Raw genomic sequence first — 72,089 nt, 5'->3', positions numbered from 1 at the left:
ATTTCTGAACACTAGGGTTAAAAGTGTAATTGTGATTGTACAGTGGTGGAACCTCATGATAACCGATTCCTCCCCTCTTGACAGAGGAACCTTGATCACTAACAAGGTGATCAAGAATAGCAGAGGAATTTCTGAACTGCTCCAGTTTTCGATTCAGTTCCACCACTTTCACCTGGTGGTCAGCAATCTGTTTTTCTCTCTCAGCAATTAGTTTGGTCTTTTCTTCCAAAACTTCATTACTTAAATCAATCACTTCAATTTTTTCAGCAAGTTTTGTTTTTAAACTTTTAACATCTTTTTCACAAGCTTTTATTTTGACTTTATAGCTATTTTCTCTTGCTTTTGTAAAATGATGATCTTCTTTTAAGGTTTTAAATTCAGCATCCAACCTAACATACTGATCGGTTATAGTTGCTAATTGCTCAGACAAGTTTTCACATTTAGAGCATGTAAGTTTAGAACATACCTCGGAGAGCTAGTCATTAACGTCTGCCATAAGAGCTTTTTCCTCTCCGGTAACCTTCTCACTTTCTTTAGTTTCTACCTTTGCTAAATTTGCCTGCTCAAAAGTTTCTTTAGAAAGCAGGTTCTAGTTGTATTCACCATCTTCTCTGGACATCATCGCACTATAATCTTTAGAACCTCCACTTTGCTGTGTAGACCTGCCCTGACTTCGTTCTACACGCTCATTCCTGCATTCCTTTGCAAAGTGACCGTTTTGTTGACAATTGTAGCATCTCACCTTTGCCTTGTCAAACCCCGGCTTTCCACCGACAAACTTCATTCCCGTCTTTCTCATAAACCGTTTTACTCTTCTCACGATCATGGCCATTTGCCATTGTAAATCCATTTCTTCCATATCGTCAGCATCAATCTGATCGTAATCTTCATCCAACATAGCTGGATCAACAATCTTCCCTTGAATGTAGTTCTCATAGGAAGCAATGAAAGAAGCATAGAGACCAAACTGCTCTTCAGCAGACTTGACACTCATAGGCATCTTGGAGTAGTTGTTGCTGGGAGAACTTGAAGAGCAACTACTCTTGCTTACCTGGGGTTGAGAACCACTCGATCCAGCTGCTACATAGCAAACATCCCCATTTGTGTTAACTGACACATGCCCCTCATGTGATGAGTTGGGGCCCGACTCTCCCTTTGTGTAGTAGGCAGCAGATTCAGTCTTCGATCCTGAGCTAATGTTGACTTTAGCTCCATACATACCTGGATCTTGAACCTGATCCATAGGTGTTTCTTTTCTGACCATGTTAAGCTCAAAGGTTCTGAGCTTGTTGACTGCCGTTTCAAGATCATATGCGGGAAAGTCCTTGTCTTCCCTCATCAGCACAGTGTACATCTCCCATTTTGGTGGGAGAGCATCTAGAAGCTTCTCAACTATTTCTTCTTCTCGATAGGAAATTGAATAGTTGCTCAATTCAGTCATCAGATGGTAATATCGAGTGATAATATCATCTAAGGATTCATTCTTCAAATACTTGAAGACTGAGAACTGGGTTTTGAGCAATTTTATCTTTGAAGCACGGATTCCTACATTCCCTTCAAATCTGTTCTCAAGAGCTTCCCAAAGCTCTCTTGCTGACGTATACTTTCTGAACGTATGAAGGATCTCTTGAGGAAGAGCCATAGTAATAGCAGCATGAGCCTTGCTCTCGGCCTCATACATCTTTTTCTCTTCTTCTTCCATTTTACTATACTTTTTAATTTGATCACGACCTTCATACTCCATAACTGGTGGAATATAACCATCCTGGATGCATACCCACATCTTCGCATCCTGGTATTTGACGTATTGTATGAACCGATCCTTCCATGCAACGAAATCGGTTCCCTTCAGCAATCTTGGGGCCTTGGTAGCTGACCCTGCTTCAACTTCCATCTTCACTAACTCAGAGATGTTGATCGACGACATCTTTCCCGAAAAGTAAGAAACCTGAAAAATTAAATTTTTTTTTATATATTAAAGTACTGTAGGCGAAGTTACGGATAACTTCGCTTGAAGTAGGCGAAGTTGTAGAGAACTTCGCTGAAGAACTTCGCTGATTAACTTCGCTGATAACACTGCTGATTAACTTCGCTGATTCTTAACTTCGCTTGAGGTAAGCGAACTTAAGAGGTAGGCGAAGTTGTAGAGAACTTCGCTTGAGTTAGGCGAACTTGAGAAGGTAGGCGAAGTTGTGGATAACTTCGCTTAACCTTATATCTTCGCCGAAACCCTACGCACAGTGACGGCAACTTCGCCTGATGAACACGGAAGATTTGCAAATCTGTAAATCGGATTTTAACGAGGTTTTTGACGGTGTAAAGGCTTGAACACGATGGTAGGAGGTAAGAATGATCAAAAACACAGAAAACACGTCCCGCGATTAGTCAAAACGGGACGATTTCTACACCCGCGTGAATATCCCGAACCACACAATCGAGCAAATGCTCTGATACCAATTGTAGTTTCCCTGGACTGATCACACGAGATATCTCGGTCTACTCAGGTGCGGAATCCCTGCGTAGATCGTTACGAGCGTAGAAAGCAAATCAAACAAACACACACGAATAAACCGAAACACGTTATATATTAATAACTGAACTCACGTGATATGAATCACTGATACAGACTCTCGTCCTTACGTTACAATGAACTCAAACCAGCTTAGATCAACTCAATTTTAATCTTAAACACTAAGCCGTAACCTAGTATAAATACACGACAACTTCGCTTGTTCAACAAGTTCGCCTAGGCGAACTTGTTAACAACTTCGCTTAAACAAAAACATAAATAACTTTACAGACTCGATTACAGACACTAGACTATGAACTACTGACATTTATGCACCAACAAATACACATTTTATAAACATGTATACGAGATACCCACCCTTTACATTTTACAACTCCATTACCATTATTTTCAAACCCATTTAACTTTGAAACCACACAAGCAATCATTGTACGTCCAAATGACAACACCAAATGAAACCCCATAACTCACAAAGACACAAAACAATTATTGTCCAACAAGATTTGGCATCATGTACGAGAACGGAATCATTATTACGTATACGCCATGAATCCTTGATTACAAGAAATTTGAGGCTTTGAAGAAGAATAATTTTATTTCATCCCAAGTTTCATTGAAAACATATATAGTTTAGCTTTATACTTTTTTAAATAACTAATAATATATAAATATTACACTTATAACGTGCTATTCGTTCGGTAAAATCCAGGCGTCGGTAACATTGTAGCGGCGGGTCAACACGTGTTCGGTCGGTATCGGTTACGTTCACAACGGTACCATAATTATACCCAAAAAATAAATTCGTCAAATAACATATAAAAAGATAGACATATATTTAAAAATGTTATTCGATTTGTAAAACCTAGGTGTTGATAAAATCTGAGCATTAGAACCCGGGCGTTGGTAAAACTTTTGCAGATAAACACTGAGTGTTACGATGGAGATTCACGCGAATTCGGTAGTAGCGATTACGTTCATAATGGTATAAACAACGTTAATAAAATATTAACCCATGCGTTAAAATCCAAAAATATAAATTTGTCAAATTAACATATAAAAAAATAAAATACTTAAAACGACGTTTAGTCGATCGGTAAAACCCGAGCGTTGTCAGTCCCGGTTGCGATGGTGAGTTTGTAAAATCCGAGTGTTTCGATACCAGGTGTTACGGCGGCGAGACAACACAAATATGTTATGTTTCGTTTAAATACCGGAACTAAAACAAAAAAAAAATAAACATAAACCAATGATGGTCTGCCACTTGACCCATTGAAAGGCCTTGCGACACGAAGATCTTAAATTTAGCCTCCAGTAATACATTTCTAATCCATACCATGTTGTTTAAACAAATATGATTTTGTTAATTATGTTTTAAAATATATAATTTGTAAAAACCAAACTAATATTAAGATTTATGTGGCTCAATTGTAGAGCATTCACTTTACAAGTGAGAGGTAGGGGGTTCAAACCTCACTATCACCAATTTATATGGGAGATATGAGGGATGACCCTGGCTTGCCAGGGTTCGAATCCTGATCTCACCCGGTTTTACCGGCTTCTCGCTGTCGTGTCATTAGGCGGGTGTGGGGGTCGGGTTTTATCCGGTGAATCCCTCAATAGGGTGGACCGCTAGGGGCTTCGTCCGTCCGGAATAGTGGCCGGCTTGGGCTACCTTTGGCCAATGGGGGCCGCGTACGAAGTACCCGGCGTTACTTAGTTGGTCGTTCAAAAAAAAATATTAAGATTTATATTATAAGTTATTAAAGGAAGAAACAGGATCAAATACATTTTATTCTTAACATGAAAATTGTGAGAACCAATTTGTTGTTATGATTAGGTTTATTTTTATAGGTGTTTGTTACTATTTTTTGTTCATATTTGCTAATTTTCGATTATGAGACGTTATAAGTATTTGCTTATTTATATTTTGTTGTTATTATTAGATGTTTTCTTTTGCTGGTATATGTTGTTATTATTTTGTTTTTGATTTTGATTCTTTTGTTGTAGTTTTTAGGTTCTTTTCTTTGTTATTATAAGTCATTGTTTATGTAGATTGGTATTGTTTCTTACGCTCGCATTTTTAAATAAATTGGCATTATTTCCTACGTACTCATGTTAAGATCAAAATGTACATAAACATTCCCTATTAAAGAAAATCAAATCTTAAATCTATACTTTTTACACAAAAAAAAAAGTTTATGTTTTGTCACTTATAATCTCACATTAATTCATGAATAAAAAAACGTATTATTATTCATTATTCATTATTCATTTATCGAGCAAAGATTAAAAATTAAGTAATTGTTAAATTAATCTGCTTTTTTTTTGTTCATTTTCTTGCCTAATTCCCAGCTTATTAAATTAACACACGTAAAGTAACAACACACCAAACTAAAAAACAAAGATTAAATAATAAGGGTAAAGTTAAAATATAAAGGGGAACAAAAATGAGAAGTATGAAAATGTTAAGGAAAAAACACAATCAATAACGAAAATAAAAACAATGATAAACAAAAAGACACAACAACTTTTTTCACTTAACATTGTTTTTTATTATATGAGAACGAGAAAAACGATGGAAACATTTTTGTGTTTTTATTTTTTGCGTTTTTTATTAAATTTTGAGTTATGATTATTTTATTTATTTTTTTTAGGGTTTTCTTGTGAGTTTATAAATCATTCTCATTATTCTCATTTTTGTTTTCATTTGTAGAATAACTTGACTCTAAAGAATAATTACTAACTATTCTGAAAATTATATATTTTTTATTTTTTATAACTAAATAACCTGATAATACATTTTTTAGACATAATTACAGAAATTGTCATTTATGTTTGTACTCAATTTCAATGGATGTCCTTTATCTTTAAAATTAACGTAAATTGTATTTTACGTTTTATAAACACTACACGGTTTGTCCTTTAGCCCTAACCGGTTAAGTCTAGTCATATGGTTTGCACACGATGGCAAATTAGTCATTTTACCTTTTATTAAAAAAAACATTTTAGTAACTAAAAGAATATATATCTACAATACAAATGGAAAAAGAAATCTCTATATCTCAAACTCACTATGTCTCTCGTTCTTTCTTTTTTTTTTAAAAAAAAAAATTGGCAACTTTCATTAACTCAACAAAAAGCCCGCTAGAAAGCAACTAACATGGCCGAAAACAAACAACGCAAAACCAATTACACATCAAAATTCAACCATTTTTTCCAATCTATCCCTAACTTCCTTGATCGAGCATTTATCCAACGAAAGCTATAAGATTTAATTTGTCCCACAATCTTTTGAACATCCACATTCTCTTCCTCATAGATCATTTTATTTCTAGCTTGCCAAATACACCAACATGCAACAAGAACAATGGATTTAAAGATCCTCTTTGGGATAAACTTGTGTAGGTCAAAGATGTTCTTTAAAGAGAACACAAAAATTTGAGGAATTTTGCACCATGTGCTTATATTATGCCAAACCAAGCAAGCCACAATGCAGGATGTGAATAAATGTTCGTTGGTCTTCAATCCGCAACCGCACATGGGGCACGCCTTGCTGTCAGGGACGATCTTCCTTTTAGCAAGCTATACGGAAGTGGCCAATCGATTTTGCAAACATCGCCACCCAAAGACGTTTACCTTAAGCAGAATCCAATTATTCCAGCAGAATAAATCCAGACCATTAGTCACTTCGGTTGAAACCAACAACTTTTTTACATTTGCCACCGTGAATACCCCGTCTTTATCCCCCACCTAAAACCATTTATCCGGCCTCTCATTCAGCGTAATCTGCCCCAGTTTTTGGGATAAATATACCAACTCGGCTATAGTTTCCTCCGTCCACCCACTTTGATTCCAATTCCAGCTTCTAATCGCCTGATTACCAACCGATCTGCTCGGATCTTCCACTGAGCAGCCCTTGACCAACTCACTTTTGAATAGGTAGGGATACACTAATTTTAGTGGTTTTCTTCTAACCAAGTGTCTAGCCAAAACCTGATATTTTTGCCATTACCAACTATACCCTTAATAGCACCACTAATGTTTAGATTGGTAGAGACAAGACAGTTTTCAAGACTAGCAATTGAAGCCCAAGTACCCGACATACGTATGTTATACGGGAGGGAAGGCCACGTCCGAGGAGTAAAATGTAACGCATCAATAACTCTTCTCCACAACTTGTTTTCTTCCACTTTATGTCTCCACCACCATTTTGAAAGAAGGGCAGTATTCACCTCCTTCAACAGACAAAGACCCAAACCACTATCTTTCTTTGGTTTTGTGACCCGATCCCACGCCACCCAATGGGTCTTTCTCCTAGACGCGGTACTACCCCATAAAAAATTCCTTCTTTTTGATTCCAGCTTTTCGATAACGTTTGTTGGAGCCTTGTAAATATAGAAGTAATAAGCAGAAATGTTCTCAAGGACATATTTTAGTAAAGTTAAACGACCACCCATTGATAAGGAACATGTCTTCCATTCTACCAATCTTGTATCAAAAATTGATTGCCAATTATTGTAGTGATTCATATTTGCTCCAACCTTAACTCCCAAATGACAAAAGGGAACCGAACCCACTTTGCAGTGTAAAAGATCAGAGAAATTGTTAACCTCCCCGTCTTCTGCCTCTGCACCAATCAAGCTAGATTTAGCCAAATTAATTTTTAAACCTGAGATGATATGAAAAATTCTCAGAATCCTCGCCAAGTTTTTGACATTTTCAAGGGACCATTCACCCAAAATTAAAGCATTATCCGCAAACAGCAAATTAGAAATGTATGGGCCATTATTCTGTTGTTGAAGCCCATGGAACAGTCGCGTTAAGGAACATCACCGATAAGGCCTCCATTCCAATAATAAAGAGAAAAGGAGAAATTGGATCGCCTTGTCTAATCCCTCTCTCACAATTAAATTCAAACGTAGGAGAGCCGTTGACAAGCACCGACGACCTAGCCGAGGTAATAATGCATCGTATCCAACCACGCCAAATCAAGGGGAAACCCATTCTTTCTATTTTATTTTGTTCTTGAGTATGGTTGTTGGCTAAACCCTTAAATCGTCTAGGCTTATGATGAACTTTTGTTGACGTTGGATTTTGGTTTGGATTTTGTTCTCGATAATGGATTTATGATTAAGTAAGAGGTTTCTTGATATTCGTTCGATGCATATGTGTGCTTAGGATTGTTTGATAAGTTTTTATTGTTTCACAGTTTATTTGGTATCAACACTGAGGATCCGAGAGATACAATCTATGTTATGAAGGAATTGAATGTGATTAATTGAAAGTGTTTTATAAAAACTACCAAATATTTATAAAAATACACATTTTATAAAAATGTATACCAGATACCCACCCTTTACATTTTACAACTCCATTACCATTATTTTCAAACCCATTTAACTTTGAAACCGCACAAGCAATCATTGTACGTCCAAATGACAACACCAAATGAAACTCCACAACTCACAAAGACACAAAACAATTATTGTCCAACAAGATTTGGCATCATGTACGAGAACGGAATCATTATTACGTATACGCCATGAATCCTTGATTACAAGAAATTTGAGGCTTTGAAGAAGAATAATTTTATTTCATCCCAAGTTTCATTGAAAACATATATAGTTTAGCTTTATACTTTTTTAAATAACTAACAATATATAAATATTATACTTATAACGTGTTATTCGTTCGGTAACATTGTAGCAGCTGGTCAACGCGTGTTCGGTCGGTATCGGTTACGTTCACAACGGTACCATAATTATACCCAAAAAATAAATTAGTCATATAACATACAAAAATATTTACATATATTTAAAAAGGTTATTCGATTTGTAAAAAAGCTAGGTGTTGATAAAATCTGAGCATTAAAACCCGGGCGTTGGTAAATCTTTTGCAGGTAAACATTGAGTGTTACGATGGAGATTCACGCGAATTCGGTAGTAGCGATTACGTTCATAATGGTATAAACAACGTTAATAAAATATTAACCCAAGCGTTAAAATCCAAAAATATAAATTTGTTAAATTAACATATAAAAAAATAAAATACTTAAAACGACGTTTAGTCGATCGGTAAAACCCGAGCGTTGTCAGTCCCGGTTGCGATGGTGAGTTTGTAAAATCCGAGTGTTTCGATACCAGGTGTTACGGCATCAAGACAACGCAAATATGTTATGTGTCGCTTAAATAAAGGAGCTAAAACTAAAAGAATAAACATAACCAATGATGGTCTGCCACTTAACCCATTGAAAGGCCTTGTGACACGAAGATCTTAAATTTAGCTAACAGTAATACATTTCTAATCCATACCGTGTTGTTTAAACAAATATGTTTTTGTTAATTATGTTTTAAAATATGTAATTTGTAAAAACCAAACTAATATTAAGATTTATATTATAAATTACTAGTCAGGTGTCCGCACGATGCAGCGGGAAACAATACGTAAAGGTTGTTAGCAAGTCAAGCCTAGCTCGAGCTCGAGCTCAACTCAAACTTCAATCCGAGCTCAAACTCAAGCCCGTCTTGATTATTTTAATATTTATATAATTTAAGTTCTTTTAATCATATTTTTATAAAACACATGGAAGAAAAAAAATTAAAGTGGAGTAATATTTAGATAATAATAAGTGGTCAAACTTGTAAGTATTTCTTAAACTTTGAATTGTAATAAATTTGTTTATGTTTTTTATAAAAAAAGATAAAGGGCTAGATATGTAATTAAATGAAACATGATATTGTAAATTTTATCCTTTAAAATTTGTACATTCATGTAGTAATGACTTGCACAATTTAAACCGTTCATCTGTTTTGATAAAAATTTGTACTGAAACGTCAACAAAAATAAACACGTTTAAATATGTATGTTAGAAAAATTTTTAATCTTATTCTTGTAAGGCATATATGAAGAAAACCAAAAAAAAATAAAGTTGAGTAAAAAGTGGGTAATCATGAGGGATCAAAGTTGTAACTATTTTCTTACTTAATAAAATTTAAGTAATGTTAAGATACCAAACTTGTAATTATTTTGATAAAAATCAAATGAACGTGGGTTTTGTGAGTGTAAAAGAAAAGCGTATCCTTACTTAGAGATGTACATAATATTTTGGGTGTTGTAAATCCCTTATAAATCTAGTGTCTTAATTTGCTCTTGTTTGATATATTATGCCTAGTAAAGATAAAGATCAAAGGAAATCAAATCTTAATTTATACTTTAAAAAAAATTATGTTTTGTCACTTATAATCTCACATTAATTCATGAATAAAAAAACGTAGTATTATTCATTATTCATTTATAGATGGCAAATTGGATTAAAATAATCTCACAATTTAGGTGTTGGCCAATAATAATCTTACCTGAGTTATTTCCCTATGTCAGTCCCACATTTTTCATGTTTTTTTATTTATGATCCCCCGTTAAAAATAGTTAACGGGGTTAATTTTTTGCTGACGTGGCTTGATGAGTTGCCAACAAAAATCCCACCTGGCTTTTTTTTTCTTTCTAGCCAAATTACGTGGAATCCCTCAACCCATTTAACCCCAAATGATCGTCATTTGTCCCAACTTCTCCGCCCCTCCGTCCAATCATCTCCCTTTCGTTGGATATGGACAAATCATACCTGAAACCCAAATCTTGTTGCGATCGGAACCCTAATCGGGTTGTGATTGAAAATACATGATAGCGACAGAGGTGGCAGGCATAGACAACGGGATTTGGGAACCCTAATCTTGTTCAATCAGAAACATATGGTGGTGCCACATGTTTCCCAATTGTTGTACCCTGGTCGATCAATTGGAAAAAAAATCCCAAATGAGTCACCGAAATGGGTGCAGTGGTGGTGGGTGATTGTAGTATTAGTACCAGTGAGATAGGATGATGAGGAATGCCACAGGGAGACGATGTTGTCAGGGATGAAAATAACCAGGGTATCCCACCCATATTACACAGGGGGGCAAATCATAATTTTCTCATTGATTAAGTATTGTGGGTTAATAAAATAAAAAAAAAGAAATAAAATAAGCGAAGTCAAAGCTAGGTAGGATTTTTATTACCAACTCATGAAGCCACATTAGCAAAAAAATTAACCTCACTTACTATATTTTTAGCGGGGATCATAAACCAAAAAACATGGAAAAGATGAGGTTGTCAGAGGAAAATAGCTCATGTGGGATTATTATTTGCCAACACATAAAGCTAGGTAGGATTTTTATTACCAACTCATGAAGCCACATTAGCAAAAAAATTAACCTCATTTACTATATTTTTAGCGGGGATCATAAACCAAAAAACATGGAAAAGATGAGGTTGTCAGAGGAAAATAGCTCATGTGGGATTATTATTTGCCAACACATAAAATGTGGGATTATTTTAATTTAATTTGCCATTATCGAGCAAAGATTAAAAATTCAGTAACGGTTAAATTAATCTGCTTTTTTTTTTTTGGTTAAATTAATCTGCTTTTTTTTGTTCATTTTCTTGCCTAGTTCCCAGCTTATTAAATTAACACACGTAAAGTAACAACACACCAAAATAAAAAACAAAGATTAAAGAATAAGGGTAAAATTAAAATATAAAGGTAGACAAAAATGAGAAGTATGAGAAATGTTAATGAAAAAGACACAATCAATAACGAAAATAAACACAAAGCACAATGATAAACAAAAAGACACAACGACTTTTTTCACTTACCATTGTTTTTTTTCCTATGAGAACGAGAAAAACGTTTGAAACATTTTTATGTTTTTATTTTTTTCGTTTTTTTATTAAATTTTGAGTTATGATTCTTTTTTCTTTTTTTGAGGGGTTTTTTTGTGTGTTTATAAATCATTCACATTCTTTTCATTTTTGTTCTAATTTGTAGAATAACTTGACCTTAAAGAATAATTACTAACTGTTCTGAAAATATATATTTTTTATTTTTTTATAACAAAATAACCTGATAATACATTTTTTATCTAAACACTAAAATGCAATTTTTGTTATATTTTTTATTTATTTTAATCAAACAAGTTATAAAACCCATTAATAATATATCTTTTTTAGATTACTTAACATTTTTTTTTCATAATTGTAATTGCATGTCTAATATTTAATTTTAGTTAAAAGGTATACCAAAAATAAACATATTTTTTAGGAAAAAATCACAAATTAGCTTTAAAAAGACGTTGTGTCAAAATTTAAATTTTAAAACAGTAATTTGGGTTTTCTTGTCATTAAATTATAACAAAATTCGTTCTCTTCACATTAAATATATAAGTTTTTTTATGTTTGTATATTATATATATAGATATAGATAAAAAGCAAATCTTGGTGTCACAAACTTTATAAGCTACTCACTGTTTCCTAATTTAGGTTATTTGTTTGAAGAAAATACAATTAAGTTGAGTTGGTCTGTTGGTTGTTTAGTGTTTGTTAGGATAGTGCCCAGGTTCAAATCCTGGCAATTGCATTTTATTTCTTTTGTTATTTTTAGTTTTTTTTAGTTATTTGCATTGATAGGTATAGGTGGACCTTCTTTATTCTTTTACACTTTCAAGTTTATGCTAATGCTATAATTTAATAAAACTTAATAGCTAATAATCAATATACTTTTGTTATTTTTTTTCATGCTTAGTTTTAATATATTTTTTAGGCTTACTAATATATATAATCCGTGTCATTTTGATCATAAGTTGTACATTTGTCGTTACCGTTTTGAACGTTTAAAGATTTATCTGATTGATTTACTCTCGGTGTCGTAACGAACTTAAACAAAACTGACTGAGTTTGCGTCGCTGCGTTGCCGCAACGCAGCGGACATACCTAGTTATGTATTTAGAATTTAGAATACATGTGCAGTCTAAAAAAACAATAAATAATATCACCTAATCAACTAACTTTTAATTTTTAAGTTGTTGTAAGTTGTACCGTAAATGAAATTTGTATTAATAGTGTATGATAAGTATATTATACAAATTGTATTTTGATTAGTTATTAAATATTATATTGTAAATGATTGCCCGTACAGTATACATTTCTCAAACTAGTAATGTGATAAATTGCATGAATGTCTAAATTTAGATTATTCTAAATTGTTTTTTTCTTCTATTTATTTAACATAACTTAACAAAACATTCAAAATTATATTATAACTCATAAATTTATTAGATATATTTAATATAGATATATTTAATGCGTGAGTAGGAAAGCTAATAAACATTTTGTTTTGTTTTTTTTTTATTATTTTAGAACAACTAAAAAGCACGACCTCTTAACCTACTTTTAAAAAACTACACTACTTTTCAACACATGGCTAGAACCAAGCTTTTAGGACGAAACATTTTTACTAAAATAATAATATCGCAAGATTACAAGCTATTTATCACATAGTATTTAGTTCACGTATTTTTAGTTCTAGCGTATGACAATTTAGAATGGATAAATAGTACATAAACAACTTCTTTTACCCTTCAGTAAGTTTATTATTATAGGCTGGAGTAAAAGTATGATATGTTAACTAGACCTAAATGTCATTTAAGTGAGTTTGTAGCCTTATCTTACCAGCGGTTGGTTTTTTAGTCCAACGGCATATGAATGATGGTTAATGCTTGAGATCTTATGATCTCAAGTTGAGTACCCGACTAACTGAACGAGGTTATCGCATGTTGATGGATTTCCTCATTGATGGTGTTTCTTGGTATGGATGAGCATTTTGTCCCAAATACTCGTACCTGTATTCGTACTGTACCCGTACACGTACCGATTTAGCCTATTCGGTACGAGTATTGGTACTCATTTTTGTTGTTGGTACGGGTACAATCGGGTACATATACGGGTACGGTAGGGTACATTTGGTATTTTGTACCTGTTTGGATTATATAAGGGTTTAATTGAGATTATTCGTATTTAATATATAAAATAAATTCTCCAATCATGTTATTATTGAACAAGTACCATACGTTTCTTCAAAATTAAATAATATAACATCCAAAACTCAAACCAACAAACAAATCACTTAAAATCAACGACCGAGTTAGGGTTCTTCAATATTATCTTATCATTAAATCGATGGCCAATTTGGTACCTGTACTAATTTGGTACCCGTCACGTACAAGTACCGATACCCGGACTATTTCAGGTTGTTTGTTACTTGTAATGGTACTGGTTCAAGATCGTCGAAAATTTGGAAATAAAAAAGCAAAAGTGGTACAAAAACGGGTATTGTATCAAAATACCCGTACCAATACCCGTACACGTACTCGTACCATACCGAAAAATTTGGCACGAGTACCGTACGTGCTTTTATTGATTTTTGGTACGAGTACAAACGGGTACAAGTACGGGTACTGTCCCACGCTCATCCCTATTTATGGGTTTAAGTGACCCAAAACGTTAAATTCAGTATGAACCGTTAACATCTCGTCTAATTAAGCGAGAATTAATATTTGGTCAAACTTATAATAAGAATGGTCAACGTGGCGAAAGTAGCGCTCTCACAGTCTCACTAATAAATTGGAAGGTGGCGAATATATACGTATACATACATAGATACAATTGCGTGTATCTCTTCACTAACAATAAATCTGCAACACTACACTGACATTCTCAAATCTGCTGCTGTAACAACTACAATAATCAATCACGCAATAGGCGTTGAGATTCCGGCAATGTGCAAGCTCCGATGGCTATTGAGTCTGTTCATCATCTGCTACGTATCCTTGGCCGCTGCAGCTCAAGGATCCGGTACTGACAGTAGTCAGTGGCTAACTTTGAAAGGTAATACTGCAACTGATTTTACTCTTTTTATGTGTTATATTCACTTGTTGATCTTCGTGTTCAGAGAATGATTTCAGTCTCGTAGGAATTAGGCTTCTGGCAAGGAGATTGTATGTGATTTTAGTCGATTCTAGGTTTAGAGTGTAAAGGATTTGACGATTTGTGATAATGAGTTGTGAGTATATCGTTTCGTATTATCGGTCGATTGATTGTTTGTAGTTATATATATAATAAGATATACTTCTAACTGTATGTTCAAATGTAACTGGTTTCTATAACTTTGGGGGACTTATGAAGCATGTTAATCATGAAGGAAGGTTAGATAGGATGTCATGGTTTGTTTTTATAAGCTTACTTCAATTTGAGAAGAATTATAAGGGCTGTGGAAGTGACGATATATGTAGGTAATTTTTGTGTTTAAGCTCAGTTCGAGTATAGAACGAGCTTGAAAAAGGTTTAAGCAAAGTAAACGAGGTAAGAATTTGTGATATGTTACTTTATGAAAGATCTATGCATAGAAGATTAGGCGGTCTTAGACAAGTGGAATGGCTTAATTAATAATGCATATGATTTTATTTTTGTAAACAGACGATTGATTGCTTGAAGTTCTAAATAATAAAGTTTTATTTAACCAAAATAGTAAGTAGAACTGGTTTCCACAACTGTTATATGATATCATGATTTTTAAATAGAAGTCATTATACTAATTAAGGGCTGATGCTTCAGAAATATGGGACTATAGGGTCCAATACCTTATGTACATAATATTACTGACTTATCTGCATTACATTATATAGAAACTTTAGGGTTGGTCGTTGCAAGTTGTCATCTGTGTGCATTTGGACTTTTGAGTACAAACTTTAGCTATGTTTTATAATATGAAGTATGTTTTCTATCAATTTGCAGGAAATCGACCTTCAGTGGTTGCGCGTGGTGGTTTTTCAGGATTATTTCCTGACTCAAGTATCAATGCCTACCAAACTGCTTTGAGAACTGGTGTATCTGATATGATCTTGTGGTGTGATGTGCAACTCACTAATGATAATGTTGGGATCTGCCTTCCAAATCTTAATATTGACAATGGTACCACAATCTCTTTAGTGTATGATAAGGGGAACAAAACCTACCCCGTGAACGGGGTGTCTATGTCAGGATGGTTTCCTGTGGATTTCTCATCTGGTGACCTAGACAATGTATTCTGTAAGTTCTAACCTATAGATCAACAACTCTGCATTTTCTTTGACTTAAAGTGATATTCAATGCCAAATATAAATTTGAGCTTAAAGTATGACTTTCATTGATGCTGCTTACTTACAATCCCGTTTTGCACCACAACAGTAACACAGGGCATCTTTTCTAGAAGTCCAGTTTTTGATGGCACATTACAAATACTTAGAGTTGAAGAAGTAAAAGAACTGAAACCACCTGGACTGTGGTTGAACATTCAGGTGAGTATTGGTGTATAATCTACAGCTGCATAAAGTTGCAACTCCTAGTTTTTAACGATCGTTCTCTTTACACATTTGCAGCATGCTGCATTTTACAGCCAACACAATTTGAGTATGAGACATTTTGTTATCAACACAGCAAGAAACACTATTATCAACTACATATCATCTCCTGAGGTTAACTTTCTGAGAAGTATCGTGACAAGATTCAAATCAAGCAATACCAAACTAGTTTTCCGTTTCCTGGGACAAAATGAAACCGAGCAGTCAACCAACCAAACATATGGTTCTCTTTTGACTAATCTTGCATTAATCAAATCATTTGCTTCTGGAATTCTAGTTCCTAAGTCATATATATGGCCCGTGGATAAAGATTTATATCTGCAACCATCTACCTCACTGGTGTTAGATGCTCACAAGGCGGGTCTAGAAGTTTTTGCCTCGGATTTTATGAATGATGTGTCGTTTGCATATAATTACAGTTATGACCCTGTATCAGAGTATCTCTCTTTTGTTGATAATGGAATATTCTCTGTGGATGGTGTGCTTTCTGATAATCCAGTTACTCCATCTTTAGCTTTTGGTAAGTTTATACAAAAAAAATTATGTCTTTTTGTTATGTTTCTCTCTATATGCATTATATAAACCCCATATAATATATGAACTCTCTTTTGTTTCTGAATTATTATTCTCTAAAACCCTGCAGATTGCTTATCTCACCTAGGAAGAAATCAGCTGTGGCAAGGTCAGTGTTTCTTAACAAGTTGATAAAATTGTCGGTGATCCTTATACCTATAAACGGGTAAATCTGGTTTCTGTTTTGTTTCAAGTGGGTCAGATGGGTTAAAAAAGGTTACCTAACCGTTCTATTCAAAAAAACATTGTTTTTGTAGTCATAATTAGCTCTTTTCATTTTTCTTTAAAATTGAACTGACCAATAGCTTCTTATTTGTACTTTTTTTTAGAAAAACCATTAATCATCACATCTGAAGGAGCAAGTGGAGACTACCCTGGTTGTACTGATTTAGCATATAGAAAAGCTGTTTCTGATGGTGCTGATATTATTGATTGCCCTGTTCAAATTACAAAAGATGGGATACCGATTTGTTTAGGTTCTATAAACCTCCTTGATAGAACAACAGTTGCACAATCAGGTTTTAATAACCTCACTTTAGTCATTCCTGAGCTTCATGAAGGTTCTGGAATATTTACCTTCAGCCTTACATGGAGCCAGATTCAGACCTTGAGACGTAAGTATACGATTCTCATTTAGTTATGAGCCAGTCAGTTTTGATAATGTTCTATTTTAAACAATTCTCATTATTTGTGTCTTTCTATATATATATCCTTAATGATCTTTATGTTTTTTTTGTGTTTGTGTTGTTAGCTGCAATATTCAACAAATATAAGATCTACTCTATGTCACGTAATCCAAAGTTCAAAAATGATGGAAATTTTATGACCTTGGCTGACTTTCTGCACCTTGCAAGTAATTCTACTTCTATTTCTGGTGTGTTGATCAACATTAAGGTGAAGCTATGCTCTCCTTGTCTTTTTGTTCATTATCAATTCAATCGAATTGATAATTTTATAATAAATATAATTAACACCGTTTTGATTCTTTAAAATCCAGAATGCACCATACTTAGCAGCAAATCGAGGATTTAACATTGTAGATGCAGTTCTTGATGTACTGAATAACTCTACTTACAAAGATCAAAAGAAGAAAATATTAATCCAATCTTCGGATGGTGGGGTTTTGAAATTATTTAAATCAAAAAGCAACAGGCATGAGCTTGTGTATGAAATTAATGAAAACATTCGCGATGCTCTAAATTCAACAATCTCAGAAATCAGTGAGATTGCTAACTCTGTTGTTGTTGGAAAAGAATCGGTCTTCCCTAAAAATAAAGGATTTCTTGTTGGTCAAACTGATGTTGTGGAAAAGTTTCAAGCGTTTAAGCTACCGGCTTATGTACAGGTTTTGAATAATGAGTTCATTTCACAGCCATGGGACTTCTTATCTGACCCGTATGTTGAAATAAGTTCATATGTTATGGGAGCTGGTGTTGATGGTGTTGTTACTGATTATCCAGCTACTGCAGCCCGTTACAGAAGTAAGTTTTTTTTGTATATTAGTAAACTCATTAACTAACAAAAACCATTTTCTCATAATTTCTAGGATCTATTTAATTTTCTAAAAATTTTACAAATGTAGGTAGCCGGTGTTTAGGATTACCACCAGATCAGATCCCACCATACATGATTCCTGCTAAACCAGGCCTATTACTGGCATTCATGACACCGCAGTTTATGCCACCAGCTGAGGCCCCCAGCCCGATCCTAACTGATGCTGACGTGGCAGACGCACCTATACCTCCTGCCATAAAGAAATCACCTCCGCCAGCTGCTGGTAATTCGACATCACCTAGTGGTCAACCACCTAAAGCCACCGCTAGGATTCTGTTGTCTTCTCTGATCACCGTGGCGGTTGTCTTTCTCGCGACATGAAATGTTGGCAATCACATGGTTAGTTTCAATTAGCAACCACATCTACAACCATTGTGCATTGCCTTTATAATGAACAATTAGAAAAATAGCACTATAAAACGTTCATACTAGATATTAATGATAATGCATTTCTACAATATAGCTTGAAGTTTTTGTTATACCTGTCAAGTAACACAAAATAGTAACAAGAAAATTCTTTTAACCTAATTTGGTATATTAACGTACCTAAACGTGTTTTGACTGGATTTTTTTTCTTAAGGCTACTCAAACGTGTCAAAGATTGATGAAGTGATGCTCTAAGTGTAATTATTACTAATGTGGAAATTTTGTATTGATTATATAAGATATATAGCTTTGATAAGGTGGTGTTTAATAAACGTGTGGGTTTTAAACAAGATAATGGACTCTAAAGCCTCTACGGTTGCTTGATTAAACAAAAGTATTTTAAACAAGTTCATAACTTTGATTTAGCCTACATTGGTTGAGAGAAAAAGTAAGTCATATTAGCTTCTTTTCAAAATAAAAATAAATGTGCCTGCCTTTTTATTTGTAATAATCACACATGTTTTATTTATGAAATGATTTGTCTGTTACCAGTAAATTCATTTGCGTTATTTATAATGGTCTACAACTTCAGTGACTGCAACAGATTCAAATAAACTGTATAGGAATAACCCATACAACAAACTTGTCACATTTAACCAGTTTTAAATATAGGATTACATAGTAATCTAGTTTGAAAGTAAAAATAATAAACAAGAAACGTCAAGTTAAACTTATATAATGTAAAAAGATAAAAACCAAACGTAATTGAACATATCCATTTATAGTTTAAAATTTTCAATAGCAGTGTGCAGCAGAAGCTCATCCCTCATGAGAAACACGTAAAAACCGACCATCACTAACACAAGTTGTGCATGCCTTGTGAACCAACCCAGTAGTATGTCCGGTTCTAATCTAACCAGTATAGTTGCAAAACAAAACCCTAAACGAATTATCACAAGCACCATCTGAAAGGCTAAAATAATTCTTGAAACTTAAAGTAAAGACCATTTTAACGCTCTCAAGCCTTAAAAGCTGATCAAACATGCGTCATTTGAACGTCATGACACTAAATGCAGAAAAATAGTCAACATTCAAAAAAAGTCAAAGCTCTTAGTCATGCCATTCCTCAAGTATAAATAAGAAATACAAATCTATTATTATAAAGAAAAATACTCTAAGCAGCAGCACCTTTTCCTTTCTTTTTCTGGAGCTTCTTCATGTAGAATTCAAGCTCTTTTCCTTCCAATATGTATCTGAAATTGTGCAAAAATCGAGTTGGAACTTAGAATTCCAAACTTCAAAAAAATTATATGCAACTAAAATATTATATACAGGAAGAATTGTTTAATATATGACCACCCATTTAAGTAGAGAACAAGAAATCACTTTAACACTTGGTAGTGCTTTAAAGTAATGTATCCTCTCTATAAGACATGTTCTCTATTAGATATCCAATGCAAAAAAATTTTCCATTTATCACCCGTTTTGTATAATTTATATTTCTTACTACATTAATGTATCTAATTATATCATCAAATAACAATTATAAACTAGGTTTAGAAATATTGACATTATTAAAAAGTTTCTCATTACACTCCAAATGAGTCCACTTTTAAGTTCCATGTTAATATAATTGAAATTATAAAACACACATAAAAATGGGTGATACAATAGCGAAAACCTAAACTGATATTTTCATCGCTGACATTAAAAAAAGAATTTTTGAAACACACTCAAGAGTGATTAGAAAGAATGTTGCGTACCCATCAGCACGGCCACACTGCCCAGGGCGTGATGAGATGGCAGCCAAAAGACGACCACTGGAAAACTGTTCTTCAACATGCGGGTCCAGCTTGCGTTCCTCTTGGCGTTTTTCAAGTTTCCTCACAACATGGTTACTCTTTTTGGCCTCCTCTGTTGCACCTTCTGCTTCCTATTAACAAATCAAAACACTACAAATATTAATATAAGCAACTTATCAGAGATTTTCATAAAAAAACATAAACAAGACATACCTCACCCTCCTTTTTAACTGCAGTGGTTTTCTTCTTACGGCCGATGTCAACACCATAGTGTTGCAGATACCATTGCTTAAAAGGTGCAGCGTCGACCTGAACAATTGCACTCTTGACAAGTGTCTGGGTTCTGACCAACTCGTTGTTGGACGCATTGTAAACCACATCCAAAATACGGGTCTTTCGGGTCACAGCCTCACTTCCCCATGAGTAGTTACCTGTATCCAACCTCAAGGCTCTCCACTTCACATTACCGCCTCGAACTCTAACCCTCCTAACAGTCTTGTTGCTTGAAATCTTGGTATTGGCTGGCTGCCTTCCGAGCTCATACCTTATCAAGAACAAAATTAAAATCCAATTAGGCTTGTTCCACCCCAAAAAAACTATATTTGCAAATAACGATAGCAGAAAGTTATATTACTCATATTATAAACTCAAAGCAAATCTCAAAAAAACATATGCAATCTCAAACCTCAGTTTTTAAACCAGCTGTTTAATTATATATCAGGCTAATTTCAAAGCAGATTGAATCGATTGGTTAATGCTATATATAGTTCTGGAAGTTTTATAAAACACACTCTTAACCTAGTACTATCTATAATAATAATAATCAATAAACAACAGGTCACTAAGATTTTTAAAAGTTCTAGGTCATATCAAAAGATTCAACTTTTATCAGTTTGGCTTTGGTTTTAGGAAGTTGAAAACCAAACTGTGAAGACACAAAATAGCTAATGGAAAAAATGAAATAAACCTAATAACTGATTGATTGTGAGCTAAAAAAAGTTAGCAAAACTGTAGGGAATAGACTAAATATCTTATTATCAAAACAAAAGGCAACAATAAACCTAGCTCTTGATGATTACAAAACAATGGTATCAAAACCAGATCCAGATGAAAACCTAATTATTAGCGTATAGTATTAATAAAAAAGAAGAGAAGAGAAGAGATTGGATGATTACTTTCGCTTCTTTCTCCATGCCTTCTTCTTGCCTCCGGTGGCACGTCTCTTGTGCATGGAATCTCTAGAGATACCTGAAACAACAACAACAATAACGGTGAATCGTTAGCTGACATCGCGAATCGGAAAATCGAATTAAGTTAGCGTACCCATGGTTGCTGATGGCGGGTGATTCTCCGGTAAGGTTTATGCTGCTGCGCCTCCAACTGAAGCTATAATTAGGGTTTCATCAGGTGAGTGAACAAGGGAAACCTAGTCTATACAAAATTACCATCCTGCCCATGCATCTTCTTCTAAGCCCATTGGGTTGTTTATTTTATTATTATTCACTTGTTCCGTCTTGTCTGGGTTAGTTATAAAAATATTAACTTTATGTTTTTAGTGGGTTTGTTTGAAAAAATCAACGCACTTGCATGGGATGGATTAAGATCTCAAGTTTTGAAAGGATTAAGATCTCAAGTTTTGAAACCTAATTTGAGGGGTTTTCTCACGTTTGTGGGTGTCATCTTTGATAGTATTTTTGGATGAGTCAGGCCCGGAGCGTAAAAATCACTATAAACGGTTGACAACTCGTCTTAGAAATGCTCATATATAAGTATTGATTATGAGTATTTATGACTAGAGGAGAGGAAAAATATTGTTATGTGGGAATGTAAAATATTTATTTACATTATTCACACCGTATAATTATTTAAAATTTTCTGAAATTGGTTGTAAGTAGATGGAAGAGAAAATTTAATGATAAAAATATTAAAAAAATATTATTTAATTAAAAAAGAAAGAGAAAATATAATGGTTTGTACATAAAAATATAAATAAAGAATGAGCTGAAAATTAGTGGTTTGGTTTAAAAAAAACTTACACAATTGACTTTAACTATTTATAGAAGTAAAAAAAAGGATAAGTATATGATGTAAAATCAACTCCACACACCTATATCATATGAATCGTAAGACTTTACCAATAATCAAATCAGTCATTTCTTTATCAATAAAAAAAATCATACGAACCATATAACGTGCAACTCATACAAACCATGTAACATTTTCTCCATGTTTGGCGGCCCATATGGCTATTATTATGTGTATGGAACGTTACTTGTGTCAAATCATCAATGAACTTTATTTAGCTCTAACCACTAAGTTTCTTGGGTAAAGTGTATAATCGTTAAATTTCTCAGGTACTTGTGTCCGAACATAAATGGACTTCGTTTAGCTCTAATCATTAAATTTCTAGGGTAAAACATAAATGGACTTGGTGCTTTTGGAGGGGCATTTTGGACATTTTGCCTCTTCAAAAGGCCATAAGCAATTTCAAGAAGCAATCCCAAACATGCCCGTAGTTGGTATTACTATTTTAGTGATAGTTAAATACTAGCATAAAATCTGAACTTTTTTAAACAGAATAAAAATATTTGTGTACTTACACACTGTTCTTGAGTTTTTTTAAATGAGGGAAATGAAAAGAAAACTAATAATAGTTAAAAAATGAGTGTTCTTGAGTTTTTTTTATGATGGAAATGAAAGGAGTATGAGGAGTTAGGAGGAGTTAAATTAATGTATTTTCCCAATAAGTTATCCTTCAAAAAATGGGATGATTACTAAGGATAACTATTTTTTAATATAGTTATCATTTCATTTCCTCTAATTTCCTTCCAACTCAAGAACATACATAGTTAAAAAAAAATTCTTCCCTTCCCTTTCTTATCCTTTCCTCTCATTTCCTTTTCTTTTTTTGGTTAAAAAACTCAAAAACAAGGCTTACAGTTTATGATTCTATTTCTTATTAACATACTACTTTGTATGTTCTATTTCTACAATACTCAAGAATGAGATGTGTATTGTTGTGTAAAGTTATAACTTTGAAGCCTAATTAGTTAATTTCTAACGTCCACACTAAATAGTAGCTTAAATGTTTAATTTCAAACATTTGATATTAACTCAACTCTTTGCTTGATTTTTAACAAACCTTGAATTCGATTGTAGATAAATACCAAGCAGGTTTACACAGTTCATTAAAAGAGCTTTGGCTATGGCCCGTTTTAAAAGCATATGAAAAGTGACAAACGGTATTCTTAAATTTTCAAAAAGTAGACTCATAGTCGACTATGTGATACTCCAATAGTAGAATCCAGGAAACAAAAAAAGCATGTCACCTAAAATTTACAAAAGACTGGGCGAAAACTTCTGGAATGACGGGACAAAAGATTCATATCATCAGATTAACTAACGTCTGCGAAAGTTGACCTTTTTGCTGGTTTGGTCAATTGCCTTGCAGAAGGAAGAAAACGAGTCCTTGAGTTCATTGGGAAGAGGAAAGCTCAAAGATGGAAGTATCCCATGGTCTTGTTGACCTGTTGTGGCCCGAGAAAAAAAGGAATGGGCCATCGCAGGCTGCTGTTTGTTAAGACCTTCGATTATGAAAGAAAACGCACCAAACGTGATGCAACTCTGCAACAGAGCCTGTGGTGCACCTGGAAAATAAAATAAATTAAAAAACAATATTACGTTGTAAAAGTCTATAAAAGCGGAAAGAAACATGCAGAAATTCCTCCAAATCATATATATACGAATCAAAAACAAATCACGAGGAACCAGATCGTGAAATTCTTTAGTTGGATATATAATCAGGTTTTGGGTTGGCATATATAACTCATTAAAACACGAGTCATGTTTAAGTCAACCGATTTAATTCATGTTCGGGTTGACCTGATTAACTAGCGTTAAACAGTTCGAGGTATTAACCCGTTTATGACCTGTGAAACCCATTACTTTACAACCCATTGACCCGATTAACACGCTTACAACTCGATTATTACCCACCAACCAGTTATACACTATTATAAAAGGATTAAATAGGTCGGATTTAGGTCTACTTTTTTAATTAAATATGTTTAATTAAACGGTCATGTTCAAGATGACCTTTTTAACATGTTTAACTAAACAGGCCGTGTTTAGGTCTACTTGTTTAATTAAAGGGGCCAAGTTCAAGATAGCCTTTTTAACATGTTTAGTTAAACAGGTGGAGCCATAAACCTGTTTATGACCCATTTAACCAATTTTTCACAGCCCGCCAATCAAAGTAACACGTTCACAACTTGATTTTTACCCACCAACCCGTTTACATTTAGATAAATGGGTCAATCAGGCCATGCTTAGGTCACACGGTTTTGAATGTGTGTGGGGGTTAGGGTTGATATTATTCACACAAATAAAAATTTGGGGTTGTGTTCGAGTTGAACATTTCAACCCGTCAACTCAACACCTTTCACATCCCTAGCATTTTCTGACAGCCTGCAATACATTTTTAATCATTTCACATATTATTTATGCAAATATAATAATTAAAAAACGGTTGGCAGGTTAACCCGACCAGATCAGCCGACCCATATCTAAAGTTACCTTTTTACTTGTTTTAACTTTTAACCCATTAGTCCATTACACAACCCATTTGACCATCCCACTTTGCCACCTGTCATTTTTCTGTGTGCTTACATAAGGGTACGTTTGGAATTGCGTTTCAGAATAATCAGTTTGAATAAAGCTAGTTTAAAGCCACTTTATCTTAAACTAATCCTCTTCCTAAAATAATCAGATAAACTTTTTGTGAAAGCAATCCCAGAATAAGTAATTAAACTCTTCAACAGAATTATGCAGCTACTTTTTCAGTTAAACTAGCATAACTACATAACTTGTAAGCTATCATATACCTGGAACACTTAAAGCAAGACCAGTGCAACATCCAGCTACACCTGCATTAATGACTGTAAAAACAAAGTTGTATTAGTGTTATCTAAAATCGATCTTGTTACAATTCAAGTTTACATTTTTATATTTAGTACCATCATCTTTCCCTCGAAGCCTCTTTAAGAAACATACAACCAAACTGTGGACACCAGACAGAACTGCAAAAGTCTGAGAGAAATAAAGAATGATCAAACATACTAAATTTAAAAAATGAAAAAAAAAATACTTTAATAAGTAGCTTCCATAATTCAATGTCTAGTTGCAACAAAAGAATATGCATTACCTTAGCAGATGATCCTGCTTCTCTGAATGAACCTTTAAACCCTTGTTTCTTAAATAGTCCAGAACCTTATTAATCCAAAAAAATGGCGATCAGAACAGACGTTCCGAAAACAAAAGGGCACAAAAATAAATATACAAAACTTTTCTTCACATTTGAATATGCAATAACTCACATTATTAAAAAAAACAGATTTTTGTGTATTAAATCAACATAACTTGTAACAAAACTAAATCCCTCCGATCACAAAAGAAGAGAAGAAATCAAGTTCAGCCGGGTTCAAATAGAATATGTGCAGCAAAATTGTTAAAGTGACCATTCACACTTAAAACACCAAATACAACTAACAATAATGGAGGTAAGCTTAACTGACCATTCACACAAAACTCACTTTAACACAACAGTTGTAGTTAATAGCCCTGGTATAACAAGATATAAACTCAAAACACCAAAGGATTCTAACATGATTATTTAAGTGAGCTTACTGACCATTCACAAAACATATAGGCCGTTCAGCCAGGATGTGATTGGCTAATTATTCACCACATACAAAATTCGGACGATATAAATTCTTAAAGTAGGGCTGTAAACGAGACGAGTCAGGTTGGGCTCGATTATTTTGACGAGCTGAAAAGGAGAGCTCACGCTCGGCTTGTAAGAAGCTTGACGAGCTAGCTCATTTAATTTTATAAACATATTGATATATAAAAATAAAACATCACATTTTTAACATAAACATATCAAGTTCAATGCATAAACAAGATAAAAAAAGGGTAAATAAAGCAAGGTTGCATTCTAAAACAGCAGTAAACAAGCATGCCAAAATAACAGCGTGAGTCCTTGAAAACAAATGAAGTCAATAACCAATTTGAGTCATTGCACCTGTGGTTAAGAAATTGATCTAAATTCAGATACACAATGCATAACCACATTACAACTTTAGTCAAGAGCTTGATTTGTTTTATATGCAATTGGACCAAATAACTTTAGTCAAGAGATTGATTGATTGATTGATGAAGCAAAGCCTTAAAATTTGTAAAGTTAGACATCAGTTGTTAATAAAAATATAATAAACGTAACATTGGTTTCAAATAATACTTAATTAACTTATAAGAAACGATTTTCAGTGTCCTGCCATTAGTAGTTTAGCACCATATATTAATTATTTTAACTCTTAAGCCAAAAGAATATTGTCAACTACGATGCTAAACTGCTAATGATAGAACACTATTAAGAATAAAAATTACTTTTTCCTTTTTATAAATTAATTAAGTATTAGTTCCACCAAAGCCACACTAATTATATTTTCATTTTCAACAAGTGATATCCAACTTTACTAAACTTAAGGCTTCTTTATTTGGCCAAATTGCATATAAAACAAAACAAAATCTTATCTAGAGTACAAACTTACAATGTGCTTACTTATTTTCCATTTGAGTTTAAATTAACCTCTAAACCAAAGTTGCAAGAATTCAAATTGTTCACCAACTCACATGTTTTCAAAAACTCCCACCATTACTATGATTCGCTTGCTGAAAGCTGTTATAAACATACATACTTGCTTTATATACTTTTTAACTCGATTACACGTTAAAATTGCACATCTCTATCTTAATTTGATTAGCCGAATCACTTAAACTACGTGGCAATAAAGAACAAAAACAAACGGAATATGTTCAACAAAATTAACAAACAATCGACGAAAGATATTACCGTAACCGAAGACGGAGCCCATTAGTCCGCCACCAGCGGAGTCTGCGGCAAATCGGAAAAGGCAGACTAAAGGTGGACTAGTGGCCGGACTGGTAGTGGTGTTTAAGGCATCTGAAGTGGCGGTAGGTTCGGAATTAGGTATGGTAACGGTGGTGGTGGTGGTTTCAGTGCCGGAATCAGAATCAGAATCGGTAGGATCGGATGACATTTTTGGTGGTTTATCCACAAAGTAAAGTAAACCCTAGAAAAAGAAAAAGGGTTTTGCAGATGTTATCGGTTAATTTATGCGTTGTGTGAATCACCAAACGCTGTCGTTTGGTTCTTTATATATTATTTGGGATGTGATTTGGATGATCATGATTGATGATTACTAGGCTCTATATGCCTTAAAAAAAAGAAGTTTGGTGATATATTTTCAATTACAAGGCCCCGGGTTGGTCGGTAAATGAACTGAACGTTTGATGAAATATTCGTGAATCGTGAGGTGGAAACTTCGTTCTTTTATGTTCATGAATGTTCATTTATTTATGTCTGTTTACTAAGGTCCGTTTATGTCTGTTTATTTATGTTCGTTTATATATTAATAGAAAATAATTAAATATTATCTTGATTAGTCATCTACTTAAAGGTTTCATATTTATTAATTTGTGTTCATTTAAGTGTATTCATATATGTTTGTTCATATATTTTCGTTTGCGTTCGTATCTTTGTATAGTTATGTGCGTATAAATTCTACACAAACTAACATAAACGAACACAAATGTTCATTTTTTAAATAAGCGGGAATGTACATAAATATTTGTTTGGTTAAGTGTTTGTGTTCGTTTAAAGTTAAATGAACGAACACGAGCATGCCTTTGATCGTGTTCCTTCGATCTGTTTGCAACTTTCATTATTCACATTGATGAATACATCGGTCTTAATCTATAGGCTCTGCCGATTTTATTTGTGTTCGTGAACACATTCATTTCCTCAATGTACGAACACAAACATAAATCTCGTTCGGTAAGTGTTCGTGAACACATTATTTCCTTAACAAACAAACACGAACAATGCCATGTTCGTGTTTGTTCGATTCGTTTACAGCCCTACTCAGGGGTATACCTTAATGTCAAGGGCGTTAAAGCTAAGTTGGCAATGGTTAACGAGCGGCATACCACTCCCTTCATGGGTTAAGGAATGTTAAATGCAAAGTGAGTTAAAATGTTAACGAGTTTTAAAATCCTCTTAGGGCTTAGAAATGTGACTAATAGTTAGTACATGATTTGTAAAAATATTAGAGTTTAAGATTATAAAGCGTAAGATTTTGATTAAAATTTAATTATATTCTAAAAGTTGGGGATTAAACACCCGTTGTGGTTACAAAAGAGTTTAACTTATAAAACTATAATTTACATCATTTATATTACAAGAACTACATATGAGCCATCAAATTGTCTAATGATCTAAGGGTAATCGATTACTTTTGATTATAAAGTTTTAGGGATACTTGATCCCATTCAAACTGTTAATGACTTTATTTAAAGAGTTATAAAAGTTTGAGCATATTCACTTTTCCATTTATGATCAGTTTTCTATATTGATTTTTGTCTACTTGTTACCTCGGACCTATAATTTTTGTCTGCATGTTACCTCAGACCTATAGTACGAGAATAGCTTTTGTAAATATCTAGACTTGCTTGTGAGCCATGTAAGGCCCCGTTACCGGTAGCCCTACTTTCGTGTTGGATTTACTCATAAACGCAGTTCTAAATATCAGAGTTAATTAAAACATTCGCGGAATATAAAAGCTTTCATAAAACATTTCATAACAAAACACGTCTTGTCTTAAAACATCATTTTGTCTTTCAAAATAAACGAAACATTAAACTTAAACGTCTTGAGTCTTCGAATGCCAGCCTCTTATTCAGTGCCACGTGTCTCCTCAAGCGAGCTGCCTCATCCTACTCACTTGCGTGCATACTAAAAGTCAGCTACGCTGAGTGAGTTCTAGTTAATCATACACTATACAATACACATAAACTTATATTATTTCATTCATACTTTCATACTTTCTTTTGTATTAACTTACTTTCATATCTTACGTTATAAAGAGCATTACGCCCTACATTCCTCGAGTATTATTAGGGCTCGGTACCCTCCTTCCTCGAGTATTATTAGGGCTCGGTACCCTCCTTCCTCGAGTATTATTAGGGCTCGGTACCCTCTTTCCTCGAATATTAGTAGGGTTCGGTTCCCTAGTTCTCGAATATTAGTAGGGTTTGATTCCTTCTTCGTTACCATACAACCATACATCATACCTCGAGTATTATTAGGGCCCGGTACCCTCTTCGTAACCATACAACCATCCTTTCCTTCTTTTATTAACTTTATCACATTCATACACATAAGCATACATATCATACTTACCTTATACTTAGCGTTACAACCTGACAGTACGTGCAATATCCGAAGATCGTTCACGTACCGTCAAGCCATCATTCATACATATCACATCATTCACATAAGGCATACACTTATCTCTTAGGATAAGCGTATTAACAAACATATCGAGTATGCACACAGCCCCGAAAACATAACACATAATTGGGGCTAGAAACTCACCAGAATCCTGTTACGCTCTCCGTTAATCGTTATTCCCTTATTGAGCTGTGCACGGCTAACTGTATAATATTTACATGTATCAATTAACTACTACTACTCATGTTGTATTTCTATTTTTATATAACCCACAACGAACGGGGGTTCAGGGGCAGCGCCCCTGGCAGCGGGGTCTAGGGGCGGCAGACCCTAGCAGGGTCCAAGGGGCAGAGCCCCTGGCTGGGGTCTAGCCAGGTCAGCTTGGAAAAATTTTATTTCCATTAACTGTCTTAACACATTTTCCATTAGGTTTTTAATTTATTTTCTAAGCGAACTTAACTTTAGGCGAAGTTAATCCTTAAGCGAACTTAGCTTTAGGCGAAGTTATCAGTTAGGCGAATTTGGCCGTAGGCGAAGTTATCAATTAGGCGAACTTGGCCTTAAGCGAAGTTAAGCTTTGAAGGCGAAGTTATGCTTTTGCAGGCGAAGTTGTGGTTTTGCAGGCGAAGTTGCCCAGTTCAGCTACGGGTTTGGTTTTTATCAAGCATTTTGGCGATTTTAATACCCTTGTTATGGTTCGACATCACCCCCTACGTTCCCTAACCGTTTTCGTTCGTATATATATCCCGTATATACTATAAAGCTTGGACCTTTAAGGTAAAAACGTTCAATACTACGTAAACTTTAAAGGTCAAGAACATACCTTTTATACGTTCGGTGTGGTCACGGTTTGCTTGGTTATCTCGTATATTGAAGATCTAATAATGGTCGGCTTGATTCTTGGTCTCGGATGTCTCTCTCTCTCTCGGCCGAATATGGTATAGTGTATGTGTGTGTTTTTGAGTGTGTAGAGATTATGATGGAAATGAAATGAGGGTTTAGGGTTTTAGGTTGGTTTAGGGGATATTTATATCCCTTAAAGCCCATGGACCTAAGGCCCATTCTCATTTAACCCATCTTAATTAATCTAAGTCCATGATCCGTTCTTTACTCAACATTAATTAATTAATAACGCGAAATCACTAAACGTAACTTTCTTTATTTAACATTATAAATTTTAGGATGTTACAAGCCAGTTTTCATCTTGTTGGTCATGATTTCAAACATCGTTAAAACATTTAAATTTGATTAACATGTTTACAATACTTTTCTCTATAACATACAATTGGTTTGATACAGACCGTCACAAATTGAGAAGGCCCGTCTAGATTAGGTTTTTGACTTTTGTTGATCCCGCGTAAAATATGTGTCGGGTGTCACATTTAGTTTGTGACGGACCGTCATACACACTGATGAGACGGTCCGTCTCATCAATCTAATCATGTCCTTTTGTTAAAAATAACTCATTTTCGATACTTGCTTATGCATTCTAAGCTTCCCCTGCGACTTATGAAAGACGCTAGCGTTATGCCAACATGATTTTGACAAGATTTGAAGATTCGTTTATGGCTCTAACGAATGAACACGAACTTAACGAGAGCCCGGACACATTTACCTTGTTTTTAAGGGACTTAGAAACCTAGTAACAACTTACGGTCAACTCTATACACTCTTGAACGGTTTGGACAAAACTTCTAGCTCCTGGATACACCTTCTTGACTTGATTAATACCTTAATACTCCAAGAACTTGATTTATGGGTTTGGTAACGTGTGTGAATGAAAATAGACGTTTACCTTGGTAATGTGTATGAATGATAATAAGATGTTGATGAATGAAAATAGACGTGCATGATTCCCTATTTACAGTCCCCAGCTCGTGGATAGGCACTAACCCGTGATTGACACGTTAGGGAGTGTGTTGTCAAAATGCTTGCTGACTCAGCCTTGTGACGGACCGTCAAAAGATGAGACGGTCGATCTCATCCTTCTTCACTGATAAGACAGACTTGAGACGGGGTGTCTCAAAATTGTAGGCGGGTTAGACGGCCCGTCTCAATAAATATCTTAAACGGATAAGACATGGTTGATAAGAACCGTTTAATGAATGAGACAATTTGTCTCATTCGAAATTTGGTAAAAATACAGTTAGTCTATGTACTTCACCTTTGTCAAAATGACCAAATGGTCCTTTAACTTCTAAAGTTGGCAAACTTAGTCCGAAAGTTTTAGAATGTTATATTCCTTTTAATAAAGTGAGGTAACGTGGGGTTAGATAAATTCCCTAGAGTGAAATATGGTAAAGTAGGTGATGTGATGCCTTCATGTCAAGGGGGCGCTCCCTTGGAACTCTTGTTGGTCAGGCGAAGATTATTTTAAACAAATATGCACCCCTAATTTGTTTGATGTATAATATGATTCACATTGATCAATAAGTAAACTCAACTACTAAAGTTGAGGGGTTAAAAAGAAATCTAAATACCATTAACTATAATATTCAAAACAAAAATGAAAAATAATCAATATGTAAAAACAAAAACAATAAATATATAATTGAAACAAACTAGCGATTAACGTGACTGTGAAGCCTTTAACAACTGATCTCATCGGTGAAGATCTTCTCTCCAGAACATTGTCACTAGACTTCAGCCAACCTCTTTGCGGCGTTTGTAGAGGAGGAATTGTGGTCGGCGATTCATATCTTTATCTCCCTCTGAAATCGAGAAGAACAGGAATCGGGAAGCATCAGAGACGCGTTGGTTGTTAAGAATTGAAGATAAGATTTGAGTAATCATCAGAGAGTTTTTGGATAAAAAATTTAAATTGTGTCGGTTTGTTGTACACATTCCTGATTGGGGGAAGGTTTTGGATCCATTTGACATTGATTCAGTTGTGAATCAGTGTTTTGAATAAAGAATAAGAAGTTGCAGGTGAAGGTTTGCTTGATTTTCTGGAAGAACAAAAGGTAATTAGGGTTCCAAAAGAAATGGGGAACCAACAATAAATATTCTTATTTATATATTAAATATATCAATTTATTATTTATTAAAGTAAGGGTACTTTTGTTTTTTTACAAATAAGTTAAACAGATTAAATTTTATTTTCACCACCGAATGACATTTTGTGTCCAAAACACTAACGAGGTTAGTGTTCTATTAGACGGGTAGTGATACAAGAAAATATGGTGAAAGTTGGGAGTGATGGAAATCAAAAGTTTAGAGTGTTATCTACCAACGACTGAAAGTTGGGAGTATTAAAAACCAATATCCCAAATAATTTGATGATAGTTCTTGAGTAAGCTTTTTGATCGAATATTTCAGTGGTTTTTCTAAAATTTCAATCATACAAAAAAAAACTTGTAATTTTGACAAGAACTATGTATGGATTTTTGTGAAGATTTTTGAACCAAATAGACGGATCAAATGATTGGGAAAGCGTATTTGTAGACTGTGTTTGAGAATTGGCAAAAGCAATGATCTGTTTTACGACTTAAAATACATTAATATGTACCCATTTTTGTGCTTCGACATACATACGTAACATTTCAAAATATTAAAATAATGTACACTTCCATCTTGGGAATATGCCCCTTGGACCTTGCTAATCAGGAGGTGCTCACCCAGACCTCTGTCAAGGGGGCGCTCTCTTGGAACTCCTGTTACTCGGGCGAAGATCATAATAAATTTAAACAAATATGCACCCCTAATTTATTTGATGTATAATATGATTTCATTGATCAACAAGTAAATTCAACTACACTAAATAATTTGGATTAATCTTTAAGCAGGAAAAATGGTAAATTCTTTCAATATGTTTGGTTGTTAGAACTAAACTATGTTACTTGAGGCTCTTGGATAGATAATCCACATGTATCAGGTGAAGAAGACTCTTTTAATGAGTGATCTCTTTTAATGAGTGATGTTAAACGTTCCCCCCTCTATATCATTTTTATTGAATGTACATCCTCTTAAACTTATTAGATCAATCAATTACTATTAGCTTTTAACATTATTTACATGCATATTAGTTCCTACAACATTTTTCTCACTTAATAGTTTTCAATACTTGTATTAATTTAATTAAAAACTATTAAGCTGTTATTATTAACTTTTATAAAATTTTAATCAACACAAATATATTGTTTTAGGAATATAATAATGCATCAATACTGATAATAATAATAAATATTATTATGATGATGATCAAGGATAATAAACACAAAAGAGTGAGAAAATAAAATAAATAAATAAATAAATATGTCACACAAAATTATTAAATGAAATGGAAGTTCAGAATAAATAAAAAGATAAAAAATAAAACTTTATTGTTTTTAATTTAATATTTTTAAGAGGATCATAAAATGTAATAAAATGTTACATGAGAGTAATATGTCAAATAAATTTTTTTAAAGGAAATGAAAGTCCTAATGATACGTTTAGCTTAACCTCATTCCAAAACAAAAAAGTAATAATTACCCGTCAATAACCACAAATATATTTCCCACCAAATACTTTACATTATGGTTTTTCATGTTTCAAAATAATCAAAACACACAAACTCTTCTCATCAACAAACCACTATTGGTGGTTGGCAAGAACACAAGCAACCTTGAAAAAACCTATCACATAAAAAAATTAAGTAACAAGAATATTATTATATAGAAAGAATGAAAGTGATGACTTAATAATGGTCTTGATATATTGGTCCAAATTCAGCCCTCCATGCTTGATCATCATAATCATCATCATTTTCATTGGCTTTGACATCTGAGTTTTCCTGATAGAAAGGTCTTAGTGCAGACTCGGGCAATCGGTCCTCAGCAAGATACTGTTTCATTGTGATCATCTCCAATTGATGTTTCCTTTTTTCTTTATCTATTTTCTTCTTAAGTTGATCACTCTCTTCCTGCATGTTTGCATAGTTTTCCTGCACATAATGACGATAAAAATAACGTTAAAGGTTTGAAAACATATAAGTTCTATGCGTCGTCGGCTGATAAAGCGACTAGACCACATAGAGGTGGCAAATTGAGCAGGCTGGAATTCTTACGGTTTTGAATATACTTTTGGGTTCTCTTTTGTTTTGTTATATCGAGTGCACAAAACCGAAAGAATTCCAGTCTGCTGCAACTAGTTATACTTTGATATTTTTACATAATTCAAAATTTATCAAAAATTATCATATTTGACCGTTATTGTTTTTAAAATGAATCCATACCTGTGCAACAGCTGCAGCTTCCTCAGCTTCTCTCAATCTAACAAGCAACTCACCAGCAGCATGAACAGCTTCCACAGTATCCCTCAGTTGAATCTTCAAACTCCTATTCTCCTTCTTTAACATCTCCCTCTCCTTCTCTCTCTCCACTCTCATCACCGACAGCTCCGCTGCCAACGACTTCGAAAACCGCTTCCCATGCCCTTTCTGTCCAGCCTTCACAGCTGCCCGTTTCACCTCTGCTATCCCTTCCAATATCAACCGGTGTTTCTCCTCCAATTCATTATACTTCTCCTGTAAATCCGCATAATGCTCCATCATCTTACCGTGTCCATCAACGGATCTCATCAGCGCATCGTCTAGTTCTTCAGTACATTTTTTATGTGTTTCCAGTTCGGTTTCTGTTTTTTCTAAACGACGTCGGGTGGCTTCTAGGTCGGATTTTAACTCATCGGTTAAACAGATCCATTCGCTTTCGGTTTCCATCCATCTCACTCTTTCGTTCTGGAATTCGGATTCAGATTCTGGAACGGTGTCGTTTAATCTGCTTTTTCTTAAATGGAGGGATTGTAATATAAGAGACGATGATTTGCCGTTTCTTAGCTCATCAAGGAGTGATGTTTCATCTTCTCTTACATAACTTTCAATCCACATATATTTGATAGCATTATGCGAAGAAAAACTAACCAAATCATTCAACTTCTGGATCTCTGCTGCTTGTTCCCTGCAAAGCTTTTCAAGGTCTTTCACTTTCTTGACATTTTCTGCAGCAACCTAATGCAGACAATTTGAGTTCACTTAAATAAACTGCTTTTGAATAATTAATAAAAACACAAACCAAATTCATTCTTAGTTTCTTACTTCATTTGAGTTTCCTGGATTGTTCTTTCCAACAACCCATGTCTTGAAGCTTTCATCAACATCATTAGATGCTCTTTGCTGGCAATTTAAACAGATATATTTGCTCCTTGTTTCAACAGATGTATCGTTTGTGTTTTTAGCCAAATGATCAAATGAAAGTGCGACCAGTGACTTATTTAAAACCGAGCTCCTTTGGTGGTTGTCAATAATCTCTCTCCCTCTTTGAAGACTAGCTGCAATCGATCCAGTGGGACCGACAAGCATTTTACTTGATCTCAAAGAAGACATGATTTGATCACTTATCTTTACTGATTCCCGGGCTGCATTATCTTGACAAAAAACCACACTTTTTTGCATGACATTTACAAATTTTGGAGATTCTGATAATGTAGGATCATTGAATGCATCAGTTTCAGGCTCACTGTCTTCTTGACAGCTGGCATACTGTTCACCTGCCATGTCACCCTCACAACCACCCATAGAGAAAAACCTTGTGTCTTTACTTTCAGAGGTTTCTTGAAATTCATCATCAGAAGAACTATGTAGCATATCAAACCTATGTTGTAAATCTTTAACATCATGTTCATCAATATCCATTTCTTCTTTCACATCAGTGTCAAGTTGTGGGAAGATTAGTGAGCGGTTAAGGCTGATTCGTAACTGATTTAAGCTTTGTCGTACATTTCCAGTTTTATAACTAGAATCTGTTTTTGCTCTTATTAGCTCTTCCTAAAATTAAATAAAGTCAAACGTATTTAATTATTATTTATTAGCAAACGAACAGAAAAGTAATTATCTTCTCAAGTAGAAAAAAAGAATATTATACCTTCAGTTCGCGAATTTGATCGCCAAGCTCATTAACATCATCTTCTGTTAATCTGTTTACTATTGGATTATTGTGTATAAGTTTTGCCCGATGTCCGAATTTGAGTGTGCTAATAGTTTCAGCAGAATACCTATATATTTCCAGAAAAGAGATTCAAGTCACTTTGAAGATTTATCTGAAAATTGACTTAGGAAATTTTGCACATTTAAACATATGGGCGCCTGGTTGACATAAAACATATACACCCACACAAATGCAAGGTTATAGGTGTTTTTGATATGCTTAAAAAAATATATTTTTTAATAAAATGGCTTAGGATACTTTGTGCATTAAGTACATTTGGGCTACTTCCGACCCATTTGAGAGAAAACATAATTCGAATATTACCAATATACCCATGCTAGTAGATTAGTTTGAGCTTAGATCTCTTAAGATTAGTAAACTCACATGTCATCTGGGGATATGGCACATATAACAGTAAGCTTTGAGTTGCCTCCAAGTGATTCTTTCAGCAGATGAGTCAAACAGGAATTGTTGTATGGGATGCCTTCAGATTCTCCAGAACGGTTTGTACCAAGGATATTAACCAAGTTTCTGCACATGAGTCAACTTGAGATATAACCATCTTTTGTTATCAAACAGACTAAAGGGTTGTATTTTAGTGACAAACTGACATACCCAAGTTCTGATATGGATTTTTTCACAAATTCTCCTTCTTTGTTACACTCTCTACCAGCATCATTGATTCTGTTCTTCTCGAGCCCAGCAAGATCCACGAGTGTAATCCTGCTTGTTTTTGAACTACAAAAATTCTTTGAAGCTGTATCCTGATGAATGTAGTATGATTACAAAGATTCAGAAAATGACAATGTTTCAGAAGTGTACTATAAGGATTTAAAATTTAAACAGAGATGGGTATCAAATAGCAAGATCATAAGACAAAAGATGTTCCAGAAGTGATAAGATGGTCCCTTAAAACAAGTTCAAAATCAGTTAATTATCATCTACATGATATGAATGACAATTACACTACAAAGATTCAGAAATTGAACACACAATTAGGAATAAAATATATAGATCCTCAGATGTTTCAGAAGCGATATGTTTTCATTTTTCTGAAAAGATGAAAACATAAAAAAGTCTTTCAGCTAGTGATATTCAGGTATAACTTCATTTTTACCTTGCACCAGGACTCAATGACACATGTAAACACAACATGCGATCTTGAACTTGTGGAGTTTATGCTTGTTGATCCAACTTTTCTATTGGAAAGGCCCTGCAGCATAACAAGCAACTTTAATGATGTAGTATGGTCCTTGTGGTAATACTTAAGGAAAAATACACTTCTATCATATCAAAAATATTCATATCCTTATATCTGCTTACCTTGATCAGAATTTGAGTAACATCTTCATAGTCCGTCACATATTCCTCGGTCAGATTCTCAACATAAAATCCATGTTTTGAATCATCTTTAATCTGAAATTTAGATTGCATCGTCTCATTACAACCATCAACCAGAGAAATAAAGAAATTGACTAACATCACTTAAACCAACAAAAATTAAGAGGTAGTATCCACCTCTAGGTTTCTCTGGGTTGGATTAAGCAAATCCCCAATTTGATCATTGTACATCTGTAAATTCAATGACATAAAAAATTCATCATCAAGTTTCAAAAGTAAGAACTGGGCAGATGAAAGCAGCTAGAAAGCTCATACCTCAAGGAAAGAGCAACGGCACTGGTAATTTATCTGTTTACATTCCGCTTGATCTTGTTCCTGATTTGAAACTCAAAATATCAATACAGAACCACAGAAATCACATAACACACTTATCACCTTATATATCACGGCTAGAGCAAAAGATAAAGCTGTTTACATGATTCTAGTAGTTCTATATTTAAAAAGTCAGTTTTGTACTCTCTATTTGTGTAAATCAAGAACCAGAACACGATTGCTTACTCGATGGATTTCAGCAAACAGCATCTGGAATATGCGTGGAACAATTCCTAGATCACCACTAGCCGACTGATCATCAACCATCGCGCTTGGCGGACCCCACAAAGTGTAAGTTTTTCCGCTTCCAGACTGCAAGACATTAACAACCATTGTAGATAAAGCCACTATATAGTTAATTAGTTATTATCATACAAACAATTGTTACCTGTCCGTAAGCCAACATCGACTTGTTGTAACCTGCCATTGCACTCTTAACCATGGACACACCAACCAATTGAAACACATCCTCCTATATAATAACAGCATATCTTATCAATTTTCCAATACCTAATTAACAATAACTTACAACAGAATTAATAACTCTACAGACCTGGCTAGATTTGGAATCGAGGACCGCATCCACAGTAAACTTCCGATCCCCTACCGCAACCGAATTATCCAAAACTTTCCGAACCGTATAATCCTCCCTTTCGTGAGAATTAGGAGGTCTAATCCTCGCGATAACCTAACAATATTCCCCAATCTCAAATCATATTCCAAATATAACTTCTAAAAAACTATTAAAAATAAAATCAATGAATTAAATCATACCTTTACATGTGGATCTGCAGGAAATGATACTTCCTCATGTAGCCGAGCCGACTCCTTCACAACCGAAGGCGATTCGTTAACCATAACGTTCGCATCCTCCGGCGGCACGTTCTCCGAATTGAAACGCAATATCTTAGGGTTAGGGTTTGAGCTGACTTTGGTCTTAGCAGCTTCGGATCTCGGAAGCAGGTTTCGAATCGCCGAAATTGAAATGCTTCCGGGTGATCGGTTCCGCGAGATCTCGGAGTACGACTTCATAGTTGGCTTTGTTTCGGATCGAATTGATGAAATTGATTAAATTAATTAAGTGTGTGAAGTAGATTTGGAGCGTTAGAGTTGGAATTTGAAAAATGGTGAAAAGAGAAAATTGGTGGTTTGGTTGAGAGATGACCGTTATATTATACAACCACTCGGTGCGGTACACATGGCCGTCGTGTGAAGTTACGACTTTGCCCTTAATTCTAGCCGTTACGTTTTAGGCCAGCCAATTAAAGCCCAACAAAGCTCAACCAACGATATCAAGTTATTATTAGTTTTAGGCTTTTAAAATTTAACATTCAATGAAAACTGGTAATTTGGATTATATTTTGCATATAAATTAAATTAACGTGCTAATTGTAAGAATCAAGTAGTGTAATTATGTAATTATATCGATAGTGTAATTACACTACACTATGTTGTATATATGATTACACTACTTAATTCTCATAATTAACACATTAATTTAATTTGTATTTTATCCAAACCTTATACAAGTAAACTCTAATGAAAATTGGTTGTCTTGTAATCTTTTGGGTAGTGACATGTTTATATTAATGATGATATTAGGTTCGAAACTCTTTATTATTACATGGTTTGAATAAATAATAATATTAAATAGTTAGTAATGATAATTTATGAACTATGAAACAATAACTTGAGATTAAACATGGTTGATTTCTATATTATTGTTTTTTCTCCTAAATTGGAGAAGTGAAGGGGTTTATAGAATTGTGATGTATGACATAACCAGTTAGTTATTTATTATGTATAAAGATAAGATAATGGTACCATCACTCATGATTTGGCTATCCAACTATTCACTAACTTTGTCATGCATGCCTATTCGATGCAGATTGACCAGGATGTCTAGATGATCAACGATCTACTACAGGATATTGGATTTTTCTTGAACCCAACTTTATCAGTTGGATAAACAAGAAATAGCATATTGTTGCACACTTGCACTTGCACGTTCTAGTAGAGGCTGAGTATCTTGCTCTAGCTTATATTGCTATTGAGATTCATTGAATTACATTTGTGTTACATGAGCTACATCATGTCTATATCATGTCCACCTAAACATAGGTGTAACGATATTGGAGCTGCTTAAAAGTTACTCCAGTGTTTCATCAGCATAAGAAATATCTTGAGATTGATTTGTATTTTATACGTGACATGTCATTCGCTCAGCTTCTCAGTGTGTGTTATGTGTCAACTACTACTCGGCTTGACACTCTTAATATCCAAGCTTTACATTGTTACGCTTGTAGGGAGTCGCCAGTTAGTTGTTTCATGATCAAGAAATATTAAGTTTCTCCTCATATTTTGTATCTGGTTATAGATCATGAAGAGGATTCATTGTTTATTCATTAACACAATACATAACATGAAAAGTCAAGTCCCAATGTCCCATCTATCTTGAGTGCATATAATCGAATCAAGCTGGTGGGTTGAAGGATACGTAATGGTGGGTTGACAAATTGAAGGATCACACAAGGTGAACCGAACATGACCCACATATTAATTCGTATCAAATACATCAACCAACCGTAATCCAGACACATTTAAAATCATGTCATGTTTTGGGTATTCAATGTTCATTTTTGAATGTAGGTATATATTGTGACTTGTGATAACAATCAACGACTTCGATTCACACAGACATCTTTTTTTATAATTGTCGAATTTTTAACTGTTTTGTAGATTCAAATAAAAATTGATCTGAAAATTTATACCTAAACCGGTAGTGGTGAATAAAAAGTTATAAAACTAAAAGTCACTGAATTGTTCAAGAGAACTTTATGATTGTGAAGCCAATTAAGTTATAAGAGACATCACATATAAATACTTAACAAATATATAAATCACAGTTATTATAATATATGAGTTGTTAATTGCAATTTTAGTTTATACCAAAGGTCGCAAAACGATCCCAAACATCAAAACAGCTAAAGAGATCAAGGAAGTTTCAATAAGCAATCTCAAACACCCTCGAAACAAACACGATGAAAGAACACAGCAATTAACAGATGAAATATTCAAGAACAACCTCAAGTAATCTGCAGGAAAAATACTGGAAAACAAAAAAGATAAAAGATATTATTCCTCTATTCTAGTATCCTTATTTAAGGGATGCACAATATATCAATCATTCTTGATCTTACAACTTCAATGAAACCTAAATGTCAATTAGAAATCAAAATTCATAAAACTTGAACAAAATCCCATTTTAAACTGCCATTCTTGATGTGTATAAATGTATCTTATCAAGAATCAAATTTTTTGCATTAAACATGCTGACGTGGCATATGCTAACGAGGGATATGTACGAAACTCACAGTTCAGTTCAACTGAGAATCGGTCCTCCTCCTAAAGTTGGTTTATCGTATGCAGAACATGAAAACGTCTTCTATGCAGCAATTTCTGTAAAAAGAATAAGTAAATAAACTTGTTAATACTAAAATTAAGAATTTAAATAAGAACATAAGTACATAACACAGTCTATTCATGCACTAGTATATCAAATTTATATACTTTTCATTTTGGATAACTTCGTATACATCATTGTAAATGTTAAATTTCATACATACTTTTAAATTTAGTAATATCATCTTTACCATTTCAATACACTAAAGATACTATATTTATCAATCATATAGCAAAATAAAATAAAAACAGTTGCCTCATGCGATGAAATGATCCTAGAAAACTACGGTCTTTTCCTATAGGTTTATTCAATGTAAAATATTGTTACAAGAAACTACTTTTGTTTTATTAACAAGGTGTAAATAGAATTATTTTAGTGTTTTGAGAGATAATTATAAATATATGCTATAATGAAATTCAGATAAATATATATGAAATTAGTTCTATACTCTACAGAACACTACAAAATATAACAAAACATCATGATATGCCATCATGTAAGATTACTAATATACCCTTTTATTTTATGGGAGCATCTAATCATAGTTATAAACTTATAATGAATTGTCAAGAAAACACTTAAAAGTTTGCATTGAATGAGCAATTGTGGACAGCATATGGGAATGTAAAATACAAAAAACGACAATGCTCGGCAATTTATGTATGAACCTGTAGTATATGTGTGTATTTTCACAATAGTGGTTTCAAGTAGCAATCACTCTCATTATATAAGAAATGTCTAAAATAGATGTGCCAAGATAAGTAGGGAAGGTAATTGGTCAAAACATGTTTGGGTTGAAACAAGCCATCTTCAAGTACGGGTCAAAATGGATCACTTTACACCGTGATACTAGATTGGTCATCTAAACACTATCTTGTCCCACTTTTAAAACTTAATACAAATAATGAATGTGCCAAGTTGCCAACTGTGATTGCATATACGATACATTATGATAGTAAGAATAATAATCTAAATCTTTGTATGAAACAATTTAGGAGGTTATACAAGCAAAAACAAAAGAACCTAATGTAACATCTTAGATAATTTGTTACACATTTGATTGTTAACAATACAAGAGAATTCTAATAAGCAGATGAATGGCATTGTAACTTTAATTAACAAGCAGAATCAATTTTAAGATGTGAGTAATTAACTTTTTTAAACTATCATACTCGCAATTTACTGTATGCAAAACCACTAAATTCGGCAAAAATGCAAAGCCAAACACTATATTTTGCAAGAAAAGGTGATTTGGACAAAAACGTCTTACTTTTTCACAACTATCCACATTCACTCATTCTTGCAAATAATAGTACATATAGTTTTTAGATTAATAAGCAAATCACTCTTTAATTATTAAATTAAGTTCAAATAACTAGAGTAATTATTATTACTCTACAGTTTTGAACTAGAGTAGTTACACAACAAATATTGAGGTAAGAGTAATAATGTTAGCATAATTACTCTAGTTATTTGTATGCTTACTACACGTTAAATCTATTTCTATTTGATCCTGCTGAAACTTCAAAATTTCATAGCGCATAAATCATATTTCTCCTTTCAAAGACCAAAATATATCACATTTATCGGAAATTCTAATCGCGTATTTCACTTGATAAACATATAACAAAAGGAAACCATATTTTAGTGCAAAATGTAATAATGTTCTCTGTTTATTCATTAAAAAAGTTGTTACTTGATTTTATTTTAATATACTATTTAATGGATATATATGATACTTTTATTGTTTCAAAGATGATATCATGAAATTTTGAGCTTTTAGAAGAACATTTACTGAAATGCCCTTAAATACTTTATAAAAACTGTTAATTATTAAAACTTCAAAAATTAAAAGGATATGATAAACTTACCTCTACTTGTTTGTCTATTTGCGATACTATAACTCCCAACATACTCTTCACCCACCACATCTTCTGCATTATCAAGCCCGTGCCCAAATGAGCCTGGCCCATCAACCTCATTAGACGAAGACTGCCAAGTTGCATCTCCATAAATCGACCCCCCACGGTACAAATTACCATAAAACCCCTGGTGACCACTGGTTGGCCCATTACCCGGCCCATTTATAGGCCCATTAATTGGCCCGTTAAATGATGATGTTGTAGCCACTCCAGTAACACTGTTTCTACCAACCAGCCCATAGTTATTCTCCTCGGCCCGAAACCCGCCTAAATTTCCACCATTATAAGCCGAAGAACTCCCTCCATTTAAGGGCAAAGAGCCCCAATTTGCTCCATTGTTACCAAACACTCCAAATCCACCACTTCCCGAACCCAAATACGAGCCCGACCCAACTGGGCTGATGGGCCCACCATTGCCCCACACATTTCGGGCTGATGAATTGGTAGGCGGCTCGATTCTCCCACTACCTTGATTAAACCCAATAGGAATATTATATCTGTTTGGATTTCCGCCAAAATTCGGGCTCAAAACCCGCCCATACCCCAAGGACCCACCGAATGCAGTTGGGCTCAAAGTGGGCTCCACATTCAAGCCCATACCATAACCAGGTGAGTTAAACTGAGGAAACCCGGTTCGATTACCAACAACCGGGCTGAACCGGGTATCCATTCTAACTCCATAACCGCCAATTGGGCTCATATTATAACCTTGCGGGTAGCTAAATGTGTTTGGCCTATTTAACCCATAATTATATCCGATTAATGGGCTACGGTTTGGGCTTGGAGATAACTCTTTAGGGACAGCCCGTTTGACTTCAACCATTTTACCGTTTAGTTCATGGAACGTTTTGTATAACACTCTATCCACTGACTCCTCTGAATCATATGTAATAAAACCAAAACCTCTTGGTCTTTGAGTGTTGTGGTCATACATTACCACTACATCCGCGATTGTACCGAACTGATCAAAATAAGTTTTGAAATCACTTTCGGTTATGTTTGATGGTAAACCACCAACAAATATCTTCTTTGTGCGTCCCATGGGACCCACCAGTGATCCTTGAATGCTGTTAATAGTTCGGTTTAGTCCATGATGGTCTTCTCTTGGAACTGCCTTCTTTGCTTCAACCTTGAAATTTGAAGACCAAAATAATAATCGAACATGAAGTATGAAACTATGAATAAAGAATCTAAACACTAGAAAATTTTCTTTTATCTATAAAATACTTTTCACGAATCAATTTCAAGATTTAAGGGGGGTAAAGCTGTAAACGAAGTAACGAACCGGACGTCCGGGTGTCCATTCGACAAGAAGTCCATTTATGTTCGTTCATTTAATAAACGAACCGGACATGAACAAAAACCTTCGTTCAGTAAGCTTAATGGACGAACACGGACAGAGACCGTGTTCGTTCAACAGTGTTCGTGAACGTCCAACAGTGATTATACTTTTTGAAATTAATATGCAATCGTTTATGTTCACTTGTTGTATGTCTGCCCATTAACGTTCATTAATGTCTGTTAGTGTTCGATTGTCCATTAGTATCCAGTAATGTATGTGTGTTCGTTTGTCCATAAGTATCCAGTAATGTATGTGTGTATTTGTCCATTAGTGTCCAGTAATGTATGTCTGTTTGTTTGTCCGTTAGCGTCCATTTACAATATTAACGAACAAACACAGACAGACACAGACAAACTCAATTCCTTAATGGACAGACACAAACACGAATTTTCGTTCGGTAGAGTGTCCATGAAGCATCCTTTGTCCGACAAAAGGTTAACAGACGAACACGAACAAGGTCTCGTCCGGTTCGGTTCAGTCCGTTTACAGCCCTAAAGGGGGATAGTTGGATGTGTATTTTGTAAGTGATAACATGAGGTTGATTGGAATAAAATATCAATTGTTATAATTATAATCACTTTTGATTGTAAATAAACATGGTGTAGAAAATAGTTATCATATGTGCCTATGATGCTTGAAGTTGTAAACTTTTGATAATCACATTTGACACTCTTTTAAGTGTTTATTTAAGGAAGCGATAGATAAAATAGAGAAAATGTATGTGGACGACACCTAAGTAGTCAACTTTTTTATCATTAAGGCAATCCATATATTTAAACTACTTGAATAAGTCACTCAACATGTATTTTGTTCATTATTATACTAATTCAAGTAAAAAACACAACATGATAAAAATGTCATCTTTTACTTAAAAGACAACATTTTTCACTCAAGATCATGTTGACACCTAATCAAAGATACTTTAAAAAGCATATTAGTTATAAAAATAAATACTTGAATACTAAGTTACCTCCGCATACATTATCCCATAAACTACAAACAATCACATTGTGTCGCATACGCATACTAGCATTCGAACACAAAAAACATACCGTTCGACCATCGATCATGTGCTTTTCCATCACAACTCTTTCAGCAACCGCAGGATCAACAAACACAACAAACCCAAACCCTCGCGCACGACCCGTCAACCGATCCCTCATAATAACCGCCTCACTCACCTCCCCGTAACTACCAAAATACTCCTTCAACCGATCCTCATCCGTATCCCACGAAATCCCACCAACAAACAGCTTCCCGTTCTCCGGTTCCATCTTCTCCACAACCCCTTGCTGAATTGCCATAATAATAATAACTCACACAACAATATTCTTAACCTTAACCTTAACCTCAATTCCAACTACAATTCAAGAAAACCCAACAATCAATACACTAATTTAAATCATAAACCTTGGTTTAACAGATCTATATGTAAAAACAAAAATAACCCACAAAAGACTGATTAATTACCTTGTTCTGGTGAAATTAAACAGAACTCAGTGATCACGTTATAGTAACATTCAGATATAAAGCATCAAGCTTTGGATTTGAATTTAGATTCCTGCGAATCGACAGATCGCAGACCGATCGGATTGAATAAGATGATGGGAACAAGTGAGAATTGAATAAAAGTGGTGGAATTGAATATAAAGATTGTGTTATTAAGGACTTACCATTAGTGGAATCTGGATTTGAGAAAGGATGAAGACGAAGGAAGATCTGGAAATGAGATTGAGAACAGAGGATGTGTGTTATGTGTTTGTGTTGTCCACTCTCTTTCTTCACCAAAGGCAAAGGGTGTGTTGTAAGGTTTTTTATCCGTAGAGGATACTTTTGTTGTGGGGTGGAAGTTAAGGGGTTGGTTTGTACTTATTGGCATAGTTTGAGGGTGGTGTGAAAAAGGACATGTTTTGGTTTTATACTTATGTACATTTTTGGTATAGGATTGGGTTCTTTTTGGTTTGTTACTGGTTAGTGTAGGGATCGGGCTAGTGGGTTGACGGGTTAATGAGTTTTGGGTTGACGGGTTAGCGTGTTAAGATTCTTTAACCCTAACCCAGTACATATATTTATTTGTGTCATGTTGTGTCGGCATATTTAAATTTGTGTTGTGTTTTGGGTCAATACAATTTACGTTCATTTATAAATACGAGTAATACGGTTGTTACCTCATGACATGATGACAAGGAAACATGGCATGAAAGGAAATAGCATTAGGTTGAGGCTAAATAGGTTAATTGAAGAAATTGGTAGGCATTGACAACACATTTAAGTTTTCATGTTGGTTTAAATAAGTTTATATGGTTCTATATGCACCGTTCTAAGTGTTTAGACATGACGTCTTGGTTGTCCAATTCATTGAGTGTCAGACCTAAACAACTAAGACACAAAATTTTTGATGCCCGATGTGCGTTGTTGTTTTTATATTTCGAATGCAATAAATAATACAATGTTGTTGTAGCATTACTGCTATGCTATTAGCTCTTAATTTCCCTGGTCGACGTTTGAAATCCTCAAATTTTTTTTGTGGGCTGTTTAATCACTTAATGAATTAACGCATGCTTGCTTTTTAGTGGGCTAGTTTATTAATGTTTACTTGTTTAGCCGAGGTTTAAAAAATTTGTAATAAAAGGAGTATATTTAAGTGTGTATTGTGTGTTTATCTATATGTTATTGTTAGATATATGAAATTTTTGGGCCTTCACAAAACGGGCTCCAAGCAGCCGCCGCGATCGCTTAAGCTTTTTACCAGTGCATCTTTGAATTGATTTAAACGAACCGTTATAACTAGTTCAAACATTTTGTTACATAATTTAAACGTGCCGTTGTAATTGACACAACATAAATACGCTATACATAGTTAGATGTATCGTTGTGCCATCAGGACTCTGGTATCATGGTCGCTTGATTTTTTATTAGGGGTTTTCTCTTGAGTTCGATTCTCTTGAGCATCAACATGAATAATTGTTGAAATTCTTTCTAATGGTTTATAATTTATGAAGGAGTCAAAATGTCGTTTAAAAAAAAAGATTGTATCATTTTAATTGCCTAATTGGTACAATCTTTATTTGATTTGATTTTGACATCTCTATAAAAAAATTCAGATTCCGTAGTTAAAATTTCACACATGTTGGCTAAAAAATTGACTATTTCCCGAAAATAGTGGTGTTTCCCTAAATCAAATATATGGTGCGTCATTTTAATAGGATAATTGTCTGAAAGAATCCTACATGTTGGATTTTTTTTTTTATATATTGGGATTTGGATTTATATAAGAGTTTGGATTTGTTCTTTTTATGTTTTTCTTTTCTTAATTTTTTAGTTGTTTTAACTTTTAACACGTTAGCTTGCCAACACATTTGATCTACAAACTAATTTAACTGGTAAAAGCTCAAACCATTTTCTCATATTTTATTAAAAATTAATCTTGAAACAAGTAAAAATATATTCAAGAGTGAGATCTTAATTAAAGATATAATAAAGAGCCAGATCTTGAAAACATAAGGTAAGAAAGAAAAAAGAAAAAGAAAAATAAAGAAAGCAAGAGCAATTAAGCAAGAAATATCAAAACGAGCAAGAAGAAAGAACGATTAAGACTCGTCTGGTTCGATCAAGGTAGGGATGAGCATTTTCGATACCGGTATCAATCCGGTACCGGTATCGAATTCACTATAGATTTGGTACAGTCGGTATCGAATCGGTACCATATTTTTAATTTTCGGTATTGTTAGGCCATGAATTTTACACTGAGGATCCTTTATCCTTGACTGTCTTATGGATAGTTTATCCTTGAAATATATATCAGGATATAAAGGATCGATGATCCTCGGTATTACTTGTTTACTAATGATTGCATTTAGTATGGTGTTGTGTTAGACAGGTATAGCAACTTTAAGACGTACTTGTACGAGTTATCCTCACAGAACATCCTCTAGCTGGAACGTGGATCCAGGATCCTGCTTCAATATAGCTGTTAATGGACGAACTTATGTGAAGAAGAACGTGCAAATATCAACAACGGCTATAAGACTCATTCTTCCGCTTATCTCGCTACTGGATGGCTAATGGCACGTGGTCAAAGATCGTGGAGCGGCTAAGTGGAGGACTTCCGGATTGATAGGAAATATTGTTATTGTTATTATCTTATAAAAACGAGATATGATAGAGTAGGTAAACACATGTACTTACACACACACTAGAGCAGAAACAAGCATTCTCTCTACACACTAGCATACTTTATAATCTCGATCATATACTCCACCGCAATTGTAATCACCTTTTTATTATCAATATACTTGACGGTGATAGTTTTCACCGTCCGGGGTTTTTTGTGCAGGAGACCACGATAATCATATACTCATCGACCAAAGGTTACCTTGTTGATCCTTGAGTGAAGTGACTTGACCAAAGATTAGCTTATTAATCCTTGACCTACGTCATTTCTCCAAAGATTACCTCGATAAGTTTTGACCGAAGTAAGACTATCTTGGTTAAGGGCTTTTTCCCTCGTGATCAAACCTTTGTGTTCTTTAATCTCACACTTATACACTTGTCGTTATCGAGTCAGCACCTTACCTCACATAACAGATTTGGATACTTGATCCTTAGTTGATTTTTGTCCAAAACAATTTGGCGCCCACCGTGGGGCAATTGGTGCTATAATCCATATTACTCCCATCAATTTTCGATTTTTCCATACCCTAAACACTCGCAATGGCATCTCAATCCACCTCTGCATCGTCAACCATGCCATCATCGGTTTCTCTCTCATCAAGGACCTTGCCGCCGATGCCTCCGCCAATCACGGGAGCACCAAAGGCTGCTGCTTCTGAAAGCAAGACGCAACTACCAATCTTTCAGAGCTCGAAAACCGCTGCTGCTGCCCCGGTGGTTAACACTAACAGTTATGTTTCATCTATGTTTTCGCAGGTTAAAGCATATATGGAGCAGCAGAACAAGACCAACCAAAGGATCCTTCATGAGATAGAAGATCTTAAGAAGACTAAGAGGCCAGCAGAGGATCTCACTCCCCTGATGCCTAGGATGCTGGATTTCACCTCCCCAGGATCCGTGGCTTAGCTTTCACAAGGATCATCCATCCTTCAACAGGGGTCCATGGGTCAACAGGCTCAAGGATCCTCAATGTTTCAGCCAGGATCATCCATCCTTCAACATGGATCCATTGGTCAGCATGATCAAGGATCCTTACTTTAACACTTGTAAGGCCCCGAACCCGGTGACCCTACTTTAGCGTCGGATTTACTCATAAACACAGTTCTTCAAATCAGAGTTTATTAAAACTTTTCGCGGAATATAAAACATCAATCATTTGTTACAAAACATTAAATCTTTTCTTTGATACCATAACACAAAACTTTATATTTAAAACATCTTTACTTCTTTCTTCAGATGCCAGCCGTTCAATCCATGCCGTGTGTCATCCTCATGCTAACTCTATAATCAGCTCACCTGCGTGCATACTAAAAGTCAGCTACGCTGAGTGAGTTCTAGTTAATCGAACGCCATACAATACATACACATACACACATATCCGTAGATACATATCCATACTTCACTAGTTACCCTTCTGTTCTACATACATACTTGCTACCATACATACATACATACATATCTACAATCACTAACCTCAGTCTACCGAGAGTACGTTCATAGTTCACCGTCTATACCTGTACTCAAGGTCGTGAACACGTACAAGGTTCGCAGTCCTTACCTATGTTCACCATTTATGGTACGTACAAGGATCGCGGTCCTTCCCTATACCATAGTACATCCACAACACGTACAAGGTTCGCAGCCCTTCCCTATGTTGCAACCTAATTCATAGCACGTACGAGGTTCGCAGTCCTCCCCTATGCTACAAAATCAGCACGTATAAGGTTCACAGTCCTTTCCTATGCTGAAATACATCCACAACACGTACAAGGTTCGCAGTCCTTCCCTATGTTGCAACCTAATTCATAGCACGTACGAGGTTCGCAGTCCTCCCCTATGCTACAAAATCAGCACGTATAAGGTTCACAGTCTTTTCCTATGCTGAAAAACATCCACAACACGTACAAGGTTCGCAGTCCTTCCCTATGTTGCAACCTAATTTATAGCACGTACGAGGTTCGCAGTCCTCCCCTATGCTACAAAATCAGCACGTATAAGGTTCACAGTCCTTTCCTATGCTGAAAAACATCCACAACACGTACAAGGTTCGCAGTCCTTCCCTATGTTGCAACCTAATTCATAGCACGTACGAGGTTCGCAGTCCTCCCCTATGCTACAAATACAGCACGTATAAGGTTCACAGTCCTTTCCTATGCTGACGCCTATCTACATTACGTATAAGGTTCGCAGTCCTTATCTACGTTTACACATATCATCTACTTCACGTATAAGGCTCGCAGTCCTTAACTACGCCATCACCAGCCGAGTCTATGTCCGACAGAAGCTAGAGGGATTTGCCATCCTAACTTACTATGTCGAACGTAGAACTCACATGCCATTCGTGTACCTATATACACATACTTACATTATAACATAAGAACACTCTAGGCATTCTTTACCTCATTCATTTAACAACCATACCCCTTGTTGTTACGTGCAATATCCGAAGATCGTTCACGCCCCGACAAGTATTCATTTGAAATATTCATACATCTTCGATATATAATATTCGTACCTTTATTTTTAACCTGACAGTACGCGCAATATCCGAAGATCGTTCGCGTACCGACAAACAATCATTCATATCTATCACACATATCACATATGACATACACTTATCACTTAGGATAAATGTATTAACAACACATCGAGTATGCACATAGCCCCGAAAACATAACAAGGAATGGGGCTAGAAACTCACCTGAACACGGTTACGTTCACCGTTAATCGTAATCCCTTTCTTCAGCTGTGCACGGCTGACTGTATAACAAGTACACGTATCAAACAACTATCACTACTCATATCATCTTTCCAGTCTTAACTACTACCCACAACGAACGGGGGTCCGGGGGCAGCACCCCTGGCAGCGGGGTCTAGGGGCGGCAGCCCCTAGCAGGGTCCAAGGGGCAGAGCCCCTGGCTGGGGTCGAGCTGCCAGGTCAACTTGGAAAAATTTTATTTACATTAACTGTCTTAACACATTTTTCATTAGGTTTTTAATTTATTTTCTAATCGAACTTGACTTTAGGCGAAGTTAACCTTAGGCGAACTTAGCTTTAGGCGAAGTTACCAGCTAGGCGAACTTAGCTTTACAGCGAAGTTGCCATCAGGCGAACTTGGCTTCAGGCGAAGTTGTCATCAGGCGAACTTGGCCTCAGGCGAAGTTACCAGTTAGGCGAACTTAACTTTACAGCGAAGTTGCCATCAGGCGAACTTGGCTTCAGGCGAAGTTGTCATCAGGCGAACTTAGCTTGCAGGCGAAGTTCATCAGGCGAACTTAGCTTGCAGGCGAAGTTCGTCACTTTGAAGGCGAAGTTGCCCAGATGAAGGCGAAGTTGCCCAGGAGCCGCTGTTTTAGTTTCTGATCGGCATTTCGAGCGATTTTAACACCCTTGCTCTGGTTCAATATCACCCACTACGCTACCCGACCATTTTTTGGTCGTTTAAACACTAAAAAGCTTGGATCTTTAAACTTCAAATATCAAGAATCATACCTTTTTGGGCTTGTTTGGATCTCCTTTAACTTGTTAACGCAACTAGTCGCCCTCTCTCACTCTCGGATCAGTCCGATTCTTCCCTTGGCTCGGCCCGGTTCCGGCGAAGTTAGTGTATGTGTGTGTGGGGTGTGCTTGGATAAAGATAGAATGAAGATATTTTGGGGTGTTAGGGTATTTATATCCCTGAGATCCCATGGACCTAAGGCCCATTCTCATTTAACCCATCCTAATTAATCCAAGTCCACAACCCACATCCATTACCCAACACTAGCCCGACCCATACCAACTCCTATTCTATTATTTATTTCCTGATAACCAGGGTAAACTTTCTCTCTAATATTAAGTAACATAATTAATATTACTTGGAAATTTCGGGATGTTACAACACTTTATCTTTTCCAAGTTTTGAATAACCATGCAGGAATATAATGATTCATTTGATGTCCAAGAGGTTGGCCACCTCTCCTTTTCATTTAAGGTACTATCTTATTTCCCTTGGCCTAGCCCATGTTTGGATATGACCCCCGATGGTCATATCCCCTAAGGTTTAAAGGTTTTCACCTTTCTCACGATCGCCAGTTGCGCACGCTATCCAACATATAGTTTGGGGCAGCGGGACCAGTACACGCTTAGTGGCTGACAATTTCGTTGTCTCCGACTATATGGAGGATCCTACGAATTATGGTAGACGTACCATACCTCCGGTTTATAACATTTTCACGCTATCTCACGTTTGGGCTAAATCCCGGTTCAGGCGAGACCCTAGTTAACATCCGTATCTTTAGGCCAGTCCCCAGTTTGGGCTTGTCCCCAGTTTATTGGGCTTGTCCCCAGATTATTTTATGGGCTTGTACCCAGTATGTTGGGCTTGTCCCCAGTTGCACGGGCTTGTCCCCAGATTACACGGGCTTGTCCCCAGTTGCACAGCCTTGTCCCCAGAATATTTGTTGGGCCTGTCCCCAGTCTAATGAGTTTGATCCCAGTTAAAATATGAGTTATTTGTAGTGAACTTTCTAAGTTATTATTGAAGATCAAGAAACTAAGGATCCCGGATCCTAAAGCTACTCTAGTAAGGAACATTAAGAGTTCAATACTTCTAGTAACCTAGGTCTATCTAGACCTTCTGGTATGATCTTTATTGATTAACTTAAGTTTGATATTTATTGCAATAACTTTGGATATTCTGGTTAGAAAGGCTAATCTTTTAAGAGGTTATTTGATTACTAAAGTCTTTAGCTATTTTCAGGATGCTTTAACCTAAAATTTTCTTTTACTCAAGATTATTTATCAAATTATTAATAATGCTAAACTTATAAGCAACAAGTTTGTGAAAATAAATAACAGGTAGATAGTCAAAATATTTATATATTAAAATAAGCCGCTAGGACTTATCCAAAATCCTTAACCCGGATTTCACCATACGAAAAGATGGACCATCCATCCGGGTTAAGTAAGAGTTACTAATAGTTCATAAAGTGCAGGAAAATTAAAAACAGGGGCAACAAAGGCTTCATCCCCACAAACAGAGGATCCCTCCACCTTTGTCACCCCCGCATATTGTCTTAAGGATCATGGACCCTTTATCCTAAATAACTATTGTTTATTACAGACCGTAGAAATTGTTCATAAAAACATCAACACCAAATAAAAAAGTGGGCTCGGGCCTTGTCTTTAATATCCTTCATCGCCCATTTAAGCTGCATCTTCAACCGCAGCATCACCTTCCCCCTTGCCAGCTTCAACCGCCTCCTTAATGCCGCTGGTCCCAGCCTCGGTGTTCTTAATCATCTCTTCATCATCCTCACCACCAAGGTCGTCAAGAGCAGCCTTCCATTTCTCCACTTCCCAGGCTGACTTGTCGAAGCAGGATCACCGGCCTTCATCGCCATCTTGATCCGCGCCTGAAATACCGACCTGGCAGCCCACACCTTGGCCTCATTAGTCGCCTGCTCCACTGCCTCTTGACGTTGGGCTTCGGCTGAGGATATCTGATCCTCCAATTGTTTATTGAGTTGGATCATAGCTTTATCCTTAGCAACCGCAGCTTTCCCTAACCCGGACATTTTCTCACTCATCTAAAGAATAGTCTTTTCTTAGTGATCCCTCATAGCGATCACAGCCTATCAACAAATTTCATATCAGGATTGGGACAATACTGGATCCTAAAGTACTAAAGGAGAAAATACGGTATACTTACAGAGCAGACAATGTCACAGTGAGTCTCGGGATCAGAGGATTTTTTCCTCTTGGAAGCTGCAGATTTAGCCCTGGTAGTGGCGGTCTTGGGCTCGGAGCTTGTGCCAGCCTTTGAAGCCTCATTCTTGACAGCAAGAGAAGTAACCATACAGTCGATGTCGTCAAGGGAGAACTTGAGAGCGGACTTTCCAGCTTTCTTGGTGCCTGTAGAGGAGAAATCAACAGATAAGTATTCTATTTTATTTTATTTACTTTAAAATGATTAACTTACTTGACATGTTTGAACTTGAGGAGATGTCACAAAAACCTTCAACAAACCGAGCTTGAAAGGTCCTAACTTCGGTATCCAGTGCTAGGAACCGTTTTGCCTTTTATTCTGTTCCAGGTAGCTTGCTCAATGAAGCGAAGTTCTCAACTGCAAACAACAGAAAAGAATAAGCATTAAAACTGAAGAATAAAGGATCCTGCTATTCCTTAAGGATCCAGGATTCTACCCTTCGTGATCCACGTAGAAGGAAGATCAGTCCCCCCTTGTATCGAGTCGCGTTTAACGAAGAAAAATTTATTCCTCCACACGGAATCATTTAGCGTGGCTTTGGAGATCGGATGGGGCTGTCGAGGCTTGGATTTGAAGATGAAACGGGCAGAACCGAAGGTAGTAAGGGTATACAGATATGACAACTCCGGAAGGCCAAAATCGATTTTTTCCTCCTTGATTATTCTTTCGATAGTGATAAGAACCCTCCAGATCATCGGCATGGCTTGTATGTAAGATATGCCGGTAGAATCGAAAAAACTTTGGGTAAAAGGCAGAAAGGGGTATTTATAGCCGATAAGAAAAGGAGTTGTCGGAAAGCAGACCCAAACCTTGGAGTAAACATCGCATCTAATGCTGGATTCGTAGGGTCGGAACAGGGTATCTGGAGGAAATAATGTATGATAACTGTCGACCTCGGGATCCGTGAGCTTACAAATTTCAGAAGATGGGTTGGAAAGCACGTGGTCAAAGAGAACGTTGGTGAAGAATGGAAGACTAGTGAGTGGCTATCAGCACGTGGTCAAAGAGCACGTTGGTGAAGAATGAAAGACTAGCGGATTTATAGGATGAAGTCGTTAAGTTTGTTAATTACTTTTTCCTTATATATTTGAGTATGATCGATAGGAAAAGACACATGTACTTACACACACACTAGAGCATAAGCAAATACTCTCTCTAGACACTAGCTTTTGTTGTAATCTCGATCATATACTCCACAAACACTTGTAATCACTTTTCATTCATTAATAAACTCGACGGTGATAGTTTTCAACTTTTCACCATCCGGGGGTTTTTTGTACCGGAAACCGAGATAACCATATATTCATCGACCAAAGGTTACCTTGTTGATCATTGACTAAAGTACTTCGACCAAAGATTATATTATTAATCATTGACCGGAGCTATTTTACCAACGATTACTGTTTTGGATAAAATCACTCAAGGATAATGTATCCAAATTCGTTTAGTGAGGATTAGTGCTATGGTGATGAAAACAAGTATGTATCGATTGCAAACACAAACACACGGATTTGTTATGGGGAAAAGCCCTTGATCTGGTTCGGATCGTCGGCACAAAAACCCCGTGTGATGACAAATCGTCTATCACCACTTTATTAATCAAAAAAGGGTGTTACAATTGTGGAGACTATGATCAGTGGTACAACAATTCTAAGTGTGTGAGCTGTGATAGAGAGAATACTCAGGTGTGTGTGTATACAATGTGTCCTATATCTGATCATAATCTCAATTATATATAATAGATAATAACTCAACGGAGTTATTAATAATAAATGCTATTAACTAATTTTCCTAAAAATCCGCCTTTATCTTCAATGTAAACGTAACAAGCACTTTGACCACGTGCTCCATCACTCATGCTGCGAAATAGGGGGTAGATCAGGTCTTGGAGCCGTTACACTTGATAAATATTAGCCTTCATATAAGAAATAACCGTTAATAGCACCAAATACCGAGCATCCATGATCCTGAGATAGCTATGGAACTCTTCAGAAGGATAATTGATCCAGATACGTAAATATCTTCTTGACTACAAGTTAGTAGATAGACTGAGTCTTCTAATCGTTATACCTGCTAAATATTAGATTACACATGAGAACAACCGTTAGTAAATAATAAGTACTGTGGATCCTTGATCCTGACGGGACCTGGAACACACGCTAAGGATAACTGATCCAAAACATATGCCAGGATAACATATCCACAGTGTCAAATTTATGTGCACTAACAATTTCCCCCAAAATGGCAGTTGTGATAAGATCACAACTGTCATTTTGCCTTTGAATTCAAACTTCCTGCAAAAACATATGAGATTTGACAAGTTGGATATAATTGTCACATATCAATGGAGTTTCCATGGGAACTTCCCTTCCGGCTGTATATCCTTCTCCCTGCAAATCATGAACAACTAGTAACACCTGTTTAACCCGGATGGATGGTTCATCTTTAAATGGTGAAATCCGGGTTAAAGATTTTTGGTAATTGCAAGTAAATAGTATCTTTTAACTATTTGTTGATTGTCTGTTATTTTGAAAGTATGTCTGATATAACTTAAGTCTTATTGAAAGTTTTGAGAAATAATATTCTTTAGTAAAAAGTTTTTAGGATAAAATATCCTTGCAAAAATAAACCAGGATCTTAAATCCTTATAAAAATAGATTGAGAATAATGAATCCTTATATCTATGAAGATATAAACTGAAATCAAATAAGTGTAAACCGATAAACAGAAGTCATACCGTAAGGTCTGGTTAGACCTAAGTTACCATAAGTATTGATTATTTTGCAATCCTTATAAAACTGAATTTAAGGATTTTGAATCCATAAGTATTGATCCTTCGGTGATCCTCATAATCTAATTTATGATAGCTGATGCAAATAACTTATGATATTATCTGGGATTAAACCTAATAAACCGGGGACAAGCCCATAAAATAAATTGGGGACAAGCACGTGCAACTGGGGACAAGCCCGTGTAATCTGGGGACAAGCCCGTGAACTGGGGACAAGCCCAAAAACTGGGGACAAGCCCAAATACGGATGTTAACTGGGGACTCGCCCAAACCGGGATTTAGCCCAAACGTGAGATAACGTGAAAACGTTATAAACCTTAGCTAACATGAAAATGTTAGAAACCTTTGTCTTGAGATAACGTGAAAACGTTATAAACTGGTGGCATGGTACGTCTACCATAAATCGTAGGATCCTCCATATAGCCGAAAGCAACGAAATTGTCAGCCACTAAGCGTGTACTGGTCCCGCTACCCCGGACTATACGTTGGATAACGTGCGCTCCAGGCGAGAGTGTAGAAACTCTAATTTATAAGAAAGGTGAAAACATTTAAACCTTGGAGAGTATGACCATCGGGGGTCATACCCAATCGTGGGCTAGGCCAAGGAAAACATCGATGTACCTTAAGCGTGAGGGAGAGGTGTCCAACCTCTTAGACATTGAATCCTCTTATTGAAACCTGCATTGTTACTTAAAAACTTTGGAAAAGATAAACGTTAAAAATATATTATCCTTAAATTAATAAGAATATGAAAAGGATAAGTGATCAGATAGATGCTACTGATTTTGAGATCCTAGATCATTTAAGGATACTCGATCCTCTTAGGATACTTGATCCTGATCAGAAAACATACTTCTTGAGATGGATAGCATTCCATGCTCTTGGTAACCTGTTGCCTTCCATTGTGAGCAAATGATATGCCCCCTTTCCTGCCTACGACTCAATCTGATAAGGTCCTTCCCATTTGGGTGCTAACTTTCCATCAGCCGGATTGGTAGTATTTTGGAAGGCTTTCCTCAAAACCAAATCTCCTTCTTGAAATCTTCTGATTCTTATATTTTTGTTGTATGCCCCAGCTACCCTTTGTTGATAAGCTGCCATTCTGATTTTGGCTAGGTCTCTGAGTTCTTCTACAGTATCCAAGTCTTCAAGAAGGATTTCTTCATTGGCTTCAGGATCACAGATGCTTGTTCAAGCAGTAGGAACCACCATTTCTGTAGGGATTACAACTTCTGATCCAAACACCAACGAGAAGGGTGTTTAACCTGTTGCATTCTTAGGTGTTGTTCTATCAGCCCAAAGAACATAAGGAAGTTCCTCAGCCCATTTGCCTTTCTTGGATCCTAGCTTCTTCTTCAAGTTGTTGATGATAATCTTGTTGTTTGACTCTGCTTGACCATTGGCTTGAGGATGAACTGGTGTAGAAGTGATCATCTTGATGCCCCAACTGTCACAAAAGATAGTGGTTCTTTTCCCGATAAACTGGGAACCATTGTCACAAACAATTTCAGAAGGATACCAAATCTAGTTATAATATTTCGTTTAACAAAGGATATAACTTCCCTTTCTCGAACTTGCACGAATGCTTCTGCTTCAATCCATTTAGAGAAGTAGTCTGTCATAGCAAGCATAAAGACCTTTCTGCCTGGTGCCTTTGGTAGCTTGCATACAATATCCATTCTCCATTTCATGAAAGGCCATGAAGAGGATATAGGATACATAGGTTCTGCTGGTTGGTGAAGAATGTTTCCATGCCTTTGGCAAGCATCACACTTCTTTGAGTATTCCATAGCATCCTTCTTCATTGTTGGCCAGAAGTATCATGTTCTCAGAATTCTTGATAATAGGGCTCTACCTCCAGTGTGATTACCGCAATCTCCTTCGTGAAAGTCTTTGAGCACCTCTTGAATTTCAGGATCTTCGATACATCTCAAGTATGGGCCTGTAAGAGATTTCCTATACAGAATATTATTCAATAAAATGTATTGTGATACCTTAAGTTTGAAGGAATTAGGATTTTCTGTGGCTGGTACCTCTCCATTTTGAATGAACTTCTTGATCGGGAGGATCCAAGATCCTTGATTACTTGAGGATAATAGATCCAAAGACACAATATTTTTGTCAGTTGTTATCTCCTCAACTTCCTGTTCTCCTATTGCTGGTGAGAGTACATGGATGATTGGGATCTTCGTATCTTCTGGAATCTTCAATGATGAAGCTAAATTTGCTAAAGCATCTGCCCCAGCATTCTCTTCTCTTGGTACCTGTATAATACTAAAAGAATCGAAGAACTTTGATAGTTCATTCACAACATCTAGATACATGATTAGTCTTTTACCTTTAACAGCATATGAGCCATTAAAGTGGTTAGTCATCAATAATGAATCTATATATACTTGAAGATACCTGATCCTCATGTGTTTAGCTAATTGCAAACCTGCGATTAGAGCTTTTTATTCCGCTTCATTATTGGTGGCTTGGAATGCACATGCAATGGACTGGGGTATTATGTCCCCCTGTGGCGATTTTAGTAGTATGCCCAAACTTGTTCCTCTTACATCGGACGCTCCATATGTGAAGAGGATCCAAGGATCCTTGGTTTCTTCAAGTTGTTGGACCTCTAGATCAGTTTCATTTTGCATGTCACTACTGAAATCAGCCACAAAGTCTGCAAGCGCTTGTGATTTAATGGCTGTTCTAGGCTCATACTGAATATCATATGCACTCAGCTTCACAACCCACTTGGCCATTCGACCTGATAATTCTGGCTTTCTAAGAACATTCTTAACAGGATAGTTAGTTCTCAAAATAATAGTATGTATTTCAAAGTAATGTCTCAATTTAGTATAAGCCATAATAAGTGCAAGAATTAATTTTTCTAAATGAGAATACATGGCTTCTGCATTTAAAAGACTTTTACTTACATAATAAACGGGATGTTGTTCACTTTCATGATCCTTCACAAGAACAGCACTTACAGCGTTTCTTGAGACAGCTAGGTACAGGTATAAGGATTCTCCATCCACAAGCTTCATCAGAGCTGGAGCTGAGGATAAGTAATCCTTCAAGGCTTTGAGCGCAACCTCATGCTTTTCCGTCCATTCAAACTTCTTATTCTTCCTAAGGATGTCATAGAAGTCCTTGCACTTCTCGGAGGATCTTGAGATGAACCTATTGAGAGCAGCTATTCTTCCCGTGAGCCTTTGGACATCCTTTGCATTTGCAGGAGATTTCAAATTGAGGATGACTTCAATTTGCTCGGGGCTTGCTTCAATTCCTCTTTTAGTCACCATATATCCCAGAAACTTTCCAGCCTTAACACCAAAGTGGCATTTTGACGGATTCAATTTCATGTTATATTGGTCGAGGATATTGAATGCTTCCTCAAGGTCTCTGAGGTGATCCTCTTCCTTCTTCGACTTTACCACCATATCATCTATATATACCTCCATAGTTTTGCCCAATTGGTCCTTGAATATCATGTTAACTAGTCTTTGGTATGTTGCTCCTCTTTTGAAATACCTGTCATGTCTAAGTGCTTGAAGGCAAAAGTAGATCTTCTTCGCCCTAGGAAGGATATTATATCCTCCTCGATTTTGATAGGGATACTGGCTAGGAACACTTTTATCTCTGGATTTTCGGGGTCCAATGATACTTCTTTGAGGTCTTTCAGGAATTGGATTGATCTCCATCCTTTCCCTATACTGAGCCACGTGCTCTTCCGGATCAGTGGTCCTATCATACACCTTCATGTTGGGTGTTTGAAAGCGTTTTGGGATCTCCGCATCGCATATCGGTGGAGCAAATCTGGACAACTTATGGCTCCCTTATGGTATTTCAGGAATCGGACGGACCACTCCTGGCACGCTGGATAGCATATCCTTAAGATTCTGAAGTTCCCTAGCCATAGCCTGATTGATACCTGTATCCTGCATAGAGCCAAGGTTAGTGTCTGAGGATATGTGATTATAGGCGTTACCTCTTGGTTGGTTGAACGTTGGCATCCTAGAAGTGTAGTTAAGATAAGAGGCATCCGCTACAATAGCAGGTCCACTAGAGGCAATGGTCTGCATGGGGATGATGTCCCCTTCATGGACCTCTGAAGACCTTTGATGGTGAATTCCTGAGGATCCTTGATTCTGCCAGAAGGATCCTTGAGGCTGGGAGTTGAAGGATCCTTGAGGATACAACCCAGAGGATCCTGGTTGAAGGATGGATGATCCTTGTTGAAGGAACGAGGATCCTTGAGTTTGTTGACCCACGAACCCCTGTTGAAGGATAAATGATCCAGGGTGAAAGAACGAGGATCCTTGAATTTGTTGACCCACGGACCCCTGTTCAAGGATAGATGATCCCGGCTGAAAGAACGAGGATCCTTGAGTTTGTTGACCCATGGACCCCTGTTGAAGGATAGATGATCCTGGCTGAAAGAATGAGGATCCTTGAGTTTGTTGACCCACGGACCCTGGTTGAAGGATGGATGATCCTTGCTGAAGGATCGAGTATCATTGAGTATGTTGAGCCATGGATCCTGGAGTAGTGAAATCCAGCACCCTAGGCATCAAGGGAGTCTGATCCTCCGCTGGCCTCTTTCTTTTATTGAGATCTTCAATTTCATGTAGGATCCTCTGGTTGGTTTTGTTCTGCTGCTCCATGTATGCCTTAACCTGTGAAAACATTGCAGAAACATCGTTGTTAGATTTGACCACCGAAGTGGCAGCAGTGGTTTTTGAGCTCTGGAAGACTGGAATTTGTGTCTTGTTTCCAGCTGCGGTGGTCCTTGGTTCTCCCGTAACTGGAGGAGGCATCGGCGGCAAAGTTCTTGATGAGAGAGAAACCGAGGATGGCAAGGTTGATGAAGCAGAGGTTGATTGAGAGGCCATTGATGGTAATATGGGTATGAAAAGTTGAAAATTGATAGGAAATAATATGGATTATAGCACCAATTGCCCCACGGTGGGCGCCAAATTGTTTTGGATAAAAATCACTCAAGGATAATGTATCCAAATTCGTTTAGTGAGGATTAGTGCTATGGTGATGAAAACAAGTATGTATCGATTGCAAACACAAACACACGTATTTGTTACGGGGAAAAGCCCTTGATCTGGTTCGGATCGCCGGCACAAAAACCCCGGGTGATTCGTCTATCACCACTTTATTAATCAGAAAAGGGTGTTACAATTGTGGAGACTATGATCAGTGGTACAACAATTCTAAGTGTGTGAGCTGTGATAGAGAGAATACTCAGGTGTGTGTAAACAATGTGTCCTATATCTGATCATAATCTCAATTATATATAATAGATAATAACTCAATGGAGTTATTAATAATAAATGCTATTAACTAATTTTCCTAAAAATCCACCTTTATCTTCAATGTAAACGTAACAGCCACTTTGACCACGTGCTCCATCACTCAGGCTGCGAAATAGGGGGTAGACCAGGTCTTGGAGCCGTTACACTTGATTAATATCAGCCTTCATATAAGAAATAACCATTAATAGCACCAAATACCGAGGATCCATGATCCTGAGATAGCTCTGGAACTCTTCAGAAGGATAATTGATCCAGATACGTAAATATCTTCTTGACTACAAGTTAGTAGATAGACTGAGTCTTCTAATCGTTATACCTGCTAAATATTAGATTACACATGAGAACAACCGTTACTAAATAATAAGTACTGTGGATCCTTGATCCTGATGGGATCTAGAACACACGCTAAGGATAACTGATCCAAAACATATGTCAGGATAACATATCCACAGTGTCAAACGTCTGTGCACTAACAATTACCTTGATAAGTTTTGACCGAGGTAAGACTATCTTGGTTAAGGGCTTTTTCCCTCGTGATCAAATCATCGTGTTCATCAATATCACGCTTATTTACTCGTTATTATTGAATTGGCACCTTACCTCACATAACAGATTTGAATACTTGATCCTTAGCTGATTTTTGTCCAAAACAGGTTAAATTAATACCAAAAATTTTGTGTTATAGATAACCTTTCCTGTTGCAATGTTATTTTAGGTAGGCCTTGGCTCCATGGAATGAAGGTTGTAGCTTCAACTTATCACCAATGAATTAAGCTACATACTCCTTGGGGGAGTTGTGAAGATAGTGGGTGACCAAGCGGAGGCTAGGAACTATTATTCTTCATCAATGAAGCCAGCAGCCAAGCAAACTATAGCATAGCAACTACAGCAACATCCTAGGAACGTGCTGGAAGCTCGGGAAAAAGATCTCAAAGAAGTATCCTTGGACCCCGAGGATTCGGAAGTAAAGGTGTTCCTAGGATCCAGTATCCCCAGTAAGATTGAGGAGGATATGATATCCTTCTTAGGGCGAAGAAGATCTACCTTTTCCTTCAAGCACTTGGACATGACAGGTATTTCAAAAGAGGTAATCACCCATAAACTCGGCCTGGATTTAACTGTTAAACCCGTCCATCAGAAGCGAAGAAAATTCGCTCCTGAGAGGAACAAGATCATACAAGAAGAAGTTGAAAAACTTCTTAAGGCCGGTATGATAAGAGAGGTTCAATATCCTCGATGGCTAGCTAATGTGGTCGTTGTTTCAAAAAAGAATGGAAAGTGGAGGGTGTGTGTCGATTTCACGGATTTAAACAAGGCATGCCCCAAGGATCCTTTCCCATTACCACATATAGATGCCATGGTGGATGCAACCGCTGGACATGAAATGCTCACCTTTATGGATGCTTCCTCTGGATTCCCACAAATTCAGATGGAACCATCTGATCAAGAGGATACAGCATTCATGACTCCAACCGGCATATATTGTTATACTGCTATGCCGTTTGGACTAAGAAATGCAGGAGCGACGTATCAAAGACTAGTCAACATGATGTTCAAGGACCAATTGGGCAAGACTATGGAGGTATACATAGATGATATGGTGGTAAAGTCGAAGAAAGCAGAGGATCACCTCAGGGACCTTGAGGAAGCATTCAATATCCTAGACCACTATAACATGAAACTGAATCCATCCAAATGCCACTTTGGTGTTAAGGCTGGAAAGTTTCTGGGATATATGGTCACAAAAAGAGGAATTGAAGCAAGCCCGGAGCAAATCGAATCCATTATCAATCTCAAGTCTCCTGCAAATGCCAAAGATGTCCAGAGACTCACCGGAAGAATAGCGACTTTGAATAGATTCATCTCAAGATCCTCCGAGAAGTGCAAAGACTTCTATGATATCCTTAGAAAGAACAAGAAATTTGAATGGACTGAAAGGCGTGAAGCTGCGCTTACAGCCCTAAAGGAATACTTATCCTCAGCTCCAGCTCTAATGAAGCCTGTGGATGGAGAATCCTTGTATCTATATCTTGATGTCTCAGGAAATGCGGCGAGTTCCGTCTTGGTAAAGGATCATGAAGGTGAACAACATCCTGTATACTATGTAAGTAAAAGTCTTCTAGATTCGGAGTCCAGGTATTCTCATTAGAAAAGTTAATTCTTGCACTTATTATGGTTCTACTAAATTGAGACATTATTTTGAAACTCATCCTATTATTTTAAGAACTAACTATCCTGTAAAGAATGTTCTTAGAAAGCCAGAGTTGTCAGGTAGAATGGCTAAGTGGGCTGTGAAATTAAGTGCATATGATATCCAATACGAGCCAAGAACAGCAATCAAGTCTCAAGCAATAGCGGACTTTGTGGCTGATTTCACTAGTGATCTACAAAAAGAAGCTGACTTGGAAGTACAACAGCTGGAAAAGACCAATGATCCTTGGATACTCTTCACTGATGGAGCATCCAACGTGAGAGGAACAGGATTAGGGATCCTACTGAAATTGCCACAGGGGGACATATTACCCCAGTCCATAGCTTGTGAGTTCCAAGAAACAAACAACGAAGCAGAGTACGAGGCTTTAATCGCAGGTTTTCAATTAGCTAAAAAAATGAGGATAAGGTATCTTCAAGTTTATGTGGATTCTTTATTGATAACTAACCACTTTAATGGCTCGTATGCTGTTAAAGGTGAGAAACTAATGAAATATTTAGATGTTGTGAAGAAGTTATCGAAATCCTTCGAAATATTTAGTATTACACAGGTACCAAGGGAAGAAAACGCTGGGGCAGATGCCTTAGAAAACTTAGCCTCATCTCTGAAGATTCCTGAGGATTTGAAAATCCCAATAATCCACATTCTCTCGCCAGCAATAGGAGAACAGCAAGTTGGAGAGATAACGAATGATAAAGAAATCGTGCTCTGGGATCCTTTATCCTCAAATAACAGAGGATCATGGATCCATCCTATCGAGAACTATATTCAGACTAGAGAAATTCCAGCCACAGAAAATCCTAAGTCCTTCAAACTCAAGGTATCCCAATATATTTTGTTAAACGATATGGTATATAGAAAATATCTTGCAGGTCCATATTTGAGATGCATTGAGGATCCTGAGATCCAAGAAGTACTCAAGGATTTTCATGAAGGAGATTGTGGCAATCACACAGGTGGAAGAGCATTATTTTCCAGAATACTTAGAACTGGATACTTCTGGCCAACAATGAAGAAGGATGCAGTGGATTATTCAAGAAAATGTGATGCTTGTCAAAGACACGCGAATATCCTTCATCAACCAACGGAGCCTCTATATCCTATATTCTCCTCATGGCCTTTCATGAAGTGGGGTATGGATATTGTAGGCAAGCTACCAAAAGCACCAGGTGGAAAAGTCTTTATGCTAGCTATGACTGACTACTTCACCAAATGGATTGAGGCAGAAGCATTTGTACAAGTCCGAGAAAGGGAAGTAATATCTTTTATTAAACGAAATATTATAACTAGATTTGGTATCCCCGCTGAAATTGTTTGTGACAATGGTTCCCAGTTTATCGGGAATAGAACTACTAACTTTTGTGACAGTTGGGGCATCAAAATGATTACTTCCACTCCGGTTCATCCTCAAGCCAATGGTCAAGCAGAGTCTAGCAACAAGATCGTCAACAACAATCTAAAGAAGAAGCTAGGATCCAAGAAGGGAAAATGGACTGAAGAACTTCCTTATGTTCTTTGGGCAGATAGAACTACACCTAAAAATGCAACAGGCCAGACACCCTTCTCTTTGGTGTTTGGATCAGAAGCAGTAATTCCCACAGAAATGGTGGTTCCTACAGCAAGGACGAGCATCCGTGATCCTGAAGCCAATGAAGAAATCCTTCTTGAAGACTTGGATACTATAGAAGAACTCAGAGACTTGGCCAAAATCAGGATGGCAGCTTATCAACAAAGGGTAGCTAGGGCATATAACAAAAATATCAGAATCAGAAGATTTCAAGAAGGAGATCTAGTATTGAGGAAAGCCTTCCAAAACACAACAAATCCGGCTGATGGGAAGCTAGCGCCCAAATGGGAAGGACCTTATCAAATTGAGTCGGAAGCAGGAAAGGGGGCATATCATTTGCTCACAATGGAAGGCAACAGGTTACCAAGAGCATGGAATGCCATCCACCTCAAGAAATATTTTTTCTGATCGGGATCCACCATCCTGAGAGGATATATTATCCAGAAAACGATCTAGGATCCTTAAATCAGTAACATCTTTCTGATCTATTATTTCTTTTGAATTATTATTGTTAATTTAAGGATAATATATTCTTAACACTTTATCTTTTCCAAGTTTTGAATAACCATGCAGGAATATAATGATTCATTTGATGTCCAAGAGGTTGGCCACCTCTCCTTTTCATTTAAGGTACTATCTTATTTCCCTTGGCCTAGCCCACGTTTGGATATGACCCCCAATGGTCATATCCCCTAAGGTTTAAAGGTTTTCACCTTTCTCACGATCGCCAGTTGCGCACGCTATCCAACATATAGTTCGGGGCAGCGGGACCAGTACACGCTTAGTGGCTGACAATTTCGTTGTCTCCGGCTATATGGAGGATCCTACGAATTATGGTAGACGTACCATACCTCCGGTTTATAATGTTTTCACGCTATCTCACGTTTGGGCTAAATGCCGGTTCGGGCGAGACCCCAGTTAACATCCGTATCTTTGGGCTAGTCCCCAGTTTGGGCTTGTCCCTAGTTTGTTGGGCTTGTTCCCAATTTATTTTATGGGCTTGCGGATTGTCGGGCTTGTCCCCAGTTTATTTTATGGGCTTGTCCCCAGATTGTCGGGCTTGTCCCCAGTTTATTTTATGGGCTTTTCCTTAGACTACACGGGCTTGTACCCAGTTGCACGGGCTTGTCCCCAGAATATTTGTTGGGCTTGTCCCCAGTTTGATGGATTTGATCCTAGTTAATAATATGAATTATTTGCAGCGAATTTCCTAAATTTTTCCAGAAGATCAAGAAACTATGGATCCCGGATCCTAAAGCTACTTTTGTAAGGAACATTAAGAGTTCAATACTTCTAGTAACTTAGGTCTATCTAGACTTTCTGGTATGATCTTTAACTTAAGCATGATATTTGTTGCAATAAATTTGGATATTCTAGTTGGAAACGCTATTCGTTTAAAGATATTTGATTACTAAAATCTTTCGCTATTTTCGGGATACTTTATCCTAAAATTTACCCTTTGAGGAAATTTTTTCTTATATGAATTTTATTAACTATTAAAGATGTATTATCCTAAGATTGCGCTTTAAGGATATTCTATCCTAAACGATTTTTAAGGATTTTTTATCCTAAAAACCTTTTACTTAAGAATATTTGTCAAACTATTAACAATGCTAAACTTATATTTAACAAGTTTTTGAAAATAAATAACAAGTAAATAGTCAAAAGATTTATATATTAATTAGAATAAGCCCCAAGGACTTATCCAAAATTCTTAACCCGGACTTCACCATATGAAAAGATGGACCATCCATCCGGGTTAAGTAGAAGTTACTAACAGTTCATAAAGTGCGGGGAAATTAAAAACAGGGGCAACAAAGGCTTCATCCCCACAAACAGAGGATCCCTCCACCTTTGTCACCCCCGCCAATTGTCTTAAGGATCATGGATCCTTCATCCTAAATACTATTGCTTATTACAGACCATAGAAATTGTTCATAAAAACATCAACATTAATAAAAAAAAGAGTGGGCTCGGGCCTTGTCTTTAATATCCTTCATTGACCACTTAAGCTGCATCTTCAACCGCAGCATCACCTTCTCCCTTGACAGCTTCAACCACCTCCTTAACGCCACTGGTTCCAGCCTGGATGTTCTCAACCATCTCTTCGTCGTCCTCACCACCAAGTTCGTCAATAGCAGCCTTCCATTTCAACACATCCCAGGCCGACTTGTCAAAAGCGGGATCGCCGGCCTCCGTCGCCATCTTGATCCGCGCTTGGAAGATGGACCTAGCAGCCCACACCTTGGCTTCATCAGTTGCCTGCTCCACTGCCTCTTGACGTTGGGCTTCGGCTGAGGATAGCTGATCCTCCAATTGTTTCTTCTCCTTGGACAGCTGGATCATCGCCTTGTCCTTAGCAACCACAACTTTCCCTAACCCGGACATTTTCTCGCTCATCTGAAGAATAGTATTTTCTTAGTGATCCCTCATAGCGATCACAGCCTATCAACAAATTTCATATCAGGATTGGGACAATACTGGATCCTAAAGTACTAAAGGAGAAAATATAGTATACTTACAGAGCAGACAATGTCATAGTGATTCTTGGGATCAGAGGATCTTTTCCTCTTGGAAGCTACGGATTTGTCCCTGGTCATGGCAGTCTTGGGCTCAGAGCTAGTGCCTGCCTTTGAAGCCTCTTTCTTGACAGCAGTAGAAGTAACCATACAGTCAATGTCGTTTAGGGAGAACTTGAGGGCAGACTTTCCAGATTTCTTCGTGCCTATAGAAGAGAAGTTGACAGATAAGTGTTCTATTTTATTTTATTTACTTTAAAATTATTCACTTACTTGACATGCTTGAACTTGAGGAGATATCACAGAAACCTTCAACAAACCGAGCTTGAAAGGTCCTAACTTCGGTATCCAGTGCTAGGAACCGTTTTGCTTTCTCTTCTGTTCCAGGTAACTTACCCAATGAAGCGAAGTTCTCCACTGCAGACAATAAGAAAGAATAAGCATTAAAATTGAAGAATAAAGGATCCTGTTATTCCTTAAGGATCCAGGATCCTACCCTTTGTGACCCATGTTGAAGGAAGATCAGTTCCCCCTGGTATTGAGTCACGTTTTACAAAGAAAAACTGATTCCTCCACACAGAATCGTTTAGAGTGGCTTTTGAGATTGGATGGGGATGTCGGGGCTTGGACTTGAAAATGAAGCAAGCATGACAATGGGTAGTGAGGGTATACAGATATGACAACTAGGGAAGGCCAAAATCGAACTTCTCCTCTTTGATGATCCTTTCAATAGTGCTGAGAACCCACCAAATCATCGGCATGACCTGTATATATGAAATGCCGGTGGAATCGAAAAAACTTTGGGTAAAAGATGGAAAAGGGTATTTGTAGCCGATTAAAAATGGAGTTGCCGGAAAACAGATCCACACTTTGGAATATACATTGCTTCTGACACTGGATTCGTAAGGTCGGAATACGGTTTTTGTAGGAAAAAATGTACGAAAACCTTCGACCTCGGGATCCGTAAGCTTGCAGATTTCAGAAGATGGGTTGGCAAGCAGACATTGGGGCTCCATTTCGGTTAGTTCGGAACCATCGGAGGACTGTTCGGAAGGTTTAGAAGGGACCGGAGAAGAAGAGGAGGAAGCAGTAGACATGATTAAAGAAAATAAGAAAGAAAAGTAGGGAGGATACCTGATGCGTCGGATGAAGGCGTGTTTATAATAAAAGATATAGGGCGGCATATAGACGGTTATAATTAACCTTGAGGGCTAAATGGTAAATATTCTGGCAAAACCGTCCCATCTATCAGTTTTCGCAGCAGGTTTGAATTTCAAAATGACAGCTGTTTCGCACAATTACCCGCCATTTTGGGTGTAATTGTTAGGCCATGAATTTTACACTGAGGATCCTTTATCCTTGACTGTCTTATGGATAATTTATCCTTGAAATATATATCAGGATATAAAGGATCGATGATCCTCGGTATTACTTGTTTACTAATGATTGCATTTAGTATGGTGTTATGTTAGACAAACAACTTTAAGACGTACTTGTACGAGTTATCCTTACAGAACATCCTCTAGCCGGAACGTGGATCCAGGATCCTGCTTCAATATAGCTGTTAATGGACGAACTTATGCGAAGAAGAACGTGCAAATATCAACAACGGCTATAAGACTCATTCTTCCGCTTATCTCGCTACTGGATGGCTAATGGCACGTGGTCAAAGATCGTGGAGCAGCTAAGTGGAGGACTTCCGGATAGATAGGAAATATTGTTATTGTTATTATCTTATGAAAACGAGATATGATGGAGTAGGTAAACACATGTACTTACACACACACTAGAGCAGAAACAAGCATTCTCTCTACACACTAGCATACTTTGTAATCTCGATCATATACTCCACCGCAATTGTAATCACCTTTTTATTATCAATATACTTGACGGTGATAGTCTTCACCGTCCGGGGGTTTTTTGTGTCGGAGACCACGATAATCATATACTCATCGACCAAAGGTTACCTTGTTGATCCTTGAGTGAAGTGACTTGACCAAAGATTAGCTTATTAATCCTTGATCGACGTCATTTCTCCAAAGATTACCTCGATAAGTTTTGACCGAAGTAAGACTATCTTGGTTAAGGGCTTTTTCCTTCGTGATCAAATCTTTGTGTTCATTAATCTCACGCTTATACACTTGTCGTTATTGAGTCAGCACCTTACCTCACATAACAGATTTGGATACTTGATCCTTAGTTGATTTTTGTCCAAAACAGGTATCGGTACGGAACCGGTATTTCCCGAATCTTGCACAAAATACCAGTACCGCACCGGTATCAAATATTTCAAATTTTTGGGATCAAAATTTCCAGGATCGGTATCGGTTGCATCCTGAGCTCATCCCTAGATCAAGGAAAAGAGCAAAAGAACAGGTTGGTTCCAACATGAATAAGAAATTCTGAAAGTTAATCTTGAAACAAATTAAAAGATAAAGTTGAAAAAATAAAGTGAAAGAGTTTAATTAATTAATATTTAATTAATGGTTTGAATGTTTATGGTTATCAGATAGTAAATTTGTTATTAATTTGTATAAGTAGATGGTTAAAGGTATCTTATTATTGTCAAAAATTATACTGTAATAAACAGAGTCTACGTTCATGTTCGCTTTCTAGACTTCGTTTCCAACAAGTTCTCGTATTTGGGTCGACCCAAACCAATACAAAATGCCACGTGTTGTTTTTTTTAGTTAAAATCAAGGACTACATATATTGAATTTTTTAGACGTTAAGTTTAAAATATTCTTTTTACAGGTAATACATATTCGTTACAAACAAAGCAACCATTCTAGAAATATCAACTCATATTTTAAATGTGATCTTTTTTTCTTTTCTTTTGAACGGTCAACTAAGTAACGTCGGGTATCCCGTATACGGCCTTCATTGGTTAAAGGTAG

The 72,089-nt window shown here is 36.2% G+C and overlaps 5 protein-coding genes across 7 annotated transcripts; 1 reads left to right on the top strand and 4 right to left on the bottom strand.

Annotated features, from left to right (window-relative positions):
* Window positions 1-14,068: 14,068 nt before the first annotated feature.
* LOC143548132 (glycerophosphodiester phosphodiesterase GDPDL3-like) lies at window positions 14,069-18,368 on the top strand. Its single transcript, XM_077039378.1, has 9 exons — window positions 14,069-14,284; window positions 15,191-15,484; window positions 15,623-15,732; window positions 15,814-16,315; window positions 16,439-16,477; window positions 16,698-16,982; window positions 17,120-17,262; window positions 17,366-17,849; window positions 17,951-18,368. Exons 1-9 carry the CDS (start codon window positions 14,176-14,178, stop codon window positions 18,241-18,243), a joined length of 2,259 nt encoding a protein of 752 aa, XP_076895493.1. The 5' UTR covers window positions 14,069-14,175; the 3' UTR covers window positions 18,244-18,368.
* Window positions 18,369-19,309: 941 nt separating this feature from the next.
* LOC143548131 (small ribosomal subunit protein eS8) lies at window positions 19,310-21,474 on the bottom strand. Its single transcript, XM_077039377.1, has 5 exons — window positions 21,414-21,474; window positions 21,266-21,338; window positions 20,304-20,634; window positions 20,052-20,221; window positions 19,310-19,541 (listed from the first exon to the last, which is right to left on the bottom strand). The coding sequence occupies exons 1-5, from the start codon at window positions 21,415-21,417 to the stop codon at window positions 19,463-19,465; spliced, it is 657 nt and encodes a 218-aa protein (XP_076895492.1). The 5' UTR covers window positions 21,418-21,474; the 3' UTR covers window positions 19,310-19,462.
* Window positions 21,475-23,136: 1,662 nt separating this feature from the next.
* Window positions 23,137-27,326, bottom strand: LOC143548130 (chloroplastic import inner membrane translocase subunit TIM22-2-like). The gene is made up of 5 exons (XM_077039376.1): window positions 27,004-27,326; window positions 25,294-25,358; window positions 25,106-25,178; window positions 24,974-25,027; window positions 23,137-23,737 (listed from the first exon to the last, which is right to left on the bottom strand). Exons 1-5 carry the CDS (start codon window positions 27,209-27,211, stop codon window positions 23,490-23,492), a joined length of 648 nt encoding a protein of 215 aa, XP_076895491.1. The 5' UTR covers window positions 27,212-27,326; the 3' UTR covers window positions 23,137-23,489.
* Window positions 27,327-33,940: 6,614 nt separating this feature from the next.
* Window positions 33,941-39,329, bottom strand: LOC143548150 (kinesin-like protein KIN-12C). The gene is made up of 14 exons (XM_077039394.1): window positions 38,913-39,329; window positions 38,692-38,826; window positions 38,527-38,610; window positions 38,325-38,450; window positions 38,082-38,141; window positions 37,944-37,997; window positions 37,749-37,841; window positions 37,543-37,638; window positions 37,041-37,189; window positions 36,810-36,956; window positions 36,363-36,492; window positions 35,537-36,265; window positions 34,679-35,449; window positions 33,941-34,387 (listed from the first exon to the last, which is right to left on the bottom strand). The coding sequence occupies exons 1-14, from the start codon at window positions 39,168-39,170 to the stop codon at window positions 34,142-34,144; spliced, it is 3,078 nt and encodes a 1,025-aa protein (XP_076895509.1). The 5' UTR covers window positions 39,171-39,329; the 3' UTR covers window positions 33,941-34,141.
* A 1,770-nt stretch (window positions 39,330-41,099) lies between these two features.
* Window positions 41,100-46,725, bottom strand: LOC143548149 (heterogeneous nuclear ribonucleoprotein 1-like). 3 transcript variants are annotated; one of them, XR_013137896.1, is made up of 4 exons: window positions 45,918-46,373; window positions 43,473-44,652; window positions 41,513-41,597; window positions 41,100-41,247 (listed from the first exon to the last, which is right to left on the bottom strand). XR_013137896.1 is itself a non-coding variant. In XM_077039393.1 (4 exons), the coding sequence occupies exons 2-4, from the start codon at window positions 46,167-46,169 to the stop codon at window positions 41,584-41,586; spliced, it is 1,446 nt and encodes a 481-aa protein (XP_076895508.1). In that variant the 5' UTR covers window positions 46,170-46,426; window positions 46,539-46,725; the 3' UTR covers window positions 41,253-41,583. The 3 variants fall into 3 exon arrangements, 1 of the variants encoding a protein (XP_076895508.1); XR_013137895.1 differs by lacking the exon at window positions 41,100-41,247 and adding an exon at window positions 41,253-41,352; XM_077039393.1 differs by lacking the exon at window positions 41,100-41,247 and adding an exon at window positions 46,539-46,725 and having other exon boundaries at window positions 41,253-41,597; window positions 45,918-46,426.
* Between the last annotated feature and the right edge of the window lie 25,364 nt (window positions 46,726-72,089).

Source organism: Bidens hawaiensis, unplaced genomic scaffold, assembly GCF_021521415.1.
Source record: "Bidens hawaiensis isolate Kalapana, Puna unplaced genomic scaffold, B.hawaiensis_p1.1 tig00014913_1, whole genome shotgun sequence".
Taxonomy (NCBI): domain Eukaryota; kingdom Viridiplantae; phylum Streptophyta; class Magnoliopsida; order Asterales; family Asteraceae; genus Bidens; species Bidens hawaiensis.
The sequence above is the reverse complement of the archived record's forward strand: the minus strand, read 5'-3'. Positions and strand labels throughout refer to the sequence as shown.

Bases quoted from the DNA above. Each gene is read 5' to 3' on its own strand.
- LOC143548132 (XM_077039378.1), top strand. From the start codon at position 14,176: ATGTGCAAGCTCCGATGGCTATTGAGTCTGTTCATCATCTGCTACGTA. The intron at 14,285-15,190 runs GTAATACTGCAA...ATCAATTTGCAG, and splicing joins TCAGTGGCTAACTTTGAAAG to GAAATCGACCTTCAGTGGTT. The intron at 17,263-17,365 runs GTGAAGCTATGC...TTTAAAATCCAG, and splicing joins GTGTGTTGATCAACATTAAG to AATGCACCATACTTAGCAGC.
- LOC143548131 (XM_077039377.1), bottom strand. The intron at 20,635-21,265 runs GTAATCATCCAA...GTTCTTGATAAG, and splicing joins GCATGGAGAAAGAAGCGAAA to GTATGAGCTCGGAAGGCAGC. The intron at 19,542-20,051 runs GTACGCAACATT...GCACAATTTCAG, and splicing joins CAGTGTGGCCGTGCTGATGG to ATACATATTGGAAGGAAAAG.
- LOC143548130 (XM_077039376.1), bottom strand. From the start codon at position 27,211: ATGTCATCCGATCCTACCGATTCTGATTCTGATTCCGGCACTGAAACC. The intron at 25,179-25,293 runs GTAATGCATATT...TATTTCTCTCAG, and splicing joins AAGCAGGATCATCTGCTAAG to ACTTTTGCAGTTCTGTCTGG. The intron at 23,738-24,973 runs GTATATGATAGC...TTTATTTTCCAG, and splicing joins TCTTGCTTTAAGTGTTCCAG to GTGCACCACAGGCTCTGTTG.
- LOC143548150 (XM_077039394.1), bottom strand. From the start codon at position 39,170: ATGAAGTCGTACTCCGAGATCTCGCGGAACCGATCACCCGGAAGCATT. The intron at 38,451-38,526 runs GTAACAATTGTT...AATGTCTTGCAG, and splicing joins CGATGTTGGCTTACGGACAG to TCTGGAAGCGGAAAAACTTA. The intron at 37,842-37,943 runs GTGGATACTACC...TCTAAATTTCAG, and splicing joins CAACCCAGAGAAACCTAGAG to ATTAAAGATGATTCAAAACA.
- LOC143548149 (XM_077039393.1), bottom strand. From the start codon at position 46,169: ATGGCAATTCAGCAAGGGGTTGTGGAGAAGATGGAACCGGAGAACGGG. The intron at 44,653-45,917 runs GTATGTTTTTTG...TCAAATTTCAAG, and splicing joins ACATGATCGATGGTCGAACG to GTTGAAGCAAAGAAGGCAGT.